Below are 72,089 nucleotides of genomic sequence, written 5' to 3' on the forward strand. Positions count from 1 at the left end.
TATATAAAAATATTTATAAGGCACTTGTATGGTGGGGTCGTCACTTTTAATCTTACTAGTAGGTTGTTTCTGTTTTCAATACATAGAGAAATTATAATAAATTTTTTTTATACAATGATGTACATTATAGTTATAACATACATCCTATCAATTTTTGAAAAATTTCAAATAATTTGCGGTGCAACTAACTGTTTAAATTATATTTTCAACATTATAAATTATTTGAAATTTCTAAAAAATTAGTGAGATATTTAATTAAATTATCATTTCTCAATGTGCCAAAAATAAAAACGACCCTATCGTTAAAATCAAAAGTTGCACCCCCACCGTATTATAAATGAATTGAACCAGTAACCAAATATTTGTAAATATTATAAGAGCTCATTTGCATCATAAAAATAAGTCATTTCCACAAATTTCTCATATTATAATTGCTATACCATCATGTTCATCTTGGATTTACCCAAAAAAACTGGATTATTATTATTATTATTGACTGGTAAATATAAGAAATAAATATACCTATATGTATATATGTAACATAAGCAATAAATATTGACTGGTAAACACATTAATTTTGCTTAATATATTATTTTCATATCCCTTATACCGTATATTCACTCTTGGGTTATATCATTCTCCTAATATATTTTTCATTTTTCAACTTTTGTCTGTCTTTTTAATTAATTCTTGATGCATAATCTACTTAGATTAATCACAAACATAATCAATTCTATTAAATACTGTATATATGTATATATATATATATTTAAAATAACGGTGCTTGAATTTGATTGGATATTAAAAAAGAGAATATGAGTGATATGGGAGCTAATGCTACTTGCTTCTTCATAGTAATGAGTACTGACTTTCCAATGGGTTCAAGAGGAACAAAGTATATATAGACTTCTCAATCCAATATTTTTATTCTTTTAGTATGACTCTTCACAAGTTTAAGAAGCACAAAGTATTTATATATAAAAATATATATTTTGATATCAAAATCCATTATTTTTATTATTTTAAATGGTGAGAGATCTATTATACTAGAAGGTCAAATTTATTATATAATTTATTGTAAATAGTATATTATTATTATTATTATATAGTAATTAAATATTTATGTATAAAAATGTATATTTCACACAAATTAATACAATTTACATCTAAAAAAAAAGCATAAATATTAAATCTCTAAATTTCTAACCCTCAACATAATTCAATTATTAGAAATATAATTATTAGTTTTTGAGAAAAATTAGAAATATAATTATAATTTATTATTTTGTTGGCTTCATATTCTTATTATATTAGATAAATGAAACAAAGTCAAGTAAATCTCTATTCCTATAAATAAATAAATACATCACAAAGTAAATACACATAATTCTATAATATAAAAATATACTTTTTTACAACTATATCCCACATATTTTTTATATCATGTTTTAATTGTAACTTTTTTATTAAAAAAAAGTAAAATAAATTGTGTACCTCATTTATTAAAAAAATGAAAATTATTATTTTTAAAATTAAAAAAAAATTAGATAAAAAATAAAAAGATTTGACAAAATCTCAAATATAAATTTATGAAAAATTAATTAAAATGTACAATAAACTTATTTTTATAATATATGATTTTTCTAATGATTTTTTTAATTGTTGTGTTGTTATATGAGTTTTAGATATTAGAAAACCTTAAATGAAATGAAAAATAATATAAAATAAAGTATTTTTTTAAATCTAAAATATCTATCAATTATCACATTTTTTTTTTCAAAAATAAATATTTCATTAAAAATAATAATAAGAGTATAATAGAGAAGAAATAAAAAATCTTTTAGGTATACGTGTTTTTCATCCACCCTAAGAGCATGCCCAACTAATTTATATGCAAAATAAACATAGATTAATGACCTCCAAGACAAATTGGACATGTATACTTTGTTTTCAAATTCTTTGATTAGTTAGGTGGAATCATGGATGTATTTGTTAAACCATCATATAAAAGAATTTTTCGAAAAAGTAAAGGTTAAAATACACCCTCAAAACTTGATAAATGATCCATTTATTTAAATTTAGTTTTTTATGTATAAATAATGATATGTCTAGCTTTAAAATTTAGATGGTAAGAAAGAAAAGATGCATATAATTTAAGAATTTTTATTCTATTTTTAGGCATGTGATGTATGGTTTTACCAATAAAAATGTCATAATTTGACACATGATTTGATGATGAATATATTTTGTCGGAATAAAATTCATCTCCAATAAATCTGAATAAAATTCACTTTGTTCAAATTAGTAAATATTCTTCTTTTATTAAAAGAAATATTTGTTTCAATCAAATCGTTAGTAAGTATGAAAAAAAATATGTACAGTATTTTTCCCTTTTTTTTTTTCAAACATAATTAATTATGATAAATTTCAAATGGGGTTAGGTTTTGTATTAGTACAAGCACGCGTTTTTTAGTTTTTTTTAAATTAATAATAATGTGAAAAAAATATAATATTAATTTTTCTAAAAAAATATTTAATAATATAGATGTTGTTTGGTAATATTTAAAAAAATAATTTTTTATTTAATTAATTAAAAATTTAATAATTAAACATAAATTAGTATTTGTTTGATAACTCTATTTTTATTTATTATTTTTTAAAATTTGAATTAAAATTTATTAAATTTTAAAAATATATATTTTTTTCATTTCAAATTTTTTAAAATTAGATCAGGATGTACCTGTCCCTTAAAATCGAATAGGTTCATTCTATTGGCTCCGTTAATCGTTACATAAGATTATTTTTGGTAAAATTTTTAGTTTTGAATTTTAAAAAAGTAATAAAAATATGTTTAGTAATTATTTTAGTTTTTTGTTTTTAAAAATAAAAAATAATAAATGTGTTTGATAATTTTATTTGTATTTTTTTGTTTAATAATATAAAATAAGAAACTGTTTTTATTTTTAAAAATAACTATTAACGGAGCCAATAAATGAACCTATTCGATTTTAGGAACAGGTACATCCTGATCTAATTGACCGCGAGCCGAAAACGCAAACGCCAGTGTTTGTTTTGGTCTGGGCCTATCTCACTCGTGGCAACCCCATTGACTTGACACGTGTCGAGGTCAAAATTAGGACTTGATGTTTTCTGAGTCGGCAGCAGCGCCTCGTCACCGCTCTTAGTGCTTCTCTCTCCTCCTGTGGAGTCCCACGCGCTTCCCCTTTCGTCTGGGGAAACCCTGGCCCATCTCGTGGCCCCACACCCCGCTCACGGTTTACCCTTTCTACGCTTTTAGCAGTTTACCTCTCTTAACCGCCGAAGAAGGAGCTGTCCACTCCCACGCTCCTATTCAGCGCGTGGTCGATTTCTGTAACTGCGTTTACTCTTGTCCTTGAACCACGCGCTCGCTCCTCGAAACAGCTGCCAGATTAAGTCTTATCTTACTCTTATCTATACAGGTGTAACTTAAACAAAATTTACTTAAATTAAAAATAAAAATAAAAACTATTCGATTTTGTAAAATTCCAAATGCTAAGGCACGTGTTTTTTTTTAAAACAAAAGCACGTGATGAAGCAAAAAAGGTAAACTTTATTTAAAAAAATATATATTAATTTAGAGGAAAAAAGAAAAAGAGTGGTGGAAGACTCGACTACTAGCGAGACAAGATCAAGCGCACCTGGTTTTGTAATTTTATTTATTTATTTATATTTTAAAAAAAAATATGCAGACGAAAGTCAAAATATAAAAAAGAACCGATTCTCTTCTCTTATTAACCTGCTTTAGTTTTCTGATCTCCGAGTCACTAGATTCGGACACGTAAGAGTCCGAGATTAAATCCTCACCGTTGGATCGTTTTCCTTTTCTACTTCCACATACCAAGTGGTCCCCTACAAGGTTAAGATCATGGTCTCACTTTATAAGGTTTGTTTTGTTCATGCGAAAAAAAAAAAAAAAAAAAAAACCCAAATAACGTCACTGTTCTTACGTATTTTTTTGATAATAATTGAGGAAAAAAAATAATGCCCTTTATGGATGATCCACCGTTGGATTAGAAAGCTGTCAACAGATTTGTGGTGAAGATCTAATGAGAATCTACTCTGAAACAGGAAATATGACCTGTTTTGTTATAAGCCCAATAAAGTTAATATAAACAAATAAATTAATAAAATAAAGTAATACGAAGAAATTGGAATGTGGGTGGACAGGTCGATTTGGGTTCATTAATCAGATATTTTTTTATTCATTTATTTATTTTTAATTTCAAAAATTAATAACAAAGAATATGCCGGTAAATATTCGTTGGCTACGGCGCACGTGCAATGTTTCATGCACGAGCAATTTCACGTGACAACCAACCCAATAAGCATAATAACAATAATGGTCTCGTTTTGATTGTGTTAACTTTCTATAATTATTATATATGATAAGCTTTGTCTGTATCATAGCATTAGGGAAACAAAGCTAAATTTTACTTTAGAGCATATGGCATATGCCTAGTGGTCCCACAAGATCTTAAACCCTTTGGAACTTAATTACTCAAATTTAATTAGGACGTATCAGATGATAATGTAATGATAATTTAGATATATATGAAAAAGAGAAGTGTTATGACATTTTTTAAATGTTATAATTTGATTGTGAACTTTATGAATCAACAGCTGAAAAAGATAATATCAAATCAATGGCCATGGGGACGACCGATTTCAAGTCTGGCCAATACTCATATCCAAGTGGTACCCTCCAAAATCTTCCTAAACGCCCCCTGGTTTTTCTTTTTTTATTTTCACACACATATATATATATATATATATATGGTGGGGCTCTAGATAACAATAATAATAATTTTTTGAATAAATAAAACTTTTCATTGATAAAATTTTAAGATCATACCACGAATAAAATTTAGTCTAATTGAAAAAAAAAAGAGATATATATCATCTAACTTAATAAGTTGCTCTAACTAATCTATAAGAAGCCACGTTGACCGAACTACAAATATAAATTAGAGATATTTTTTTAAATTTAGATAACATACTTGCTATATATTTTCTAATAAAGACTTAAGGTCATTAAAAAATATTTTTTTTTTTTAAATTTAGTCAAAGCTGTTAGACAATCTACTGAAAATTTTTAACAAAAGTAGCCAATCCAATGCCACCATCAATATCACACATTCAACTTGAGTAACTGATAAACATTAATGAAGAAACAAGCAAGAAAAAAAATTATTGATAGATTATTTTGTAAATAATAAAAAAAAAAGTACAAAATGAAATAAGATACTTCTTCCCTATAGCAAATGCCAAATTATATTCAGTAAAATTTAACGAAAATAATAATGTGGACTAGTTTGGTTTAATGGTTATGGACATTGGATTTAGCATATCCATTCCGTACCAAAATAATATATGTAAAAATTTGGTTAAAACATGGAAAAAAATATATATTATGTCATTGTTCAAGGACTAGCCAAATGTCCAATTTTGATAGATTATGAATATACATATTTAAAATATATTCCACTTTGTGTTATGGCTTCTACACACTACATGATTCATCTCAAAGATAATATTAATAAATTGATATTTTCTTTTAAAATATATATATAATATTGTTAAAGTCACTGTTAATGCTTGTAAATTTACAATTACATCTCTAATGCATGCTTTCGTATTGTTATTGTTAATTTCATTTATATTGTTTCTTCAATTTTTTTATTGAAAAAACATTTGATTTTAGTATAATCATACCCATAGATTGAATACCTTTAAAACTCATATATTTTGCACACAATTATTTTTAAAATGATGTATATATATATGGCGGATTCTATGGTAGGTGCTTCAAAAAGAGCCCATCGGTGGGAATCTTTTGTATTTCCGACTCGTGAATAGTTTTCAGTGTGATTTTTTTTGTGACCGTATATATTATAGTTATATAGAGCATCTTGCAAATTTTCATAAAATTCTGAATAATTTACAGTGCCGAAAACTAGGTTCAGACATGTTGTTTTCAACGTACATAAAAAAATTAGTTACACGTACAATATTATAAATTAAAATTGTAAATTAATAAATATTGTATGATTATAGTATGACATCGGCCACCAAAACCCAATAATTTACTATTTTCTTTCTTATTTTAATTGAGGAATATCACTTTTCTACTAGTCACGTCATCCTTTTCTACTCTAATTCATAATTTTTTTTTAATTTGTTTAATGTATTTAATTTTTAAAATTCACTATTTTTGAGGAAAAAACTGAAGTATAATTAATCAAACAAGAAATTTATTGGACGTGCACATAGAACTAAAGTAAATAGTACAAATAAAATACTATTTAATTACTATTGTATATGATTTTTTTTTAATATTTAAATAAATTGAAGTAAATATTTTTACAAAAAAAAGTAAAAAATATATATTTTATATATATATTTTTATTTTTTTAATTAATTATACACGCGTTCAAATTGCTAAATAAGCCTTCAGTGAGTCACGTCACCCAGAAATTAACAAAAGTCCCATATTCGTTAACTATGCATAATTCAAGAGAAATTTTTAACAACATGAAAAATTCGAAATGCACGAATTGCAATTGATAACGGTTCGAGAAAAAAAAAACTATTTATTCTTATAGTTATTCATTAAAATTGAGTCATTTTAATGGCTTAAAAACCGACAATTAAACCAAACGAAGATTATGAAATAATGAAGGCAAGGGACGTACGTACGTACACAACTTACGTCATGGTTTTGAAACCATAATGCAATTACAAGCACAACAAACAAACCTCTCTTAATTATGTTTTTTTTTTCTTGGTGTACATGTCAATCAACTATTGCTGCATGGCATGACAACAACTACACTTTGTGGCCGTACAAAAAAAAAACAAACACACACACATAATCTCTGAAAAGATTGCTAAAATGTACTTTTATTTTTATAAATTAACAATTATGTGGTTAAATTTTTGTTTCGATTCTTTCCATATTAATATTATATATAATTAATAATTAGTAGTAGCTAATTAACATCATGTCATGTGTAACATAACATTATGGATGTTATTATAACATTTTTTTGAACAAGTGTTTGTGTGTGGAATGAGAAGAAGAAGAGAAGTAGTGAGTGGTGAGTGTGTTGTGTACATATTTTTATATAAATAATAAGAAAAAGAGAAAAGGGAAGTGGAAGAGGAAGTGGGGTTGGGTTGGGTTTGTGTGCCTCCACACCACACCACAATCATACTTTTTTGATATTTTGATTGATTCTTTCTCTTTTTCTTTCTCTGCCTATAAATAAAGCTTTCATGGATGGGCTAACCTTTGCCACGCCACGCCCCCCCTTCCCTTGATTGATTTCCCTCCACTTTTGTTTTTCTTCTTTACTATTCTTTTGTCTTATCAGGCTTCCACTGTCCATATTATCAATTTTTACCACTAACAAAATAAAAATAAATTTCATCAAAAAGCATCTCGTATATACCAATTTGCTAAATGTGTTTTTTTTTTTTTACAGGGCTTATATTTTTTTTTAGAATTTATGTTTTGTCTTATTATTTATTTAAATTTTGTATTTTGTAAAATAGTTCAAATAAGCCCCTAAATTTGATTTTGATGAACACAAAATTGAGTATAACAACACAATTTTTAGGTAGAATGATTGTATTTTTGTTCTGAGTTATTAGTTTGATGAATTATTTGTGATTTTAGTTCAAAAAACTTCGATCAAAATTGAGTTTATGAGTCTATTTGAATTATTTTAGAAAACACAGGGTTTAAAAAGTAATTTGTCAAAACACAGGGTCTAAAAGTTATAAACTCTTTTTAAAAAAAAAAATATTATTTTCGTATTATGTATTTACCATAATATTTATTTGATATTTTATATTTTAAAATCGTACATATTTAGCCTACTAAATTCAAATTAAATTAATAAAATTTTACCGATTTAATTAACTACCCTCAATTATATAAGTTAAAAATTCAAATTTAATTACTTAATTGAATAAAAGTGGTGACAGTTTAGTCATACTGATAAAATTTTATTTATCAAATCTGAGTCTACGATACCAAATATTTATGATTTTATAATTCAGAACACCAAAACGATACTTTGCAAAAACATGGTATTCCTTTCAAAAAATTGAGAAAAACTATATACATTATCCTTTTTTTGTAAAAAACAGATTGTATTTTGTTATGTATTGTGTGCTTTGTTTTATGTATTTTGATTGAAATTTATTATACTCGAAATTTAGTTTAATGGATAAGATCTACTTTCTATACATATATAGTGAATTTAGTCCTATTGGTGTATATCGTTCATTCCCACATTCATTGAATGGATTAATAACCTAAGTATATGAAACTAAATTAATACATTTAATCATAATAATGTAATTTAATTTGTTTCTAAAAACAAGTATATTGTGTAAGTATGTGGGAATGATGGTGCTTACCAAATATTGATATTTCCAAAATTGATCGATGGGTGGATAATCCTCATATAATTCTCCACTTTTCTTCTCTATTATTTACTCATATCATGATCTTATATATCTAATGAGTTGCAATTGTGGAAAATTTTAAACATTTAATCATTATTATTCTTATTCTCTCAATATCTATTATCTATCACAACTTTCTTCTTAGAAGGAAAAAAAAACATAATATCAATATAATTAGTGACTGTCTTTATTACTCTTATCTAAATTATTATAATTAATATAACATAGTACTTTGTCATTTGTAAACTAATCCTAATTTAATTGTCATTAGTCAGCCCCACTCAGCTCCAAATAATCCCCTTTCTCTACCCATTAGGCCATTACACTATAATCACTATTCCTTTCTTTTTTTCTTTTCTTTTAATTTTTAAATTTTTTTAATGCTTATATATATTTGAATTACATTAGCAAGATGAAAAGTTAAAAAATATAAGTATATTATTATTGTTATTAATATTAGCATTTAATTTTTTGAACTTTAATATGTGTAATCTAATTATACACCAACATACATAATTATATTTGTTAGAAAAACAACTGACCTTGATATACATGGGACAAAGAATGACTACTTAATCTAGTTCTATTTGGTCAAAGAGGAGAAAAACATATTTTTGGATTTCTTTGCCTTTTTTGTTTAACATAAATATGAATAAATATTACCAATTCCTAATCTTTACAAAAGATGCAATTTCGATTACAAGAATAATTTTATATATAAAAATATAAAAGATCACATTAGTGTAGATATACCAAAATTAGTAAAGATACCAAAAAGTAGTAAAAAATCAAAATTCCAAAGAAATTAGAATAAAAACGTAATAATACAAATAAAATTGTAAAATTAAAGACTTTCGGGCAACACCATATTTTTGTAATAAGTAATAAAAAAGTAAAAAAAAAAAAGAAAGTAAAATCCTCAAAAAAAAAAAAAAAAATAACAGAAGAAGAGTACTTGTAACATGAGAGAAGGGTGAGATTTGGGAGAGAGTTGGTAGGTGTAGGGAGATAAGTAAAGAAAAATTAAATTAATTAAAGGCTAATCCATAAATGAATAATTATAATTAAAATACTTTTTTTTTTTTTAAATGTGTGGGAGAAGAATAGACAAAAATATGACTGTAGATCCACTCTTTTATTTTATGTCCCTATTGAAAACAAAGAAAAGACAATTCATGATATGTTTGTTTATTTGATTCTAAATAAAAAAATAATATCAAATTTCACTAAATATATATTTAGAAGATCATAGTCACTACATAATGATAGGCAATACATTTGGGAAAAAAATAAATCATAAATACAACACTAATACAAAATGTTATTATTATTAATTTTTTTCTTCTTTTTGGGTGGAAATACCTCAAAAGGTTTTTAGTTCAATATCTCAATCAATGTTATACCTGCAAAGACTAGAAAAAGAACACCTCCAATGTAGGCAATTGCCTGTACAAGCAAACAAAATAACAATCATAAAGTTCTTTTATTTTTAAAAGGAAATATTAAGCAAACAAACAAGACTTTACTTGCACCAAAACACATCTCCAGACACAGAAATGTTCTATAGAATTTAAGCTAAAACATTATACTTGGTCCATTTCAAAAGGTTTTGGAATCAAAAGGGTTAAATTCTAACCTATAAAAGTGTACTCTGTTAATAGTTCAACCTAGGAAAAGTTGCATGGAATAGAAACTTTTCTGGCTTATAGAACATGTTAGTCCACCAGCTCAAAGGTCTTCTAAAGCCATAGAGAATAATGGTTGATTTTGTATGGCTAATCGATAGAGTTTGTTTGGTTCACAAATGGTTGATTTTTTTGTACTATAAGAACATGGTGCCTGACAGCCAAATAATATCCGGAAAAATTATGTAATTTTTGTTTTCAGGGAAAATTTAAAGATTTACTGTTTGAATACTAAATAGTAAAATTGGTAAAAAAAAAAAGGTTGATGTTGTAATTTTGAAAAATATGTATATATATTTAGGGAATTCTCCTATAGGGGCTTCACTTTAAGCCCTACCGGTGGGGCTCTCAGTGTTCTCGACCCGTCAACAGTTTTCGACATGTATGTTGTAGCTATTTAGAGCATGCTGCAAATTTTCAGAAAATTCTGAATAATTTATAGTACTGAAAAACTAAGTTCAAACATGTTATTGCACGCGTAACTAATTTTTTTTATGCGAGTAGAAAATAACATGTTTGAACTTAGTTTTCGGTACTGTAAATTATTCGAAATTTTCTGAAAATTTGCTGGATAGTTCTAAATAGCTACAATATACACGGTTATAAAAAAAAATTGCGCTGAAAATTGTTGACGGGTCGAGAAACACTGAGAGCCACAACGGTAGGGCTTAAAGTGAAGTCTCTATAGAAGAATTGTCCTATATATTTATATGTTTTAAAGAGTTGCAGGTCAAATGCTTGAATTGACTCATACCTTCTCTGATAAGAGTGAACCCAATAAAGAACCTCCCAAAACAGCAATCTGCACCCCAAAAGGAAGTTGACAAAAACTTGTTTATTATAAAAAAGAGAATCAATGTACAATAACCATAAAATTTACAAGGCAAAACATAAAGTTCTATTCCCCAATTTGGCATAGGCTATTGATAATGATATTATAAAAATGTTTCTTCATATATAACTTTCTCCAGTTTAGATGCTACCTATCAAATGTGCTTATTGTGTCATTGTTATTTGTTTATTGCTGCTGAGGTTGAAGAGTAAATTGTCATGCAAGAATTATATGAGAAAGAATAATAAAAAAAAAAGTTTACCAAAGTCGCGACTCCATGACCGGCTAATGCTCCTGCGATGACCCCGAGAGGTGAAGACGCTGCAGCAAGAGCTGCATAGGAGGCAAATAAAGACATGGTTATTCTTAAACAAAGTTATAATGAGACCGAAGAGACCTAAACTTACACTCACTGGCTACAAGTACTTCATACCTATTGTGGAGAAAAATGATTTGTCACCCCATTCAGCAACAAAAACTAAGAAGAAAGTACTAAGAGCAGTGCTAGCAGCCGCTACTATTCCAGCGCCATTGCCTGAAAACTCGGAAACCGCTAATTCTGCCTGTTTTAGAATTGAAACATGATAGGTAAATTAATGATTTGGAGAAGGTAAAATATGGTAAAAAAGATATTAAAAAGATGCCTAAGTAAGCAGCATTCACATATTGAAATTACTGTTACCTCTTTCTGTTCATCTTCGGCTTTAAGGCCATCGCTTGAGCTGGCGTCGAGCAAGGTCGAAACCCCAAAATAAATCTGTGACAATTACAGTCGTTATACTAACAGAGGCCCCATTTTGTATGCGATTCAAATTCAACTTCATGTATTTGAAACAAAATTTAAAGCATGGGATTATGAGAATAATTATTCTGACCTATTTTTTGTTAGAGTTATTATTTGAGGGTATTTTAGTCTTTTCCTACTTAATGCTATTTTACTGTGTTTTGCCTTTTATAAAAGGAGAGCAAGAAGTTCTAGGTTAGAAAACTTACTATCATTTTCTCCAAAATTTAAATATAATATACTTTTAGACTTTTAGCAATGATTTATATTTAGGCAAACAAACAACTGCCCAAAATATATGATCCACCAGAAAACTGATTTATTTATTTATGATTGTAACATTTCTTATACAAATGGCTCTAAAATATGGTCAACGGGTAGACAATTAAAAATATATTAATTTTGGATTTAAATATAAATTATTGGATTAATTAATTTTGTTTTCCCACATTATTATAGTAATTGTTGTATCATTAAGACCCTAAACTTTGAAAAGTTGCATCTGTCACATGAGTTTTGTTTTCATCACATGTTACAAATTTGCCCATTGTATCACATTCTGTGTATAAATTGACAGAAGAACTAACATGACATCAACTTTAGTTGTGATTACTTTTAAAAATTCTCAACCTATTACAAATTTTAGCAAGTTGGGGGTCATAAAATAGTCTTACTTACCAAACAAATTTTCAAATATTAGTGGTCCTAGTTTTCAGTACCATCCAAAAAACTCTGTATTTGAATCACATATAAAACAAGCCTAAATTTCTGCCAATGACCAAAATATGAAAATGCATGTCTATGAACACACGCTATAGTTTAAACTTAATATTTTCAGATCAAAAGATAAAATATTACCAAGAGAACAACTGCAGCAATATCATCCAGAGGCAAATCAGTCTCCCCAAACCTGAGATCAATTAAGTATGTTACAACAGGTACAAAAATAGAAGCGCCTTCACAAAAAGACCTCAAGAGATTTTATTTTGCTTAAAATTATTAATATAAGTTTTGTGTCACATTACAAAGATGAAAAAATAACATTAGTTTGCTAATTTTTTTATGGAACGATTTGTTCATTGAAACTACTAAAAATCTCCCTGAAGCTATGTCTAGCAAAATGACTAGAAACTCTAGCCTTTTTAGCCAGACCATCGGCTACCAAATTGTCTTCCATGCTAATAAACATAAAATTGCATAACACAAAACAGTCAATTATATAAGTAAGATTCATAAAAGTGGTCCATGTCTTCCAATCTGGTGGCATTGTCTTTGTGGTGATTGCTTTGATTGCCAGCTGGTTGAATTGTCTCTGCCTTGCCCATTCAAGAGCCATTGCAAATGTGATCGCCAAACTCATTTGCTACGAACACCCTATTGAGAAAGGACCACTCGATTCGGTCATATGCTTTGTGCATATCCAATTTTACAGCCATCTAGCCCCCTTTTCCTTTTTTCCTAATTTTACTTTTATAAAATTATCACTTTAGCCAATTTCTCCGAAAAAGTAAGGCAAACTTTTGGGTTGGTAGACTCGAGTGCTTCTTAAGAGTAATGATACATACACTCTCAAATTACACACTATGATGTGTATTAAATATCAACCATACAATTAAAGATGATGGGGTCCTTACTTGAAATTTTCATGGTTGAGATTAATTAGACATCATAGTTAGTAATTGGAGTGTGTAATTTAAGGGTGTATGTAATCATTACTCGCTTCTTAATGGTAGGAAGTCTAGGGACTCTATAGGAGTTCAATAATGATTTTCCAACAGCAATATAGGTATTATTAGTCTGCTATTTCTGCTTTAGAAAATTGCATCTTTAGAGTTGAAATTATTTGGCAGCCCTGAGTGTTTTGTGTTAGATATTATTGTAAAACCTATAGAACAATTAGGGTGATCCATGTCCCCATTTAGCACATCTAGTTGCATGAATTTATTATGGAGATCATCTAATAACTCTTACTGTTTACAGTTCAAAAAACAAAGAAAGTACCTGAAGGGAAGGATTTCATCAACATAGTGAAAAGTTCGTCCGAGAGCAACGGATATGATTGTCATTGCCCTGCACGTTATATTTAAACAAATTTTAGTAGTTGAATAATATGCCATGTATATGGGAGAATAATTCTCTTGAAATAATGGTAACTTATTTAAATATCTTCATTGGAGTTTTTTGGCAGTACAGTTTTAAGCAAAGATGCTTGTCATGTTGAAAATTATTCTCCAAGAAAGAAGAGTTGTCCACCCAAATGAGTTGTCAAGTTTCATGAGCATAGTTCCATGAACTTTAGTATATTATATAATGGTATGTGAGGAAATATAGTAGCGAAAGTTAATTCTACAAAAGGCATCTAAATCACCATGAGCAAAGAGAATAAAACATACGCAAGTGCACCAAACGTCCCAGTGAAAACAACAGCAGCAGAGTTCCTAGCCGCTAAAAGAGCCTGCAGAAGACATCAAGCAATCAAATTCGGAATTGAATATGATATATGACCAATAAGAGAAAAAGATAAACTAGACAACATATTAATTGCTTAAATTTCGTTGGAATAATTTCCTCAAGAAATTTTGCATATTATGTATGTTTATGTTCCTTTCAGGTAGAGGACAAAATATATTCCAACTCAAGTTCAACTAAAAAGAAAACAGATTACATCTATGGAGAGTTATAAATTTAAAGACTTTGGTGAGTATCTACATATATCATGTGGTAAGCGAATTATGTATACCAACAAAATCATTTAATAAAGTATTCACCTTATACATAGATAGAAGAACTAAGTTTGTTTGTCTTTTTTTTCATGAATGTTTGAAAAATACTAGATTTTGTTCGGATAGCTTCTCACCGCAATAAAGAATGTCTTATCCCCCAGTTCAGAGAAAAATATCAGCAAGAATGCCTGCACCAGAAAAATTGCATGTTTGGCTTACCATATTGACTCAAAACACGAAATCATATAGTTACCATCATATAAGTCCAAAACCGAAATGAAGTGTGGTGTAATAAACTTTCAAACTATGATTGAGAAAACTCCAGTTCCACTATGATCCCTATTAAAAGATGCTGATAAACAATGGCAAGCTTATAGAAGTTATAGGGAGATTTTCCTAACTGAAGCAAAACCTGTGCTAATATCTCCAAGATCAGAAAAATAAGGACTTGAAAGCAGCCCACTGGTGAAATTAGAAGCAGCAACTGCTGGTTGAGATCCTTGAAGTGTTAAACACCCAAACATCATCATAATCTTCAAAAATGATCCAACTGGTTTATCCGAAAAGAAAAAATCTAAGGCCTTCGTAGACGCTCTTCCCAAGTTCTTGTTTGCAAGTTCTTTATTTAAGGCACTATAATCATCCATTATTTGAATTGAATCTGTAATCTCTTCAAAGTTGTTGTAATCAAGACACTTTAAGTGCTCCTGTTTCAGAAGAATAAACACCATTTCTATTAAACATATGCTTGTAAAAACCATGCAAGATATTAACATGTACCATAAGTAAAATGAAATGTAAGATGCATAACAAAACTATATTGTAATCATTATTATTAGGATTATTTCATAGTTGGTAGCTAAACTCGTTTTTTTTTATCACAATCAGATGTAGGAAAAAGATTCCTTTAGGAGCATGGCAAGAACAATCATAATCACTATTAGCAGCACTTGCAGCAAACTATGGCTCAATTAGCGCCAACTTCAGGGGTTGGGACAGGCAGTCACTCAACAGTGGATTTGTTTTAATTGTGCAGCTCTAATTGTGCTCATTATGTCACCATGTTATGAAATTATCAAATTATTTAGATTCACACTCTCCATCTCTCTCTATTTGTTTTAGTCTTCTAATATCTCTAAATGTCAGGTGATGAGAGGGAGAACCCAATTTTTTTTTCATCATAGAAATATTAATTAAATGTATGTGAAGTGAGTCAGGAATATTACATGACAATCTGAGTTTTCTGATGTTTGTGAAAAGCTACCAAACCGTTCCCCACTTATACTTGCTCTCCACTGGCTTGTGTACCTGCAAGAAAAAACATCTTAACAAGTCTTTTACTTAAAAAAATTTAAGACACAAAACAACTTCTATGGTGGGTCAAAGTGCTTATATTCACAGAGGTAAACATTATTTTGCTAATTATACTTTCTTTCATCGCCATTTAGGCAAATTACACCTGAAATTGCATCTGTAACTTAATACCAAACAAGCCAAAGCTAAGCATTGATACAAAGTTGTTTACTTTAGTCCACCATATCAGTTTAACCAGCAAAATTTGAGATGGGTACTCATGAATGAGGATCACCTTGCGGAAATGGAAGATGGGTTCCGAAGAAAGAGCTTGGAAGCTCGAGTGTTGGAGCGAGATTGCAGAGAAAGCAAACAACAACAAGTGATTAATGGTTTGGGAGACTGAGCCCCCAAAACGCTCCCTGAGAGCGTTATGGTTCTCATTCTCTCTCTCTCTCTTTAACTCGCTCACTCACTTTCTCTCTCAAAAAAATCTGAGAGCTTTAGAGTCATGAATGAGCTTGAAAGTGGTAGTGGAAGAAGTAGATAAGCTATGGAAGTAAAGGCGCCAATGTCATCTTCATCTCCTTCCTTTACCTGTGGCTGTCAGTTCGTTAATTTAGTCCACGTGTCCAATTTCATTTCTTCGATGTTATCGGTTGGGGTCGGGTCGTATCGTCCAGCCCAAACCCGGCCCATATTTTTGAGCTGTGAGCCCAACTGTTAGTCTTTTCCCTCTTCAGCACGGAAAAAAAAGAAGTGTTCTTGTCTACTGGTTCATTTTGCATGTCAGTGGAAAAACCCAGTTCAGAGCTAACGAAACAGGTCACCAAAAAGAAGAGCAATGAACAGGTTAGTATTTTCACATTTTATTTAGAAGAATTACTATTGTGTTCGTTTCATTCATGGATTTGGATTTCGTTTCTTCACTCGCTGCTTTGAAATTCTTGCCTATTTCGAGTCTTTTATCTCAACCCCAACTCCTTTCTCTGCAAATTTCAAACCCAAGCTCTAATACTTACAACTACAATCAAAGATTCTTTTTACCCCCAGTTGAGTGATTGGTGCAAGCAATTCAAAGTACTCAACTATATATTGCACCTCCTATAATTTTTCTTTATTTATGATAAAGAAGGTTTTTTTTTTTCGGTTCTAATGGGCTTATCTTATATTAACAGGTTGATCACGAGAAAGGTTGTTGAAAATGCTTACAGGTTGAGAGCTCCACAAATGAGTTTCTGTACAGACGCAGGTGCTAAATTATCCGGTTCCAATTCTGGCGAGGTTGGCTATGTGTGACTGTCTTGATCTTATATAAAAATGTCCAATTTTTATGTTCTATTCTGTTTTCACCATTTTGTAATCATTATTCTTATATGGGTTTCCTCATCATTTCTTGCACCTTCTATTATTTTTTGAATAATGATATCTTTATTAGTCTTGAGATTTTAAAAGATTTTGAAATTGCAATGAGGCTAATGCCAAGTTGGGTTTTATTGATTTGCTTGAATATACCAGGAGCATCCGAAGACGGAGGGTGTTTCAAATAAAATTCAAGAACATGATATTGCCATTGTTGGAGGGGGAATGGTTGGGTTGGCCCTTGCTTGTTCCTTGGGTGAGTGTAGTCTTTTATGTAGATGTTCGTTAACTTCCTTGTGCAAATTGTTGTGTACTTCACCATATTTACATTTGGGATAAATTTAACTTCAATTACAATTTATATGATATGGCTACTTTCTCATTGTTAGCTTAGGCATACTGGTCCTCTCAACCATTTTGTTTGTTTCCCACTAATGGTTTGGGTATTCCAAGTAGGTTGTCAAGACAGTTAGGCTCCCTAACCTGATTTTTTGTTGATTAACTTTGATCTCATGTTGGTGCCTACACCCCTTGCAATTCCAAGAGATGTCTTTTGGATGAATGCGAGGGGTTCTACAGTGAATATGCATTCTTATGTTTTTATATTATCTAGATTCCATTTGATTTGATTAACATTGGAAGAATTTTGTGACATTTTTCTTTTATTCATTTTGTAAATGAAACTGAATATGTTTATCTTGATAAATTAATAAATTATTGTGTGTGGGATTAGGAGATATTGGCCAGATTATTACTCGTATTAGTATATCTTTTCATAATTAACTTCATAACCTGTTCTAAGAACATAAAAAAAAATAAAAAATAAAAAACCTTCATAACCTGCTAATTTTCTCCCTCTTCATTTTCTTAGCAAGGATGCCGTTGACGAAGCATTTGAATGTTGCCATTATTGATAGCAACCCTGCATTGCTGAGTGGAGTCCGCATCAAGAAAGAGGACCCTCCTGATCCAAGGGTCAGTACAGTTACACCTGCAGCTATGTCATTCTTCAAAGGTATTAAGTATGACATGTTTATATTCTTCAGAATTTCCTCAATTTCTCTGTCTACTTTGATATTACGTGTTTTGATTAACATAGTTTTAGTGGAGCTTATTTCACATTATGATCTAGTAACACTTTCACAGAAATTTTAAGGTAATTGGTAATAAATATTAACGTGTTTTACATGTTGACATTACAATGTTATTTGATGTTTGCCTTGACTATACGTGGTGAGCCTGAAGTTGCGTCTTCTTATTACTTTTCATCCAGTCATTTGCCAGTCATTTTTGTTTTATCTGCCATTTATGGAATGGGATCTTCTAGTTCTCATTGAAGCAGGAAGAACTTTTTTTTAGTTGGTAGTGTAGTATTGGACTTTAAAGAATATTGTCTACTTTGCAGCGATTGGTGCTTGGAAATATGTTGAGCAGCATCGACATGCATACTTTGATAAGATGCAGGTGATTGTATTTTATATTTTAAGTTTAACTTTCTTAAAACTCTGTCTTGCTTACTAAGAATGTTTGAAATCTATTGAGACCTTTTCATCTTTGCGGCTCTTTGTAGGTATGGGACTATACTGGCTTAGGATATACAAAGTACAATGCCCGAGATGCAGATAAAGAATTTCTAGGGTAAGCTAAAAATAGGAAGTAGAAAAATGTCACACTTTGTCATGTTCAATTGAAAAGGATGCTAATTTTGACTTCTAATACAGCTGTGTGGTGGAAAATAAAGTGCTACAGAGTTCCTTGTTGTCATGTATACAAGAGGTATTCATAATGAATCTTTCCCTGTTAACTTATTTACTTAAACTGCGGTGGCATTTGATCATTTACGATGCCAACATATCAAAATACTTACCCTTTCAGCTGTTATGATTGAAATTTCATTATTTTTACTTGATGTGTCTTTACATTTTTAGAGCTAAGAAGATTAAGCTTTAACAGAGTACAGATTTCCACAAGACTATCTACCCATCCAGACTAACGACTTTACATCGAAACTCTTCATCCATGGGGATGGGAAGCACATCATCTGCATCGCCAACAAATGAGTGGAGGAATCCAGTGAAGCTAGATCTAACTGATGGCAGCAGCCTACGTGCAAAGTTGGTGGTAATTTCAATATATGTTTTTGAATTGCTCTTTATTCCTTCAACAATATATTTTCTTCTAGTATTGTTTGTCATTTGAGTTTATTCAAGTCACGAGACACTGTGTTAGGTTGGGGCTGATGGGGCCAAGTCAAATGTTAGAGAGTTGGCAGGATTTACAACTACCGGATGGAATTACTCACAGAATGCAGTCATCTGTACAGTAGAACATGGTATCGAAAATCAATGTGCATGGCAACGATTTCTACCTTCTGGACCAATTGCCTTATTGCCTGTAGGTGATAACTTTAGTAATATTGTCTGGACTATGAACCCCAAAGAGGCAACTGACCGCAAAGTAATGCTTGAGAGCGAATTTTTGAAAGATGTAAATTACGCTCTGGATTATGGATTTGGCCCTCACCCTAAATCGACTACAATTGGAAATGGAGGCATTTTTTCTTGGCTTAAACCGGATGTGACATTATCTGCTACTGAGTGCTTTGAGGTTCCACCAAAAGTGATGAAGTTGGCATCCGAAAGGATGGTGTTTCCATTGTCTCTGCGTCATGCCAATGACTATGCATCAAAGAATGTGGTTCTTATAGGTGATGCAGCACATACTGTTCACCCTTTGGCTGGTCAAGGAGTTAACATGGGTTTTGGAGACGCTCTTGCTCTTTCAAAAGTCATTGCTGAGGGAATTGCTGTAGGAACTGATATTGGGGAGGTACATGTTCTTCTGAGCATTTTCTTTTATCCTCTGTTTTTAGTTCAATTCATTTGATTTTCTGTGAATTTTGGAAGACATTTCTTGCTTTGCTACATATCACATGTCATATCTTGTCAACTACATATTCCAACACTCATTTGAGCTCAGTGATCAATCCGTGGATTTTGTAATGGATACCATCTACACTGACTGATGTTGAGCTCTTATTCAATCTTGATATATATTTTTTCATTTTGCAGGTGTCACTGTTAAAGAAATTTGAAGCAGAGAGGAAGCTAGAAAACATTGCAATGATGGCAATCTTGGATGGGATTCAAAAGGCTTATTCAGTTGATTTTGGGCCTCTTAACGTACTGCGTGCTGCGGCATTTCATGGAGCAAACTACATTTCTCCTCTCAAAAAGAGCATCATTTCATATGCCTCCGGTGAGCAGAGATTGCCTGTTTTCTCTTGAGAGATACAGTGTAATTATTCAATACGAAAAAAAAACCTAAGCCAAAAAAAGAAGAAAGAAAGAATAGGAAACGAGTTGAGTTATTTGCATGACTTGCATAACAGTTGTTCTCTTGTTTATGTTTTTCAACCAAAAAAGCAAACCCTTGAATAAAATAAATTTGTCTTTCTCAAAGAGAACCCACCACGTTAAGGCATACCTGATTTTGACTGTTCCAACTAGTTATAGTGGACCCAATGATTATGTATTGGACTATACCAACATATGCAAACGATCCGAGGTTTCAACTGCTTTTTTTAGAAAATGTGCCTCCTGCACTAGTTGGCTTTTTGGCTTCCTCTTTTACTTGAATTTTGAAATTCGGCTCGCTCTCGGTTACGTGTCTAAAGACCCTTTGTCCGTTTAGTAGCCCGTTCCAGTCTATCGAGATTTACTCTCTAGTAAATCAAATCATAATTCTTTTACCGTCGTATCTTGTATTTGTACGATTCTTAGGTTTAGGTTCAGGTTTAGCAACAAAGTAAGTTGGACGAGATTAAAGTAAAAAAAGTGAATGCTTTGCTTTTTATTTGTTCATATAATTTTTATGAAAAACATCCATTGATATAGCAATAATATCAAAAATGGAAGACAAAAGTTTTACTCACCCTTGTATATGTATATATATATATATAGATAGATAGATACAGTGAACTTTTACTTTTACAGTGTTTTTTGTTATGATTATTATTAATTTTAAAATTTTGTACGAAACTACTCACCACCATTACTCACAAATATGGAGTCGCTCATCTATACTTGTATGTCTGGACCAAATTCATTCTCCCTAGCTACGATTTTAAGACTACAAATCATCTTTTGCAAGGATGGAAATAGTTGTAGTGAAAAGAATAAATACTAAAGTAGTAGGAGTAGCCATTAAGTTTTTGGGAACCTTGAGACCACCATTGTTGAAGTTTGTTTTCTCTCTAATTTTTGGCCTTTCGACTCTTCTTTGTTTTTGTTTTTTTTGGAGTATGGACTTTATGCATAAGAAGAAGAATATAGGAAAGTTTTCATTTTTATGGGTTTTATAACAAATTCTACCTGACTAGCTCTCATCTGCTCAGCCAACTAAAAAATGGCTAATAATTTTAAGTATTTTGTATAAATATTTTTAAAAAATTTATACAAATATTATATATACATTAGTAAAATATATTAATATAAATGTTTTAAATGTATCGGTCTTTACAATATTTCTTCTATAATTTAGTTTTTTCTTATTATTTTTTTAATAACTTAATTTAAATGTAAAAACAATACGGCAGCTTTTAAATTTCTTTATATTATTTTTTTTTGGCTGGGTATTTTCATTTATTTAATTAGTTATAAAATATATTTTTTTAACATTTTAATTACTTCAAAAGAGATTAAAAAAGATACATTCTTTATTCTTTATGTATACTCTTTATTAACTTTCTCTCATTACTAACAACAAATAGGGTTAAAAAAGAAGAAGCAAGGTGAGTTGTCCCTATACTAAAATATGATTGGTAGTTAAATTGTTTTAGTACTAACTAATCTATAAAGTTGTCTAACTTTAATGCCTTGTTTGGTAAGAAGGATGGAATGAGTTGAGGATGGATTGTGTATGAGGTGTGGAAAGATGAAATGAGAAGATGGATTTGATATCAACTTGAAACTTGTTTGGTAAGTTGGAAGGAAAGAAAAGGGTATTAAAAAAAATATTAGTATATTTACAATATTATCTATATTACTTTTGTTTTTATTATTCATTTTTAAGGCAAAAGAGAAATACACATACCAAATTTATATTTCACTTTCTCAATCCCTCCTATTAAGTAACCATAATTTTTGGTAGGCCCAAGTGGATTGACAATCCACACCCTTCCTCACTTCTTAACCCTTTCCTTCCTACTAGGATTGAACATTTAACCGGAAAACCTGACCGACCCGAGTTCGCAAAACTCGGTTTTAGCCAAAATTTGAAAATTTCAGGTGCACCTGAATTGATCCGAACACATTCGGGTTCAGGTTCGGGTTTAAACTTCTTATGGTGTGCGGGTTCGAGTTAAACCCAAAATCCGAAAGGGAACCCAAAATTATATTTTGATATTATGTTTTTATAGATTATTGTTTTATAATTTTTGTGTGAAATAAAACACTTGTCTAACAAAAAACAATTTAAAAATTATGCTTTTGAATGTTGGCATATTGCTGTAAATTATTTTATTTTGGTAAAAATACATGACAAAAGTTAAAAAAAAACTCAAAAAATGGCATTTTTGTAAAAAATGTTGTCAAAGCCCATTCAAGGCCTAAACCCGACCAAACCCGAACATGACCAAACCCGATCCGACCCTACTCGAAAACCCAAAATCCGAAAATACCCCAAATTCGAAAATGTATCGGACGAGTTTGGTACCATTTTCGTGCACCTGAACCCGACCAAACCCAAATCCGAAAACTTGAAAACCCGCCCAATGTGCAGCCCTACTTCCTACTAAACAAATAAAACCTAAGGATAGATTAACTCAATCCATAATCTTGAATCCATCTTTCCTCCAACCCCTCCTACCAAACAAATGGTAAGATTTGGTAGGAGAAATATTTACTCTTATTTTATTAAAATTCAAAATATAATATTTTTCTTAATACGTGGTTGCTAAAAGTTTTTTTTTCATTACTATAAAAAAGACTTTTCTCTGCGATTTTTTTTACTTATTACACTGCGGTTTTCGAGAGTATTGAAAAACGAAGTGTATTCGACCACAGAGAAACTTGGTAGGCCAACCACGGAGAAAGAACATCTTTCTCTGCGGTTATAATAAGCCAACCGCGGAGAAAGAAGTATTTTTCTCCGTGGTTTTTTAAAACAACTGCAGAGAAAAAAAGACTTTTCTCCGCGGTTTTATTGAAAAAACCGCAGAGGAAAGTATTGTAATTTTTCAAAACTTTGACCAAGCATAAGTGCTTGGTTTTCCGTTTTTTGTGTGTTTTTTTTTAAACTTTGGTATTTTTTCAAGATCTATCTAGCTGCATACAAATAAAATCTGAAAACCTGAAGAAAAAAAAACCATTTTTTCAAGTTTGGTCACCGAAAAATCTGAAGAAAAAAAATTCAGCAATCAAATTAATGATTTATGAAAAACCTCTAAAAAATTTGATTTCTATTTGTCTATTTCACACAAAATAAACTCTAAAAACAATGATGAAAAAAAAAACAAAAAAAATCATGCAAACAAAGATATATAGATCATTACCTATTTTAAAGCTCAATAACACAATGTATGACAAAAAATACGGTGAAAAAGGATAATTTTTCGATCAAATTCTAACCATTTTTACTACAAAAAACCTGAAAATAGACAAATATCAAGCATCTACTTCAATTTTTAACTAAGATTTAGCTAAAAATGATGAAAAAAAATACTAAGATTAAGGTTGAAAGACATTCGGCCACCGCTGAAGAATTTTTTCGCGAAATGAAGTAGGTCTGCGAACCTTGTGGGGAAGAATGAGTTTATATATAGGTCTGTAACCTTTTAAGAAAGAAAGACTTTTCTCTGCGTTTTTTTTTAAGAAAACCGCAGAGAAAAAGTTTCCACTTCCCACATTTCCTACTTTACATTGCATGAAAATTACATGTTATATGAGATTTTTAATAGATTGTGAAAAAATATGGCTTTTTTTTTTAAGAAAAGTTAATCAATGACTTTTTTTTTAATTTCACTTTTATGGGTTTAGTTTCCCATATTTTTGTATAAAATTTTGATTATACCATAGTTTTACTCTTAATCAAGTTTTATTAATTTGGAAGGGTATGTTTGTAATTTGATTATTTTTTTTAGCTTATTTGATTTTTTTATATTAATTTTATATAACTATTTTTATATTCAATTTTTCCATGGTTGTTTTGTAAATTTTTTATTATTATTTTTTTGTAATATGAATTGTGTTTATTATTATTTTTTATTTATTATAAACATTTTTTTTTCAAAACCTGGGTAAGGTAACCAATTACTTAATTAATTTTTCAAAGTTATGTAAAAAAAAATCCTACAGCTAGGTTAAATAACATTTATCCAGAGGGGTAATCCGTTACTTGTTTGATTTTTCACAGTTATGTAAAAAATAGTCTTAGAGGTTAAATAACATGTATCAAGAGGGGTAAACAGTTACAGTGAGATTAGTAACTTACTACCATAAGAGGGGTGACGAGTCACTCATATTAGAAATGAAAAGAAACATCACATTTGAAGGATAAAAAAAGGAAGAGTAAGTATGATTTAGTAACCTAGGTAACCATTTACCATAAAGAACCCACAAAAATACACACACATCAGAATGTGAAGGTAACTAGTTACCTCATGAAATATACACACAAACAACGTGAAGGTAACCAATTACCATAGATCTGAAGATAGAAAAAAAAAACAGATCTGACCATGGACCAACCTCCTCCCTCGCCTCCGACCACCACCAGAAACCTCCATCCTTTGCGAGCAAAATCCCGTCACAAACCCAGCCATCCCCGTCGTTTTGCGCAGCTCCGACCATCACGAATCACACTCAGCCCAGGCGCTACCCTTCTTCCTCGCCTTCGACCACCACCCGCACATCCCTCACCTCAGCCTATTCCCGCCGTTTTGGATTTGGGGGCTCGCGAATGGAATCGCGCAGAGATGCGCGAATTGAGGTTGCGTTCGTCGATGGTGCGGCAGGGGTGTTCTTGGCTGGGTTTCACGAAGGTGTGCGCTTAAGATGGTGAGGGTGGTTGGGTTTCACGGAGGTGAGACTGGGGTGTTCTTGGTAGGTGGTGAGGGTGGGTGGCCAGAGATGATGGTGGAGATGGTGAGGCAGGCGAGTGGAGGACAGGGAGGTGACAGCTAGGGCAAAATGAAAGTGAAGATGTGGCTTGGCTGAAGGAGTTTTGGCTATGTTAATTACCATAGTACCCCTCATTTTGCTGATTTTTTTTGTTTAATTTTTATTTCCAATATGGGATTAGTTTTCCCATAAACTAAGTTTTTGTTAATTAAATTTTCCCATACAAATTAAAGAAAGTTTAACTCCCATATTTTTGCACATTGATGGCTAAAAAACCATATTTTTTAAAAATTCTCTTACATTGCACTTATTTTAAAACCTGCAGTAACATAGTTCCTAAGAGTCCTTCAATCATTTTGTCTGCGCCTTTTATTTTAGATTGAAAAAAACGCTGAGAAACTCTATATTTGTAATAGTATTTTTTTTGGGAATAAAGTTATAGCATCATCAAAAAGTAATTAAAACAAACAACCAACCACAAAACCACAAACCCACAAACAAAAAAGCTAATCATAAAACATAACACACACAATAATTAAGGTTATTAATTTTTTGCTTTTGTGATCATCAACATTAAATCCATGACCAATAATCACCACCAACATTCGTAGAGCTTAATATCAACTCGAAGCCTAAAATAAACTTCACCCTCAAAAGCATCAGTCATCAAAGTAGCAATCCCTCTAGCCATGAAGAAATCCCCAGTCCCACCCACCACCGAAACATCCCTAGTCTTGTTCATGAGCGGATCAGCTCCGGCGAAGTTGATGCTGCCCTTGTGCTCCGTCGAGTTGAACACAAACGAAAACCCTAGCCAAGCTGTGAACACATCTTTCTTGTCGTACAAGTAAAACCCTTGAGCTCTGCCAACTGGGGTCGAGTGAAGATTGTTGTCGAGCGTAATGGGGTCATCGAACACAACCAAGTCTCCAAAGTGCTCTTTTCCGGCCAATATGGTTCTGTTGCCCCAAGCTGGAGCTCCAACAATGGCGGACGTTGCATTCTTGGCATTCTTTCCATTGTATATGATGTCATGGAAGTAGAACACCAGCCTTTGACAGGGCTTTATTACTGATCTCTTTTGGGCTAGGGCACTGTTGAAGCCACAGATGAAGATGATGAAGAGGAGGAACATCAGAGTGGAAATAATTGGCTTGGGAGGCTTCATTTTATTTTTGGATATTTATTGGGAAAAATGTGTTTTAGTTGCATGGTTTTGAGTTCCATTTATAAGGTTTTGCAAGCTATTATTATATTCTTATTATTAGCCATTTATTTTTATAATTATATGGATGGTAATACTAATATTTATAAATGCTTAAATTCTACGTCATCTTTTTGTTACCTCTGATAAAGAGAGTGAATTATTAATAGTTTGTCATGTCATGCGGAAAAAGTAAGTTGTCGTTATCATATCATACATATACATAAAATGAAACAATATGATTAATTTGGTTGGCACGAAGCATGTATGGAGATATATGAAATTATTTGAATGTGAAAATTATTAATTATACATTCTGTGAAATTAAATATATATTAATTAATTTGTTAAATTTTGTGTCATATTTCTATTTTGTTTACATATATGATACCAAAATTATTGGAAAAATCTATCATAGTACATAATATTACAACAATAAATGTACTTTTTTATTGTCTTATAATGTTTTTACAGCCTTTAAACATTGATTGGGGTAGCTAGCTAGTTATCTATAAATATATGAGTATTGATAGAGGGCACTATTATTACCGACGGCATAATTTAATATATTTAAAATATAATAATTAACATTTGATACTAAATTTTATCAATTAGTGAAAGGTGATGTTGTACATATGAATGTATTATGCAATGCTAATAAATTATATCAAAGTATATATATATATATATATATAAAAGACAATTTTTCTTATGGGGCTTCATTTTAAGCTTTATCGGTGGGGTTCTCAATATTCTCGATCCGTGAACAGTTTTTAGCGCGATTTTTTTTATGACCGTGTATATTGTAGCTATTTAGAGCATCTTACAAATTTTCAGAAAATTCCGAATAGTTTACAGTATCGAAAACTAGGTTCAAACATGTTATTGCACGCGTGGCTAATTTTTTTTATGCGCGTGAAAAGCAACATGTTTGAAACTAATTTTCGGTATTGTAAACTATTCGGAATTTTCTAAAAATTTGCAGAATGTTCTAAATAGTTACAATATACACGGTCATAAAAAAAAATCGCGCCGAAAACTATTCACGGGTCGAGAAATACTAAGAGCCCTACCAATAAGACTTAATGAAAGTCCTTCAAAAAAAATAAAAAAATTCTCATATATATATATATAAAATCAACCTATATATATTTTTTAGTTAATTTTTTTTTGAGATAGCGATGGATAGCCTTCCATATTCCATTATTGGTATTAGTCCAAATTTCAATGAAATGATCATTCGATTGGATACCCGAAACGAGTGCTTGTTATTATTATTTGGTGTGAGTGGTTTGATGTGTGTCTTTATTATCTAGTTAATTTGAAGTACAATTGTAATAACACATTTATTTACGGACAAATTTGGTGGCTATTATTTCACCAAACAAAATTAGTCATATTTTAATAGCTAAATATATATATATAAATATATAGGTCTGAAAAAGAAACTTTGGTCCACAATGAGGATTATTTTTTAAGCAACAATATTCCTGCTAGAGGATGGTATACACGTGTATTGCGTCAAACAACTTTTTGAATTTGAAAAAGAATGATAAAAATTCATTTTATTTAAAATTTAAGAAATAAGGAGGTTAAATAATTAATCATATATATACATACATATATATATATATATAATCATTAGCTTTTGTGTCTTCGTAACTTTTGGCAATTTTATCTTTTTTTAAATTTCACATTCTTACACATTTATAATTCCATGATTCAAAAAAAGCAAAAATTTAACCTAAGCACGTATGTTTTAAGTTTACATAATAAAAATTCACATTTATGACACGTCTAATAATTGAAGGAGTCGCAGAATAATTCCGTGGATTAAAGAATGTGAGTAAATTAGAAATGAATGAAGATCATAATTTGTATTATGTTGTTTACTTAAAGTAACTATTAAGAGAAACACAATTACATCATGTTGTTTATTATATAATTAACTAATCTAAAATTATAGGATGCTTTAAATTGATTAAATTAAGTACCATTTTTAATGAGAGCTAATATATAGTACTATTTTAGTAAGAAGTTATTTTTAAAATACAAAATTGCCTTTTAAATTTCAATTAACAAAATAAATAAAATAAAAAGAAAAAGAAGTCATTGAGTGTATAATGACTAATGATATTACTTAGGTGATCAGGAAAGAAGATTAGGAAATAAGTATTTTTAGGGATGATAACTGGTAGGATATGTCTATTCCATGACCCTATCTTATAAAAAAAGTTCTACTCATACCCTATTCTATTATCCTGCAATTTTTTGCAAGTAGGTACAGGTATTAGTATAATAGATATATGGTACCCATAAGTAACCCTATCCTAATAATATTTAAAATAAAAATATTTAAAAAATAAAAATCAATAAAATATACTTATAAAATTAAATGAAATATAGTATGTATTAAGTATTAAAGATAAAAAACACTAATAATAAAGTATACATGATTTATACTTATAAAATTAAAAAGAATATACTAAATGTATTATAGATTGTAATTAATACTAATATGATATATTATTTATTGGGTTATTACCGGCGAAAATACCCAATGTTTACATGTTGTTCCACTTATACACCAAATCTTTATTTTTCGCGGTGAATATACTCAAACCCACTAAAAGCGTCTCTCCGTTACTATCCACTTGTTAACACCGTTAATGGTGCTTATGTGGCATTGACGTGGCCTGACCGAAATAACATGTCATTGCCACGTGTACAATATAAAATAAAAATTAATTTAAAATTACAAATAATTATAAAATAAATAAATAACTAAAATTAAAAAATAATTTCATAAAAAATGAAACCATTCTTTTCCCTCATCTTCTGAAACCCATCCATCAAAGCAAACATCCTCTCCGCTTTGGCTTTCCTCTCCCCAGTCCCCATCCCCAACGCTGGCTTTCCTCTCCCCAGTCCCCATCGCCGTCGCCATCACCGCCGATTTGGTGGAAGCCGGTTCGCTGGTGGAGGCTCGCACCGGCTTGGCTCCATGAGAAGCGGCGACGTTGCAAAGAATGGAAGGTAGTAGAAATGGCTTGTTTGGAAGCTTTGAAAATGCAGGGAATGAGAGCTTGGATTGATGAGTAATGGTGAATAAAGGTAATGATAAGGCTGACATTACTGAAATGTAAAGAAATTTCACAGAAAAATTAACATGAACAATTATGGGTTTTCGGAGAAAATTATTATCTTCCGATTCCGAGAAGCTTCATTCCATGAATTTGTTGCTTTACATGGCTCCCAGGGCGGCCATGATTTTGCTTCCTTTTACCCTTTACATTGAAGGATCTTGGGGTCTCGGAGTTCATGGAGATGGGTTCAGAGGAGGCGCGGGTTTGGGGAAGGCAATGATTTCTGGGGTGGGCTCTCACGAAGCTTGGGTTCGTGGGGGATAGGCGAGGGGTCCTGGGTACGCTAGGCTTGGAGCTCTGGTGGTTATGGCGACGGAGAATGGTGGTCGGAGGTGGGTACGGCGGCTGCTAAGGTTCCAAGGAGGAAAGAAGATGAGGAAAAAGAAGATGGGGAAAATGATTTCGTTTTTTATGAAATTATTTTTTAATTTTGATTATTTATTTATTTATATAATTTATAATTATTTGTAATTTTAAATTAATTTTTATTTTATATTGTACACGTGGCAATGACATGTTATTTCGGTCAGGCCACGTCAATGCCACATAAGCACCATTAACGGTGTTAACAAGTGGATAGTAACGGAGAGACGCTTTTAGTGGGTTTGGGTATATTCACCGCGAAAAATAAAGATTGGGTGTATAAGTGGAACAACATGTAAACATTGGGTATTTTCGCCGGTAATAACCCTTATTTATACTTATAAACTTACTTGGAATATAACATAATCAAGTAGGGTAAGGTAGGGTAATAGGGTTGGGTGCACCTATACTTTTACCCTACCCATTTCGGGTACATGTTTCGTACCCTAACTACCCTAAATCCTAATTTATTGGGTAATACCCTACCTATCACGGTAGGGTACCCATGGGTAAGTGGATTTATGAGTAAAATTGTCATCCCTAAGCATTCCCTAGTTTAGTTTTAGGGCTGCTATAATAGGACGAGAGTACCTGTGTGGTCTGTGTAGTTTTAGGATTGTTAATCTTAATGCCTATCTTATGTTTATTTATCACAGAGATTGTTGCGATATTTTTGCTATGCAAGTGCACACAGTCACAATTTGTAATAATATGGAAAAAACCAAGTATCGTCCTCAATGACTGATTTATCAATTACCAATCAATCAATTTTTTTAATTCTATTTGATTAAACGATTTCAGAGATTTCAAACAAAAAAGGAATACTAACGAAACACAATGAAAATTTTAACGAAATAACAGAGAGAATGAAATTAGGACAATTATGATCCTCTATTTCCACCATTTTATTTCCTAATGCAAGAATTATATCCCCTTCTCCCTATCCAAGAACAAGTTGCAAAAATAATTCATAATCTGGTTAAGATTTACAAAATTCAATCTAAATGACAACTCCCTATATTTCTATGGTAAAGTTGAATCATGAAGAAGGCATTAAACACGCAACTCAGAAAAATAGGCAAACAATTTAGATACTTTCGTTCTAAATTGAGTTTGCATCCAAACAATCAAAGCATATCAAATTTCACTTTTCAGATTTCAATTTGATTCATGAAATAACAATTAGAGGTGATCAATCAATAATTGCACAAGTAACACAAATTGTAAGGAATTGAAAGAGATGAAGAAGAACATGAATTCTATATTAATCCACAAAAAGGGTTTCCAAAAGATTCACATAATAGCCCTAAAGGAGAAATTAGCCCATAATATTCATTCTAGCAATCATAGAATTCAATTACAAACATGAAAAATTGAAGATAGATGATGAAAAAAAACACAAGAATGGATCCTCCAATGGTATTCTCCACTCTCAGCCGTCGTCTCTCTTCTTCAGTCACCTTCCAGTCGCAACATTATGTTTCTCAAATATCCCTACCAAGTTTCGAGTGAAAGGACCAAATTGCCCTTCAAAAAGTGGTTTACAATCTGAAAAATATGTAACCAGCGCTGTAGCGCTACTTCTGGAGCGCTGTAGCGCAATTTACAGTGCCAAAATGCTTCAAAATATGGTGCACTAGCGCTCTTATTATGGCGCTGTAGCGCTAAAGTCAGAATAGAATGAAACTCGTTTCGAACAGCCTACAATGTCAACTCATCGTATTTTGATCATAACTCCTTCGATATAACTCCGAATTAAATGATTAAAAAATATATGGAAAGCTAAGAGAAATATCTACAACTTCTATTTCTAGAAGTATTTCCAGAAAGTGAATAAATCATGGTAAAAATGCGGCTTGAAGTCTGAGACTTGCGTTATAGAGCATAAACGACGTGTGTTGAGCATCTTCAATGTAATATTTTCCACACATAATGTCTTGAAACTCCACAATCAACACAAATCCATATTATTTATCATATTTAACATGTTTCTTCTCATTTCACTCTATATTGTCTACTTCACCATTAAAACCTGAAACAAGAAGAAAACAAGCATAAATCTGCACTAAACAATCCTAACTAACTAAAAACATAGCCTAAAACGATCTCTAAAACAAATCTAAAATGAACCTAACAGAGATGTAGAAAATTTGTATAAGATTGAGACTTATATATTCTAGTATGAATATAAGTTATTATTATTGACCTGCTATCACAAGAGAAAAAATGAATAGTAAGATTTGTGTTAATAAGAATTAAAGAGGATGGTTGATGAAATTGATTGCCCTAGTTTTTAATCCATTGAATTTTCTTAACGTTGTTTATTTTCAGTTCTTGAAGTTAATTTCAGTTTTTTGTTTTATAATTTTAGTTAATTCTTGTGACTCAATTATCGTTAGCCAAATAGAAATAGGAATTAAGTTTTGGTACTTAATATACAGTTCTTGTGGGAATGATCTCACTTACTCTTTATTACTTGTTACGATTACGTGCACTTGCATATCGATTTCACACAACAAGTTTTTGGCGTCGTTGCCGGGGACTGTTTTTACTAACATCAAGAAATTAATTCTTTTTCTAAATTGGTTGCTTTTCTTTTATACCGTTCTCATTATGGTTTTCTTTTGCAATTTGTGATTTCGGGTATTCATATAGTTTATGCGACGACAGGAGTTTGAATCAAGGGTGTCTGTTGATCCTGAAATTGATAAAACCTATAGAAGAAATCGGAAACAGAAAAGGTTAAAAAGAATGGCTTAGAATAGAGGTAATGGAGGGGTTGACGACACTGCCCATGACAATGCTGAGAATATTAATACTGGGATAGCAGCGGGTAATGTTGGAGGAATAGGAGTTGCTGATCGAGTTGCACCAGTTCAGCAACCAATGCAAAGAAGTTTGAGGGACTATGTGCTACCTACTGTAACAGGGGCACAGTCATGCATTAGACCTCCATCGGTTGAGGCTAATAATTTTGAAATTAAGCCAGCTATATTGCAAATGGTACAATCATCAGTTCAGTTTGGGGGATCACCAACGGAAGACCCAACCTTACATTTGGCTAATTTCCTAGAGCTCTACGCCACATTCAAGAAGAACGGAGTGACAAATGATGCAGTGAGGTTGAGACTTTTCCCGTTTTCATTGAGGGACCGAGCAAAGATTTGGCTTATTTCTCTAGAAGCCAATTCTATCACATCATGGGAGGAGCTAACTCAGAAATTTTTAGCAAAATTTTTCCCACCATCGCTGTCTGCAAGGTATAGAGGTGAAATCAACAATTTTCACCAAAAAGATGGTGAATCGCTGTATGATACGTGGGAGAGGTTTAAGGAGCTATTGAGAAAATGTCCCCATCATGGAATCGAAAAATGGATGTTAGTCCATATTTTTTTACAATGGTTTGTGTGGTACTACTCGCACAATCATAGATGCAGCGTCTGGAGGAGCATTCACGAGTAAGAGCACTAATGACGATTATGATCTGTTGGAAGAAATGGCTATGAATAACTATCAATGGCCATTAGAAAGAGAAACCACTAAGAAGGTGGCTGGAGTGCATGAATTGGATGCCATCTCAATGTTGTCCACTCAAGTGGCAACATTAACCAAACAGTTACAGCAGCACAACATTCAAACTCAAGCTCCAGTTATGCAGATTTTATGTGAGTTATGTGGGGGACCTCATTTATTTGAACAATGCACAATGAGGGATCTTAACAATATGCCTCTAGAGCAAGTGCAAACAATAAGTAATTTTCAAAGGCCCTCAAATAACCCATACTCAATGAACTACAATCAAGGGTGGAGGAATCACCCTAATTTCTCATGGACAATTGGTCAAGGTAGTCAGCAGCAGTTTCAGCAGAGCCAACCTTAGTACTCAAGGCCTCCTCCTGGATTTTATCAATCACAAAAAAGACCACCACAACAGCAAATACCTATGAGGCAACCTGAAGCACAACCTGATGTACTTAATCAATTTATGACAGAAACGAGGGCATCTATTCGAAGCTTGGAAACCCAGATTGGACAGTTGGCCACGTTACTGGTAAACCGAGCTCAAGGGAACTTGCCAAGCACTACTGAAGTGAATCTGAAGGGAAATCTTAATGAACAGTGTCAAGCTATTACCTTAAGGAGCGGAACAGTGTATGAGGGACCAAGTATAGGGAATAAAGTTGAGCAGAAGTAGGATCAACAAGCACTTATCACAGAGAACAAGTAGAAAATGGGTAAAGTTGAAGAAGAGGCTAATGAGAACCTTGAGAAAAAGCAGCCAGAAATAAGCATAGATCACCATATAAAGATCCCATATCCTCAGAGGCTTCAAATGAATAAGCTTGACAAGCAGTTTTCTAAATTTTTAGATATCTTTTGAAAGCTACACATCAACATTCCTTTTGCCGAAGCACTTGAACAGATGCCGAGTTATGTGAAGTTTATGAAAGAAATTTTGACTAAGCAAAGGAAGCTAGAGGATTATAAGATAGTGGCACTTACTGCGGAGTGCAGTGCGATACTTCAAAAGAAGCTACCTCCCAAGCTTAAAGATCCGGGTAGTTTCAACATTACATGCTCTATAGGGGGTTCAATGGTGACAAAGGCTTTATGTGATTTAGGGGCTAATATAAATCTAATGCCTCTATCTATTTTTTGAAAGTTAAAATTGGGAGAAGCTCGACCTACTACCGTGTCTTTGCAAATGGCAGATCGATCACTGGCTCATCCGAGGGGGATCATAGAAGATGTGTTAGTAAAGGTCGATAAATTCATCTTTCCTGTAGATTTTATTATTTTTGATATGGAAGAAGATGAAAATATTCCAATTATTATTGGAAGGCCATTTTTAGCAACTGGTAGGGCCTTAATAGATGTGCAGAAAGGCGAGTTGAAGTTGCGAGTGCAAAAACAAGAGGCAACATTTAATGTTTTTGCAGCAACGGAGGTTCCAACTTGTTGTAGAGTTGATGTGGTGGAAAGTAAGGGTGATACGCTGAAATTTACTAAGAAGAAATCTATGGTTGACAGTGGAAAGCGAACAATTCATCATAAAGTGAAAAAGATCTTTAGTGAGAAAGCTCGATTGTTTCATGAGCGGTGGAAAGTTCCAAAAATGTGCAATATCAAGAAACGGGCATCTTCTCATGATACTATGGCTCTTAAGGACATGAGGGGTGGTTTGGATCCGAGTTGAATTTAAGAAAGTGGTCCGCGTCCAGCTAAATGACGTTAACGACAGCACCTTTGAGAGGCATCTCAAGTTTATGTTTTCATTTTTATTTTATTACTTTTATTTTTATTTTTATGCTCTTTTTAGTTGAACAATTCAATTTTATTTTATTTTGTTTATCTTTTGTAAATATTTTATGTAATTAGAACCATGAAAAAAAAGCAGCATAATAGCACAAAAGTTGAATTAGAGTTGCAACTCTAATGTGATCAGAAGGGGAAGTGCCAGAAAATTTGAATTAGAGTCGCAGCTCTACACACCAGCGTAGTGGCGCCAACTGGGCCCAAAAACGCAATTTAAGGGTTTCCTTTGGAATTTTTTTTAGCACGACTCTCATTCCACTTCCTCCTCCATTTTAATGTTATCCGATGGGGTCTCAGGTAAGTCTTTTCTTTTTATTTGATTTTAACATTGGGGACAATGTTCGTCTTAAGTTTGGGGGAAGGGATTCATTTTTAGCTTTGCTGTTATTTGTTGTTTTCAAGTTTAGTATTAGTTGTTATTGTGTTTGAGTCTAGTTTTCATGGTATTGTTAGAGTATAAACCAAGTTGATAATTTGTTGCCGATGAGATTGAATGATTGCTATGTTGTATAATCTAAAAGAAGAGTTGTGCATATAAAAAATCTGTGTGCTTGATTGAAATACTTTGTCACTTCACTGTGGTTAATTGGATACTTGTTTGAACTATTGCTCATAGTTGTAAATGTGGGAATTGAACTTTGTATATGCATGTTGAATTTGGACTGTGGATTGTACAAGTTGAAATTTTTCTAGAACTTGCTTGCTATTTGAGATGAAATCCTAAACAATACACACTTAAGAAGAGGATATAGGCCATCTTTGGAACGTTTGAGCCTTTCAAGCTAACCCTTATATATTTTTATCACTAGTTACCCTATTTGAACTTTACAATTGACCTTTTTCATTGTTTAACACATGTTTTGAGCCTATACTTGTATCCATATATTCATTATTCCCCTTGTCCTATACCATGAGTAGAAAACATATCTTTTGATTGGAAGGGGGAGTGAATGTTTAAGGGACATATGTAGAAATATGTGGTTACTCAGTGCAATTAAAAAAAAAAAGATTGAAGAAGAAAGAAACAAAAGGAGAAAAGAAATTATAAATTCAGAATAAACGACATTCCTTAAGTTATTTACTGAAAAATCTAAGTTTGGGGGAATGTAGTTTGAAAAAAAAAAGGTGATGAATAAATAGTCAACTCTTCTCAATCTTGAAAAAAAAAAGAGTAACAATGGGATGTGAAGTTGAGTTAAATGGATAGGTTGCTTGGTTTGAATGCTTATGGTATACTTGAGCCTAAAATTTCTTCTTATCCACCTTTACCTAAGCCATCTATTACAAGTTTTGTAAATTCCTATTGATTTTTTAAGTGTGTATTTGTTTACATTAGTGGAGAATAGTAAGTATAACAAGCATATGGAATAATCGTGTTGAGTGGATTGATGGTGAGAATTAGGCATGCATAGATTGGTTCAATTCTTTACATTTATTGGTTATGGGTGAATGAGCATGAGTATCGATGAATTACAGTAAATAGGTGAAGTATTTTGATTGACATTCTGGATTAATTTTTGAAGTGGCACGTTACTTTTCTTTAGAATTATATGCATATGGTATTCATGATTTTTGAGGCTATTTTAATGGTTGTCAATTTGGTTTGTTTAGGTTTTATCGAGTCTTAGTTGTATTCTTTACTCGAGGGCGAGTAAATGATAAGTCTGGGGGAATTTGTTAGGACTAGTTTTGGTATGTTTTTATGGCATGTTTTAAGATGTAATTTTAGTCTTTTATTTGGTTTTGTGCGATATTATGCCGGTGTTTATTGTGTTTTCATGATTAAGTGTGGTTATGAAGGAAATAGCTTGAAATTGGAGGAAAATCACTTAATTCTTGAAGAAACGGTGTTAAACGGGCTAAGGAATGGAAACTAGGAGAAACTAGGGGTCAAATTGATGATTTGGTGAAAAGTTGGAATTAGAGCCGCAGCTCTATGGTGTAGAGCTGCAGCCCTAAGAGTTTCAGAGAAGAAGAAAATAATTTGTTAGAATTAGAGCTGCAGCTCTATCAGACAGAGCTAAGGCTCTATTAAAATCAGAATTAGAGCTGCGGCTCTATCAGACAGCGTTGTAGCGCTACAAAATCCAAAGACGAAATCTGGATCGCAAAATGCATTAGAGCTGCGGCTCTATCATATGGAGCCGCGATGCCAGTCCGTACGGAAGCCGAATTTAGGGCATTTTTCAAGGACAATTTTGTCCTTTCGCACATAATTAATTAGGAATTATAAAGTCTTTCTTAATGACGTTTTTAGGGAGAGATTAACCCTAGGAGACGGCTGGAGGGACATTGTGGAATATTGCAAGTGGAATCAAAGAATTCATCACAGTTTTCATCTTTTCTACTTAGAATTTTCTGTATTTTTGGATGTTTTTTATTTCTTCTATGGTTATTATGAATCTTGTCATGAACTAAACTCTTTTTCCAGGGTGTTAATGGATTCTCTTGAATCTTTATTTTAGATTAATGCAAGTTTTATGATTTCAATTTTATTTTGTGATTTATTCAATTTGAATTTAATGCTTGTGAATGATTGATCACCATTGACATGAAATATATGATTTTGATTCGAAATCTGAGAAGTGAGAATTGAATATTCTGTAATTGAATAAACATAGATTTCATATTAGGACGAGAGTACCTGTGTGGTCTGTGTAGTTTTAGGGTTGTTAATCTTAATGCTTATCTTATGTTTATTTATCACAGAGATGTAGAAAATTTGCATAGGATTGAGACTTATATATCCTAGTACGAATATAAGTTATTATTGTTGACCTGCTATCATAAGAGAAGAATTGAATAGTAAGATTTGTGTTAATAAGAATTAAAGAGGATGGTAGATGAAATTGATTGCCCTAGTTTTTAATCCATTGAATTTTCTTAACGTTGTTTATTTTCAGTTCTTGAAGTTAATTTCAGATTTTTGTTTTATAATTTTAGTTAATTCTTGTGACTCAATTATCGTTAGTCAAATAGAAATAAGAATTAAGTTTTGGGACTTAATATACAGTCATCGTGGGAACGATCTCACTTACTCTTTATTACTTGTTACGATTACGTGCACTTGCGTATCGATTTCACACAACATTCTTCTTTTAATTTATATGGAACTAGGGTCGGGCCTGGACTAAGGCGGTCTAGGCCCACGCCTAGGGCCTATTTTTAAATTTTTTTTTTTTAAAAATACCATAAATTTATAGAACTTTTTTTACAAAAAGGACCCCTAATCCCCAATTTTTCTTAGGGCCCAAAACTCTTCAGGTTTGCCTTACACCCACTAAGTTCTCCCATTCGTGGAAATCATTAGCACACAAGAAATACTAATTCACACTAACTAAATATGCCATTAGATTAACTTCTTGGTCTCAACATTTTATAATAATAGTAGTCCTTAAATTATAATTTTTTTTGGAGAGGAAAATTTAAAATTGGGACCTTTTTTGGAAGGAATTAAAAATATAATATCCTAAGCCTATGACCACTTCTTAAAATAACTTGCTAAAAATATTTAAAAGACTACTTATTTCATCAAGCATTTTTTCCATAGTACCTTTTTTTAATATATATAGATGCACATAAATTTTCCAAAGTTTGACCAATTAAAATATCAACATTGCATTTTATGCTAAAAAAATACTTTAATCTTAATCACATATGAACTGGATTATATATATATACACACATATACATATAGAAATAACTTGCTTGGATTTTCTTTTAGGTGCATCTTGGCCTCTTTTTATTAAATTAGATTGATATATGAGGTTACTTTTTTCGAAAATAAAATTCTTTTTGCTTTAATTAATCTTCTTTACGGACTTAAGATAATTAGAAATAAAAGTTATGACAAAACGCTGTTAAATTTTCATTACACATAGGGTCATCGTAACCAAATTATAACAAAAACACACAAATATAAATGGAATCATCAAACCATCAGTCCTATAAATACACATTTTTATATATTTATAGGAATATATGTTCTCTACTTTGTTCTTCATCAAGTAAAGACTCATATTAATTATCATTACCATTACCAACACTCGTATAGCTTGATATCAACACGAAGCCGAAAATAAACTTCACCCTCAAACGCATCAGTCATCAAAGTGGCAACTCCTCTGGCCATGAAAAACTCACCAGTCCCACCAATCACCGCAATATCCCTAGTCTTGTTCATCAATGGATCAGCCCCAGCAAAGCTCAAGCTCCCTTTGTGTTCAGTCGAGTTGAACACAAAAGAGAACCCTAGCCAAGCCGTGAACACCTCTTTCTTGTCGTACAAGTAAAACCCTTGTGCTCGTCCCACCGGGGTTGAGTGAAGATTGTTGTCTAAGGTAATGGGGTCGTCAAACACCACCAAGTCTCCAAAATGGTTCAGCCCCGCCAGCTTCGTCTTGTTGCCCCAGCTCGGCGAGCCAATGATGGCCGCGGTCGCGTTTTTCGAGTTTTCACCATTGTCCACAATGTCGTGGAAGTAGAATACTAGCCTTTTACAAGGGCTACGGCGGGATTTGAAATAAGATGATGATGATGAAGAAGCTGATAATTCTATAATAAGTAGGAAGAAAAAGAGGAAGGAAAGAGTTTTAGTATGTTGCATTTTTTCTTAACCCTAGCTTAATTCAATGGATTAATTGTGGTGCAATGAAATCATGGACCATGTGTACTTGATTCCAATTTGTGTACAATTTATAGTATGAGATTAGATAATGTAAATGAGGTTGTAGTGGATTTATTATTGTTAAGTATTTGTCTGTAAATAGCTTGGCTTATAAGGAAATTTGAGTGACAATTATACAATGTATTATTATTCCATGAGATCGAGTTTTACTCTATCCATATTTTTAATTTCTTTTTCTAAGCTTCGAGTGTACTACTAACAAAATCATTTGGAACAAGACCAGTTTGGGACCAATTGGATTGGGACTGCTCACTCTTCAAGCTTCGGTAACCAAAGCAAAACGAAAAAGAACATGTTGTATGTGATAATGACAACATCAATTGGTTATGCAAAATATATTTAGTTTACGTTATTGTTTTCCCACTATGTTTCTCTCGATCGGTACCTAATTGACCGGTGAAACTTACTCCACCAAGAACCTTAATAGAGAATCTATATAATATATATAGACTTGAAAAAGTTGAAATTAATGATGTCACATAACACATGCTCAAGTTGTCTATGCCATTCTCAACCACAAATCTATTTTTTTTCCATAGAGCAGGACTATACTTTTTCCACTTACTTTTTTTCCTAAGTCAGTGACTCAAATATGTACATTTTAGCCTTATTAACTGAACATCAGCCCTGGCCAAGTAGGTGATTTTTGAGTTGTGGAGCAAGAGTAGTTCGCTTGTAATGTAATCTAAGTAAAGCTAAGCCTAAAATGATGCACTTTCGAAGTCATTCCCATTTGCAATTAGAGGTGACATGTTATGTTCGAGAGTCGATATTAGTATATAGTCGAAACCAAACTCGGATCGATTGATGCTCTCTCTTCCACCACCACACACTATATGCCCGCCAATGGCACGTAATATTCCCCAAATATAAGTAATCTTGAGAATATTATATATATATATGGAAAAATTACACTGTAAATTTTAATTTATTTTTAAAACATACAGAATTTTTGTAAAAATTCCAAAAGTAGGATAACAGTTTGTTACTGTTCTATTACTACTAGTTATAATTTTTTATTTAGTCTGTAAATTTTAGTTACAAATTTATAAATTTTGGTTACAAAAAATAATATTGTTACAAATTTGTAAACTTTGTCTTAAAAAAAATAACCTTATTTACAATTATGTCCGTCCGTACTTTTAGTATTTTTTGGAGACCCAATAGAAATTTTGGAGACCCAATAGAAATTTTGGTACTTTTCTAATTATTATGCAAATGTGTAGATTCCCCCCCCCCCCCCCCCCCCCCCAAATTTGTAAACTTTGTCTTAAAAAAAATAACCTTATTTACAATTATGTCCGTCCGTACTTTTAGTATTTTTTGGAGACCCAATAGAAATTTTGGTACTTTTCTAATTATTATGCAAATGTGTAGATTCCCCCCTCCCCCTCTTAAATTTCGTGGTTTGTTTTTTCTTTTCGAGGAAATTACATTTTATATGAGATTTTTAATAGAGTTTGCAAAAATATGATTTTTTTTTAAAATTTCAATTTTATGGGTTTAGTTTCCCATATTTTTGTATAAAAGTTTGTTTATGTTATAGTTTTACTATTCATCAAATTTTATTAATTTGGAAATGTATGTTTTGTAATTTGATTATTTTTTTAGCTTATTTGATTTTTTTTTTATATTTATTTTATATAACTATTTTTATATTAAATTTTTCCATGGTTGTTTTGCAAAAAATTTTATTAATTTTTTTTTTAATATGAATTGTGTTTATTATAAACATTTTTTCCTTTTTTTTAGATTGTACGTTTTTTTTTCAAAGTCTAGGTAAGGTACTAGTTACTTAATTGATTTTTCACAGTTATGTAAAAAAAAATCCTACAGCTAGGTTAAATAACATTTATCCGAAGGGGTCACCAGTTACTTATTTGATTTTTCATAGTTATGTAAAAAATAGTCTTAGAAGTTAAATAACATGTATCAGGAGGGGTAACCATTTATAGTGAGATGGGTAACATTCTGTCATAAGAGGGGTAATTAGTTACCATAAGAGGGGTGACGAGTCACTCATATTAGAAATGAAAAGAAACATCAAATTTGAAGGGAAAAAAATGAAGAGTAAGTATCATTTAGTAACCTAGGTAACCAGTTACCATAAAGAACCCAGAAATATACACACATCAGAATGTGAAGGTAACCAGTTACCACTTATTTGAAGATAAAAAAAAACAGATCTGACCACGAACCAACCTACTCCCTCGCCTTCGACCACCACCAGAACCCATCATCCCCTGCGCGCAAAACCCCATTGCAACCCTAGCCATCCCTTTCGTTTTGTGCAGCTTCGAGCACCACGAATCGCACTCAGCCCAGGCGCTACCCTTCTACCTTGCCTCCGACCACCGCCATCACATCCCCTCACCTCAGCCTATCCCCGTCGTTTTGGATTTGGGGGCTCGCAAATGGAATCGTGCAGAGATGCGCGGATTTGGGCTATGTTCGTCGATGCCGCGGCTGAGTGTTCTTGGCTGGGTTTCACGGAGGTGCGCGCCTAAGGTGAATCGCATGTGGTGAGGGTGGGTGGCTGGAGATGATGGTGGAGATGGTGAGGCAGGCGAGTGGAGGACAAGGGAGGTGGCGGTTAGGGCAAAATGAAAGAGAAGAGGTGGCTTGGCTGAAGACACAATATGGACTCAAGTTTCAGATGAGGAGTTTTTGCTGTGTTAATTACCATAGTACCCCTCTTTTTGCTGATTTTTTTTGTTTAATTTTGAGTTCCAATATGTGATTAGTTTTCCTGTAAATTGAGTTTTTGTTAATTAAATTTTTTCATGCAAATTAAGGAAAGTTTAATTCCTATATTTTTGCACATTAATGGCTAAAAAGTCATATTTTTTAAAAATTCCCTTAAATGTCCAAGTGGAAAATGACATACCTTTCAGGTTGATAGTTATAATAAGCATCCAATGATATCTAAATATCCTATACTGAAAATTACAGACAAATGTGATATAAATAGAAGTAAAAAAATTATATATATATATATATAAATTTTGATAAAAGAAAAGAAATTGATATTTGAACATGAAATTATTATTGTTTTCCTACTATATATCTGTAATGCCCTAAACTCCAGGGATTGTTACGGTGCGCATTTTAAACAGTGCTAAACTCGCTAACTGAGTCATTTGGCTATAATCGTGTAACTAAGTATGATTAGCGGTTTAGGGATTAAAAATTTCGGTTAAGATGTAACGTTTCATTAGAAAGTTTACTGTATACGTTGGAATCCCAAAAATATAATTTAAAGGTCTATTACAACAAAATATTTACAACCAGCCGATTTAAGCGGCAAAATAGGGTTTGACCCTAGTTCCTCTCCTTCAAACCTTGGCCATGGCGGTCGAGCAGATGCATATGTACACATCGTCACCTAAGCTCTCCAACTTAAGGATGATCCAACTTTCTTTTGCCTTTACCTGCACCACATAGCACCTGTGAGCCGAAGCCTAGCAAGAAAACTCAATATGCTCATGAACAATCATATCATGATATCAAATCACATCTGGCATGCCTAACAAATATAGCTCAATTCAAGCATGCAAATAATCTCATATAATGCTGGGGAATCAAGGATAAGAAATCCTGCCCTCCTGATTGGATGATTATCAAGTCAATCCTAATCAGATAAGTGATTTAACACTTGAGGTTCTGGTAAACCATACTGAGTGACTAACAAGCAAGTCACTACGGGGCTCAGCACCCTAAGTCATGCAAATGATGATCAGAATGATCATACAGAGCTTATAGTTCTGAACAGATGAGTGAATATCACTTTGAGGTTCTGTTAAACCATAATGAGTGACTGACAAGCAAGTCACTACGGGGCCCGACACCCATAGCCATGTGACGGAACCGTCACCTGGGCTTTCCTGCAGTGGCTCTAATCAGATGAGTGATTGATGGGTAAGTCACTAGCTTAAAAAAATGAGTGAATGATAGGTAAGTCACTAGCTTAAACAGATGAGTGACTGATGGGTAAGTCACACGGGGCTCAGCACCCATAGCCATGTGACTAAATAATCACTGTGGCTCTAAGTAACTAGCATTTGGCTAGACAAGCGCTTATAGTATTCATCGAACTTGAGGTCAGTCCGACATTAATGCTCATGTTGAGTCATCCAATGCAGATGTTGATTAGATCTAATCTTTTATTGGCTCTGCATTCATGACGCTTATGCCGTTTCTGGCTCTTAGGTCAGTAACACGTGACCAATGCCAAATCTGAATGGTTAGGGCCATGCACAAGTAAGTAATGCTACCAAACATATATCATATGTCAAATATCCGAATACAGGGCATTCAACATACTTACCTAACAATTGCTAGCATAACTAGGATCATGCATAATCACAGAGACTCAAACTCTGAACAATATCATATTCAATATTCATGGCATGCCCTAATCACATGTTTCTCGTGCATCACATGCATCACATTTAAACATCCAACATGCATCAAGAATAACCATGCATGTCATATACACATGGTGCAGTTTTCTTACCTTTGGTCCAAGCACAGGTTACTAATAAATGAGCCACAAGCACGATCCTGATTCCAAGCCCCGAGTGATAACCTAGTCACAACCATAATACAAAACCCCATCAAAATGAGTAAATAAATACTTCCAAACCCAACCTAAGCCTCCGGGACGTCGAATCCCACTCAACTAGGTAGTAGGATCGATCACAGGCCCTCAGAGTTAAGTTCCCCTCACAAAAACACAAATCTGGCAATTTTTCCCTTAAGGGCCGCGACCCTCCCTAGACCATGCCGTGGCCCGCCCCCCAGGCAGAGCCTCCTCCTCCTTCTTCAAGCTTGGGCCGCGGTGCCCTAGAACAGGGTCGCGACCCAACCCCAAACCAGCCCAAAAACCCCATTTTTACCATTTTAAAACCTTCCAAAAACCTATCCAAACATCTCCAAATCCCAAAATCAAAGTTCTCAAACATCCCCATCATCCAAAAACATTAAAACCCAAGCTTCAAATCACCCAAAAACTCATCAAAACACAAAATCCAATTCAAGCTTAAAAACTTTAAAAACTTAGAACTTAAAACTTGGATTACCTCCGATTGAGTTGTTTCCCAACTAAATCCTCCACCTAATAAGCTTCTAATATTTCATAGGATCGCTATGCCTCGATCCTCACTTGAATCCGAGTCCTAGAACTCAAGTTTCCTTCGAATATGCGATCAGGAGACGAAAATGGAACTTTGAGGGAGAGAGAACGTTCTGAACGTTCTTTTTATTTCTTAAAAGGTTAATTCAAGCTTAAGTAGCCTTAACCTAATCCTAACACTCGGGGTCCTGAAAACACCAGACAAAATATTCAAAACCTCCAGAATTTCCCCATGATCTTACTAACTCCCAGTTTATCATCAAATACTTATTCCCATTACCCAATAACCCGGTAATGCTCTAAATACCCCTTAACTCACTCTGAGTCAAGTATAAATCCCGTTGTGACTTCCCACTAGATTACCTCCTAGAATCATCTCGTGCTGAGTAACCATAGCATAACCAAATAATAATACAACACCACACACATATCACATATATGCCAAATATGCCTAAAATAGAAAAAAATGTGAAAATCACCCAATTAATCAAAAATTGGTTCACATGCATATTTAAATACACCTAAACATACATATTATCATTTAATAGCATATTAAATCAATTATGGTCCTCTTGGCCTCCTAATCAAGGTCCTAAACCTTATTAGGAAATTTGAGCCATTACAATATCCCAAGAAAAGAGAAATTATATCAATAAGTTAACCACTTTTGTTGACATATGTCAAAATAAATCAACTCCACACCTAATTGATGTAGTTGTTTTCCGATTAAGTTTTGTTGTTTAAACATATTTATAACGTTATTATATTTTATGAAGCCACTACAACACACTCAATTTTTTAATAACATCGGTGCTTCTTTTTTCTATTTTCGGCACATGGATAGATATAATCTCAATTTTTTTATATGACAGAGTACATTGTAGCTATCTAGAACATCCTACAGATTTTCAAGAAATTTCGTATAAATTATGGTACCGAATACAAGGTTCAAACAACTTGTTGCACTCGTGCTTATTTTTTGTATACGCGTGTAAAAGTCAATTGTTTGAACCTTTATTTTTGGCACTGTAAATTATTTAAAATTTTTTGAAAATTTACAACATGTCTTAAATGATTACAATGTACTCTGTCAAACAAAAAAAAATTTGAAAAAAAAATTATCGGAGGGTAGAAAACACAAATTAATCTACATTGTTGTTGTCAAAAAAGTAAAAATATGAATGTAGTGTACTCTGTCCATATATATATTATATTATTTAGGTTACTATTTATATAATCTTCCAATAGTTTCACGAGTGGTTACTGCTGTTCATTGTCGTTTTCATACTGTGATGTCATTTATATATATTAATAGGGCTTTTAGTACCATCCAGCAGATTATCAATCATTTTCTCAAGATATATTGATGCTTAATTACTTAATATAGTAAATTTTAACTTTTAATTCGTGGTTTTAGTCATTATTATATCGTTGTTCTTGACACGATGTTTCTGTTTAATTACGTACGTACAATATTGTTGTCACTGTTATGTTAGGTGGTTATCTTCCAGACCATTGTCGTTTTTTGTCATAATTTGTCGTTGTCCTAGTTTATATATCGACAATTGATATGATGTCGTTTATCTTGTTAATTGTCGTTTTTAGCATTGTCATCAAAGTCTTGTCATGGTAGGTAACGAGAATTGGTAAGGTACACCACTGGTGCAACCATAAGTAGGTGACATACTGTTATTGGTACAATTAAATATTAAGTTTCACTTATTTGAATTTAATAAATATTATAGGGTATCACTAACTAATTATAAGGGACATCTTAAGATATCAAATAACAACACTCTTTAAGGAGTAATATATTACTTTTATGTTACTATTACCAAAAATAATATTTCATTGGCGATAAGTCCCTGATCTTAACTATGTAGCAACTATGTATGGATGACAATCTGTCTTGACTGTAAATAAAGAAACAAAACAAAAGAAGAAAAATTCAGGTCAACTCATTATAATTAATAATTTCACAATTTATTAATTAATATTGTGATAGGGATTTCACTTTAAGTCTTACTAGTAGGACTCTCAGTATTTTTCGACCCGTGAATAGTTTTCGGCGCGATTTTTTTTATGACCATGTATATTGTAACTATTTAGAGCATCCTGCAAATTTTCAGAAAATTCAAAATAGTTTACAGTACCGAAAACTAAGTTCAAACATGTTGATTTTCACGCGCATAAAAAATATTAGTCACGCATGCAACATGTTTGAACTAAGTTTTCGGTATCGTAAACTATTCGAAATTTTCTGAAAATCGCACTGATGCTCTAAATAGCTACAATATACACGGTCATAAAAAAAATTCACGCCAAAAACTATTTAAAAGTCGAAAACACTAAGAGCCCCACCAATAAAGCTTAAAGTGAAATCCTAAAAAAAGAAAATTCCCTTATATATACATTAATTAAAATTACCTTTTCAGTCAAACAAACTAACTTAGACGGCATAATCATGATCAAATTAAATAATGGCAAACTTTATACAAAAATAATAAAAAAATTGAAATAAAAATTGGCACATGTACGTACGAAGAAAGTAAAAAACAAAAAAGTAAGAATATAGTCTATTATATATAGTATACTTCAAAAATCCAGTTCATTTTATTCATTTATTAAAGATCCACACAAAATATCTGTCACTAAACTAACTAAACAAACAGTAGTTGACACAAACGAATCAATCGACAAAACAGAAAAATATATATCCTAAATACGTCGTATGGTTGCTTAATTTTATTTATAAAATTTATAAATTATTTTTATTAAATTTATATTAATATCATATAAATTTTAAATAAATATTTAATTTTAATTAAATAATTTATTTATTTTTGTTTAAGTTTATATTTATTCTAATTTTTGAATTTGAAAGCGACAATAAAATATTTTATATTATAAGTTTTAAAAAAGTAATTTGTTACTAATTGACAGTAAATTATATTATAGGTTTAATATGATATTATTTAAATAAGTAAGTTTAAGTTTAATTAAATTTTATTTAAATTATAAAACGTATAATTTTATTATTTTAAAATAATTATCATTGTAAAATATCTTATTTTAATTTGTTTAATTATTTATTATTTTAAAATAATTATTATTGTAAAATATCTAAAAAAATATCATATTTTAATTTGTTTAATTATTTATTATTTTTAAATAATTATCATTGTAAAATACATAAAAAAATATCTTATTTTAATTTGTTAACTTATTTATTTTATTTTATTTTATTTTATTTAAGTTTAAGTATTTACAAACTTTTGTTAAATATAAGAATATTCTGTTAAATATAAGAATGACTACGACAAAAAATGTTTTTTAGGACTAGCATTACGAGTCCTAAAAAAGTTTTTAGAACTTGCGGAGCACGAGTCCTCTATTTGAAAGCCTTAAAAACTGCGAGCCTTAAAAAATCTAGTTGAGTGCTTTTAATTAAGTTTTTAGGATTCGCGTTGTGAATCTTTAAAAATCTGGTTGAGTGCCTTTAAGTAATTTTTTAAGACTTGCAACGCGAGTCGTAAAAAATCGGATTGAGTGCCTTTAAGTAATTTTTAGGACTCGCTTTGCATGCCCTTAAAAGTATTTTTTTTATACAAAAAATGCAGCTACAATTTTCATTTTGATTTAGAAAAAATATATCCCTTTGCGTGTCCAAAATGTATTATATATGTTAGATTTCTAAAATTTCAAAAGAAAATACAACAAAATAATTTTTTATTAATTACTCAAAAATATAATTTCAATATTTAGTCTACTCGGCTTACAATATTATATTACATGATAGTTTATACTACAATCAAATTCTATCATCACCAAATATTAAACAAGAAATGTATACAATGTAAGTGAAATATATTTTTTATTCTAAAAACTTCAATTGCCAATGTTGTCTAGTATTGCGCCAAAAAAATGCATATCAATATAGACCTGCACATTACAATTATTTTTTTTAATTATAAATATATAATAATTCAGACTTATAAATAAGTAGACACATACAACAATTATAAATATATATATATATATATAATAGATGCGAGAATTAAACTATCAGTATAGATATTCATATAGTCAAGGAGCAAACAATTTCTTGTTAGATAGTATTATTTCATAGAATGTTATTCATCCAGTACATAGATATATTTCAAAACAGTAGCAAACTACATCAAAATCACCAACAAAATAGACCATAAATCTACCATATTAATCCGTTAAACTTATTTAACAAAATACACCAAAAAAATTAGTTGCACAACAAAGAAAATATACCATTAAAACAATAGTAAAATATATCATTAAAACTCTAGATCACAAGATCATGCTCCAATCTTTAATAGACCTCACTTAGTTCCATTGCAAAATAGCAAACTAAATTTGAAACAAAATTTTAATAATTTTACTATTTAATTTTGTTATAACTTTTTAATATTATTCGAGTCTTTGCTATTAAAAGGAGGAAGTCTTCTTTTCTTTTAGAGAGATTCAGCCATATGATAAAATAAGGTCTCTACCGTATATTATATTTATATATTTGTCTTTCACTAAAATGTTGTTTATATAATTATTCATTTTTATTTTGCATAAAACGAAGATCTTTTGGTTTCATTCTTTTCACGAATGTATGTATATATATATTGACTCTGTCGTTTTCTGGTTATATGTTATTTCGAACCTGATAAAATGAAGTTTCAACCTGGATCATAAATTACGAACCCTAATTTGAACACCTAATCAAAAAACTATACTGCCATATTAAATACAGAATAACATACATATATATTTATATAAGATAAATTATTTATTTATCAAAGAAATGAAAAAAAAACCTGCTATGCCCACAAACCTCTCAGCGTGAACCCAGAACCCACGCCGCCGAGATGCACGCCATTGCCGAGACACATGCCGCGTCCGAGAACCCCACGCCCCCGTCGCGAGCTGAGGTGCTGGAGCCGAGGAGACCGTCGCCGCCTGCCGTGGAGCCTGCGTCCAAGGAAACCCCCTGCCGTGGTACGCGCGCCTAACGTGGAGACCGTCGCCGCCGTGGCTGCCCAACATTCGGCCTCCTTAAAAGTTTATCCAAGCAACCACTGCAATTGAAATAAATAATTATCATAAAGATCGATCAGGTTCTTCCACATTCCCAAGCATACACACAGTCCTAGTTGTCAAGCAACAAAGTGCTGACAATGCTAACCATATTTTCCTCTTATTTTCTTTTCTTTAATGACGACATAGTATCATGAAGAAACACGACAGAAAGGAGAACAAGGAGTACCCACAACAACAATAATAACTGAATAAAAAAGATAACAAAATTAGAGCCTAAATTAAATGAGTCAACTTCTAAAATAAATATAGTTCAATATTTTCCAAATTGGAGAGTCAATTGAATCACTGATAAAATATATATTTGATCACTCCCAAGCAAATACTAAAGTCCAATCAAACTGTGGAAGTGATCAGAGATACGGTCTCATTAAAGCAAGGGACAGAAATAATAATTTGGCATTAATGTTATGGTTTAAACTCTTACATGGATAGTTTGGTAAATATGATTGCTAAGAAAATGATAGGTTTGTTTAAATTGATTTTTACCGGAATGAAAATCCAAGTCTCTGTCGCTACTTAGTGTGGAAGCTTCATTCATAGGAAATAAAATGATTTTTTAAAACAGTTCTCATGCCAATGAGCTTGCATAGAAAAGAATGAATGTGGGTTTCTCTTCAAGGATTTTTTTTTCTCTCCTTGAAGAATTTATTACTAAATAATAAATTTGACTAGTTCTAGATTTTGCTTATGCATATTTAGTGTAGAGAGCATCTTGTTAAGTTGAATTTGTATCTCTCCTTTGGTAAATAAGAGTATTATGCCTCAAACAACATGAATAAACAAATAAAAGAATATATATACAAATGAAGCCCACGATTCTCTCTAATATACAAAGTTTATAAATCCATGAACAATTACAATCTACATCATCACTAACATACAAATATAAAATGTAGTTCATGCAATATAAGGAGGTACACATACTCAAATATCTTAGATAAGAGGTCAAATGCAGGACTTTTTGAAGAGATGTTTACAAAACCCTGAAGCCCGTGATTGTCACTGTAAAAAGCATACACAAGAAAGTAAAATAAAACATAAATAAAATTAAATTACGGCAAAAAAAGGAAAGGGAAGGGAAGGAAGATCACAGTTGAGAGTGAAATAACCGAAACGAAATCGTTAGATTCAGCCATGGCCATAGTTCTTGTGTCTCTCAAAGTCCCGAAGCCAAACAGCCCTCTGCTCAGCCCCTGCGTCGTCGAGCCCAGACCTGAGACCCCCCCACTCGTCGTCGAGCCTAGCCCCAGAGCCACCAGTCGTTGCTGTCGAGCCCAGCCCCGAGCCCCCTGCTGCCGAACAGCCCGACCCTGACCCCCCTACCGCCGTCGATCACCATTCCCCGAGCCCCTTCCGTCATCGTTCGGGCCTAGCAGAGAGCATGCGAGAGAGAGGGAGAAAGGAAAGTAGAAGGATCGGGTAGGGAGGGAGGGAGAAAGGGATTTGGCACTTATATAAATATATATATATATATATTATTTTATAAATAAAAATTAGATTATATTATTTAGATAAAAAAATGTGATTATAAAACTCCCAATTTTATAGTCTTAATACTATAAAAAATAATTTTAAAAATCACAACTATAAAAATTTTATTTAGATAAAAAAATGTGATTATAAAACTCCCAATTTTATACTCCTAATACTATAAAAATAATTTTAAAAATCACAACTATACAAATCCTCTTCAAACTTATAATAATTGTTATTTGAAACTTAAACTGCTATTTAATTTAAATACTAGGTAAAATTGCACTTTAGTTAACTTTATTTTATAAATATATTAATTTATTTTTATTAATAATTTTTTAATTTTCATATAAATTTTAAATAAATAAACAATGTCATATATTATAAAACTTATAACTAGTAAATTTATATATTAAAATTATTTTACAATATTTTTCCAATCAATAAAACAACTTATTTTTAACTTATACTAATTTTATAAATATGTTAAACAATAAGTGGTTTTATGCTTTTTTACTCAACAATTTTAAGGACTTGCTTTGGGAGTCCTTAATACTCTTCGAGTCCTTAAAAGTCACCATTCCTAATTTTTCAGCTTAGGTGTTTTTAGGACTCTAAAAGAGTATTAAGGATTCCCAAAGCAAGTCCTTAAAATTGTTAAGTAAAACACTCATTTTTTAGCTCAGATTTTTTTAGGACTCGCTTCTTTTTTTGGGACACTTATTGCGAGTCCTAAATTGTGTTTTTTCAGGACACTCAATGAGTGTCCTAAAAACTGCATAAATATTTTTAAGGACTTGCATTTATGTGCGTATCCTAAAAAAATGTCTCGTAAATGGTATTTTGTAGTAGTGAATATTCCGTTAAAGTTAACATAAAAAAAATAAAAAACCGTTAAAACCAAGAATTTTCGTTGTCTACACACTTATTATATATAAGAGATATAATGACAAAGTTGGTGTTGATAAAAGTCATCAAATGATCACCAACACTCGTAGAACTTGATATCAACCCTAAGACAAAAGTAAACTTCACCCTCAAAAGAATCAGTGGTGATAGTGGCAATCCCACAGTGCATGAAGAAATCTCCGGTGCCACCGACGACCGAGATGTCCCTAGACTTGACCAAGAAAGGGTCGGCTCCGGCAAAGCCGATGGTGCCCCGACCCACTTCGGTGTTGTTGAGGACGAAGGTGAAGCCCAGCCAGGCCGTGTAGGTGTTCTTGGTGTTGTAGATGTAGAACCCTTGAGCCCTACCCATCGGCTCGGACCGGAAATTGTTGTCGAGGGTTATGGGGTCATCGAAAACGATGACGTTTCCGAAGTGGAACTGGCTGGCCAGGATGGTCAAGTTGGCTCCTTGAGGCGCCGCCACTATGGCCGACGTGGCGTTGGCGGCGTTTTGACCGTTGTAGACGATGTCGTGGAAGTAGAGCATTAGGGTTTTGCATGGCTTGTAATAAGGTTTCTTATTGTTGTTGTTTTCTAATGGTTTGGCTAAAGAGAAAGGAGAAAAAGAAGACAGAGAGAAAAGCATGAAAAAGATAATAAATATCATTGGATTTTTCATTCCCATTTTTCTTGGTTGTATTGTACCAATTAATATAGAAGATATATCTAATTAAAGCGACAGACAGAGTGTGAGTTTTGATCAATATTCACCAATATATATATATATATCTATATTTATATAGAGAGCCTTTGAGTTTGCTTTACTGTGTTTCCACATTTGTGCTTTCATGCATTTGGAATTGTGTTTCCACATTTGTGCTTTCATGCATTTGGAATTTTATCACGAATCTTTACCAAACTTTTGTTTTTATACAGAGAAATGATTGAAAATTGAATTTTTGTTATTTTTATTTTGAACTCTCACGTTGTTTTGATAATTTTTTGCAAAAAGACATCTGTCTAAAATTTGACCCGTTGTCTAAATTTTTTGACCAACTGTCTAAAATTTTCGACCGGCTAGTTGAATATTTCCACTACCTATCTAAATTTTCGACTAGTTGTTTAAATTATTAGAGACCATTTTGAAAATATTTATTAAAACTAGGCTAGAGTGCAAAATGATTTTGAAAAATAAGCGTTTTTGCCTAATGACTCTTCTATATATTGTGATTAAGAAGTAGTTGTAGTTGATCAATACATATGTTGAAGCAACAACTTTGCATTTCTATATCTGGAGGTTTCTGCCGACAAATGCTAATCTTTCGATCCTTCTCCGATGGTGATGATTGCCTTGACAATTGTTGCTTCGTCGGGGGTACCTGCAAGAAAGACACTCCGATACCTAAGTCAGATTTTTCGATCCCTTTATTTGAATAAGAGTTCAGTATTTATAGAACAGAAATGTGAGGTGGTTAGTTGGTTAAACTGAACCCCTGATTGGCGGGGGAAATAACTGAATTTCCCCCCAAGATGCATTGGTTTCAATTAAATACATAGAGGTCAAAGGCACAGACCGCCTCTGACCCGCGACTTCTGTCTTCGGAGCCTTTGCAGATCAAAACGACCCGTTTTGAGCATACCAAAAATGGAGAAGGTCTTTAGGCCGAATATTTTGGGCCCAACAGATGCCCCCCGGCCCAAGCTTCGAACGGACGAGGCACGCTTATTCACTCGAATCTTGGGCCGACTCTTCAATGCTAAAGATTTCGCCCAAAGCCGTCATTTCCCGTAAATCGAGACGTTCCGCAGGTACACGGTCACATAAACCCCTGACACTTTCCACTTAGAATTCAATGCAAGAACGATTACCGAGTGTAGCACTCGATTAAGGCATTTCGTTTCCCATTTTATTGGTTCAGTTCAAATAATCTTTATTTCAAACTTTTTCAAATTTCATTCTTGCCTTTCAGAGAAGAACTCGGAGAGAAGAAACCCTAAGATTGATCATCCTTCTATTTACACAGCAAAACTCCCAATTCTCCCAATCATGTCTTCACGTTCATCTCCCAAACCTGTGGATCATGAAGGATACAAAGCTGCATATGAATGCATACGCAAGTCATTTTACATTCCAGATAATGTCATGGTCCGAATGCTCTTGGACGCTGAATTATGGGAATGGCGATTCAAGGATGTGGTCAAGCCCAGCAAGATCGTCATGAGCCTGAGACAGATAGAGTGGCTTCATTTCCCTCTCCCTGCTCTGTTAGTGCAAATAATTTCAAACTTCAGAGCTCACATTTCTCAATTTCTTCCGAACGCTATTCAATCCATAGTTGGCGCTCAGATGATAGGAACTCTTAGGAATGTCGACATTCAATCGGATGATATCTACGCATGCTTTAATAAGTTGAATAATAAGGCGATAGAAGGTAAACCCTGGAAGACCTTCTATCTTTCCCCCAAAAAGGACCGAGCAATCTTCACTGATTTTGACAGCTCCCATAGAAATTGGGATAAATACCTCTTCGCAATTGGAGGAGTGTGGTATCCTGAATTTCTGCCTCAAGAAATTTTTCCCTTAGCCAGGGTTTTCATAAAAGGTGAGTCCTGTCTTTACTTTGTTCTTTCTCGCCTTTCGTGTAAGTATACTATGTCTGAATGATTTTCCATCATTCTGACCCTATGCGTCACTATTTTATGTACCAGATTTTGCGTGGCCTCACGTCAGCATGAGTCCCGTGTTGGAAAAAGCTTATACATGATCTTTATTTATTTTCATGTATATCTAATATTAAACAAATTAATACGAGATAGCCTAAAACATATTTCTAAAATTAAATTCAAAGAGAAACAAATAATATAATACTTACAGTATACGCAGCGGAATTAAGAGTCCTTCCTTCAGTTTCTCTAACTCTTGTATCCTTTCTGTCGCAGAGTATTATCAAGAAACTGAACTGATCTTCTATTTTCTTCACGATCTTCCAATGTATCCTTAGAACCACCTAGACTAGTGTGGGCAATTCTCAACACATGAGATAGATATAGAGAGACGAATAGAAAATAACAAAGTGGCTTAGAAAAGGACTTGTGTTTAGAGAGAATATAAAACTATCAGAAAATCTGACTTGTGACTTATCAAACTTCTCTTTTGACTTCTCTCTAAGCACTCCTTTTATAGACTCAATTAGGCCATTTAATTTAATTAAAAAATCAATAAAATAATAGCTATTTTGAAGCCCTAGGTCGAAATTATCATGGGCTATAGGCCTGTGAAATTTCCCATTTGATTATAAGCCCATTGGACTTAAAATCAAGGCCTGTATTATTTTCTATTGATTTAATTAATTAAATAATTATTTAAATCCTTTATAAAATTAATTATTTATAATTTGAACCTTGATTTAAACTTATTTATTAATTTAGATACCAATTTATCTTAATTAATAAATCTGCCATAATTTCTCTTTTCTTCTCAAAATTAAACAACTCTGTGAAACTATCCAAAATTGACCTGGTCAACTTTGATAATTCTAATTGATGATTAAATCAATTAATTGAGACTATCTAGATGATTTTATATAAGGTACAATGGGGACCATGGGCCTATGAAATCAAGCTCCAATAAGTTATCATAAATCTAACAAATAAATTTACTAACTTATTAATTCCTCGCGACTCCACTATAGACTTGGAATTGCACTCTTGAATTCATAGAACGCTCTATAACAAATATAGATACGCTATTAATTATCCATTGTTACAACCATAATTGTCACTCAATCCTCTATAGACGGTCTACAATGAGATAGGACTAAAATACCATTTTACCCCTCATTGTATTTTATCCTTAAAACACTTAGTTCCTTGTAAATGATATTTCAGTAAACTAATTTAATTACTGAAATGAGATCTCTATCATTTATCATCTTGAACCAAACTAAAAGGAAACCATCGTTTCACTTCTTCATCAGAAGCTATAGATGTTCATATCTATGATTAACACTCCCACTCAATTATACTACCGAGTTCCCAAGATGTAAGTATGGGCTAGTCCGTAGGGTAAGCTGGTAACGAACAAGTCAAAGAACTCAAATAATATAATCAGTTAGAATACTAACCACTCAGAATTGAGATTGAATTGACCTATGGTCAACTATATGATATGACTAGAATAGATAATACCGGCATGTTTACTTATCCTATCAACTGTCAATATCGGTCCTGTCCGATGTAACATATACACTCGATCTTATCTACTTTGCTAATGTTCTGGAAAGAACATAACACGATAATGTGTAAGTAGATCATATCGTAGATTGGCAAGCCAGTGTAAATCCGGTGCACTGACTAATCTTAGGACTAACTTATTTTGAACATATAATCATATTTATATTCCACTGTGATTACGTCACTATAAATAAGATTAGCTATATGCTCGGGATTTAATAGAAGTTTATATTAAACAAATAATCATGAAAATAAAACATGTGAGCAAAGTGATTGACCAAGTCAAAAAATGATTTCTATTCTTTTATTGATAATAAAATGAGATTACAAATAATTTGGGTTTTAATTAGGGCATAAAACCCCAACATCCCGAGCGACAGAGCCTGCTGACAGAGAATGGGCTCCTTCATGAGTCCAAAGAAAATACCATTAGCATCAGAGGTGTGATGAACCCCTACTGCATGCAAATCATGACTCGACTCTTCTTCATGGATCAAACCGATCTTGGTGCCATGCGGGTTAGGTCACAGAAGGGCGACATGTCCCTCGGCAAAATCACGGCTACATGTGCGAGGTAGTTTGGAGTATTTTTTAAGAAATCTCCCCCTGCTTCTTCGACTCTGTCGCTATCAAAGACTGAGTATGAAATGGCGTGTTCTGAGACCTTTGCTGCATGCGCCAAGCTGTATGCCCTGAATATCCGCACACTCTGGCGGGCTGGATAAGGGCCTAACTCGATCTGCCATGTGTCAGCAACCCGTCCGAGGTTGTTTATTACCGTCCCCTAATTTAACCAGCTCGAGTTGGTTAAACCATTTAGCTGTTCCTCGGAGCCATCGTATCGACTTGGTGAGGGCCACGAGCTAGTACCACCTTTAGCTCGAAGTGCCTCAGAGGCCTGACACCCCGACTATTTGTAAAGTCAATCACACAATATAAACGTGCACTTCCCAGACATCACGTGTCTTTTCCATTCCTGAATTCTCGGGCACGCATTATAAATGTGCGTATTCAGACATCCCACGATTGGGTTGGGCCAGGCGGCCCATTATCCCTCCTTACCTATTGATTAGACTAAACTTCACAGTCAGGTTTTAGGAATTAATCATCAATGTCACATAGATGACATGAGGGATAAAGTAGTAACAGGATGACCCCCTTTGCCAACCTAGGTATCCTCTCCCTATAAATACCAAGACCCTGGACATTGCTTTTTGCAAGAAAACACTCTGTAAGAAATACTTAAGAGATATCAATAATATTGCCTGGTGGACTAGAGGGATTTTAACCTTCGAACCACCTAAAAAGAAATGAGTGATCATCTTCCCATATATTATTTTCCCCAATCTAAAACATAGCCATTATATATATATATTACAGTTCACTAAGCAGCACTAATCCATCCCATTTACTCGTATAATTACCTGTTGTCAAAGAACCGTGTCAACAGTTTGGTGCTTTCGTTGAGAGTATTCAGAATAGTGCTGTCGCAAAAACCCGATCATGGTGGTTACTCGTTCGAGACATGGTAACGAAGCGAAGCAACATGATGGGCAGGAGGCCCACTGTAACGCCCTGGTTACCCCAGAACAGTTACGGTGAACGGTGAACCAGAAATTTGACCCGCTACCCGAGTCCTTTGGTTAAAAACGTGCTCTAAGTGTGATTAACAGGCTATGGTGAAAACAATAAAAAGGAAATGATGTATTTTATTAAGTACATAACTGCTCATGAGCATTTCAAAACGTTTACAAGTCATTTACAACTCAAAATGGTCACTATTGTTCAAATTTACAAACCTGCCGACCTAAGCGGAAAAATAGGGTAAACCCCTTAGTTCCTCTGAGAACTCCTTGGCCGTGGTGGTCAAGCGGCCGCATATGTACACATCACCACCTAAGCTCTCCACCCAAGACTGTGTGAGCTTTTCTTTCCCTTTACCTGCACCACATAGCACCCATGAGCCAAGGCCCAGCAAGAAAACACGATATAGCATGATATAATATCAACAATGATCATAATAATCACTCAGGACTATCAGTCCAAAACAGATAGGTGACAGTCGCAAAAGTCACAAAAGTGGGTACAACCCCCTCTAGCCATGTGACAAGCAGTCACCTGGGCCCTAGGCCCTGGCTCTAGTAACTAGTCTTAGACTAGACAAGCGCTTATAAGTTCATCGATCTTAGGGTCGGTCCAGCGTTAATGCCTTAGAGCCATTCAACGCTGATATCGATTAGATATAATCTTCATTTGGCCTTGCGTTCATGACGTTATGCCATTTCTGACTCTTAGGTCAGTATCCCTGACTAGTCAGTACATATACAATTATACAACATTTGCTAGCATTTAATAGGCAATCCATGTCCACATTTATCAATCAACATGACTCAATACGATTACGCATGTCATATATACACAGGGTGCAGTTTTCTTACCTCAGATTCGAGCTAGAACGATTAAAAGAACGACCCTTGAGAACGATAAACCTTTAGTCCTTTAGCGGTCACCTAATCATAACCCAATGGGACATCATTAATAATAATGATCAACATAGGTTTCCAAACCAATATCTAGCCTCCGGGACATCAATCCAAACTAATCCAAGTAGTAGGAACACTCCCAAGGCCTATAACTAAGTTCCCGGGGTCAAAACATGCAAACAGGCTGAAAACTGCCCAAGAGCCGCGGCCTTGGCACCTTGGGCCACAGCCCCCAGTCACACCAGGAGCAAGCACCGCGGTGCCCAACATCAAGGGTCGCGGCGCCCAGCGAAGGCAAAAAGGCTCCACCTGTTTCTTCGAGCTAGGGCCACGACCCCTAACCCAGAACCATCCCCAAACACGGTTTTCAACTTCCCAAATCCTCCAAAAACATGTCTAAACATTCCCAAATCATCAAATCAAAGTTCCCAAGCTTCCCAATGGCCCAAAACCATCAAAATCCAAGGCTCAATCGAACCAAAAACTCAACGATTTACAAAATCTAATTCAAAGCTTAGAAACTCGAAAAACTCAAAACTTAAACTTCGATTACCTTCAATTGGGTTGTTTTCCGTCAAATCCTTCGATTAAGAAGATTCTAATCTTTCCTAGGATCGCTATGCCTCGATCCTCGCTTGATTCCGACTCCTAGAACTCGAGATTTCTTCAAAAAGGCTCAAACGGTAAAACGAACTAACGAAAGGGAGAACAAGAGGTTTTCTAACGTATGTTCTATCTGATAAGCTACTTCAAGCTTAAGTAACCTCAAATAAAACCTAGTGCTCGGGACCCCAAAAAGACCCCTGGGGCATTATAGTCAAAACTTCCAGAATTTCATCCTGATCTCAAACTTCCAGAATTTGGGTGCGTATTGATAATGGAATCTCATTCACAAATCACAATATGCACCCAAATACACAAATATACCCTTAACGGGACAAATTATCAAAATATCATAATATTCAAATGTGGACGCACATGTACGCATATAACATCATATCATAATATAATTCACATATACATGCATATTATCAATTAATGGCATAATTAAGCAAGTATGGCCCTCCCGACCTACTATTCCCGCCATTAAACCACATCAGAGATTTCGAGGCATTACACCCACCATGCCGCCATATCCGATGAACAAAACCCCTAGGTCCAACAGCGACTGGGAAAGCAGCCTATGGGCTAGGGCGACACCGGGAGTTCGGCACCCTGGCCGCCAAATCCGAACCCGGATTTCCTGACGGCGATTGAGATGAAGAACATACAGTTGAGGAGTCAACTGTTAAGAGCAAACAAGCAAATCAAAGAAGTCTTATCCCGACTACCTCCTTTTACAATCGACGCTAATGTCAGAAAGAGGCAAGGTGGGGCTCATAAGTCCCGCCGGGATAACCGGTCCAGACCCAGCCGATCAGTGAGAGCCTCGACTCCGAGTTCTACCCCCATGTCACACCACCACCAGGAAACGGTGTTTGAGGAGTTTCCTAGGCCAAATCAGCACTTCAGCCGATCAGTCCGAACCTCAACTCCTAACTCGATTCCACCATCGAGCGCACCCAGAAGGGCCTGAGGTAGCTCGCGGAGGAGATCCGGGGAGGGCTCGCGAAGACAGCCTGCTCTGGCCAGCCATCCTGCACCACGGTCAGATTGCTGAGCGCAGGATGCGAAGGATGGTAGAGTGGAACGGCCGCGACCTAACTTGATCCACCCAGACGGGACTAGGATCGCTTCACCAGTTAGGCACCCCCTGTCACCAATAAGATACCCATCCCCTTTCTGTCCAGTTCGGGACATTCCGGCGCATGAGAATAGCAGGAGAAATCCTCCTTCCGCCGGTCCTTCCCATAGCAGCTGAGCGCGTGGGGAAGTCCCGAATCCTCACCCTCAGCAGCGGGCTCCGAGCTTTTCCAACAGAAGTTACTGGATGGGGAGCCACTGAAGTGGCAGATCAGGTGAAGACCTGCGCAATCGCTTGAGTTTAGCGCAAAGCCCTCGGGTCACCCCGAGGGCCGACCTTCGAGATCGCCTCAGCTCACAGAGGGGAGATCTGGATAGAAGTGGTAATCATGCTCATCGAGGGGATGGTCTTTCAGAAGTACGTGACAGTGGGAATGTCCTACCTAACCAAGCCCAAGCTTGGAGAGGCAATAACCCACCTAACGCTTACAATGGAATTGGAGTTGTTGAACAACGCCAGAACAACCAAGGAAGTAAGGACCAAACCCTAGAGCGTTTAGCTCAGATGGAGGAAATGATGAAGGAGCTCCTGTCGGACAAGGAAAAAGACGAATACGACTCGGGGGACGAACTCGAACTCTTCGCTCCCTGCATAACAGCCACGACATATCCACCAGGTTTCTGGATGCCCCACTTGTCTAAGTTTGATGGAGACGGAGACCCATCGGATCATTTGGGTATGTTCAACACGCTGATGATGGCCCATAACATCGGCCCTTAGCTAAGGTGTTTGATATTCCCTTCCACCCTGACTGGGCTGGTCAGGTAATGGTTCAAGCAGTGTAAAAAGAAATCCTTCAGCTCGTGGAAAACCTTTTCTGCTGACTTCAAGAGGGCGTTCCGGGCTTCACAAGCTGCCCACGTCAAAGCCGACACCCTGGAAAACATGAAGCAACAGCCTGAGGAACCCTTGAAAGCTTACCTGAGCAGGTTCGCAAATGTCGCTGCTCGAGCAAGGGATGCAGACGATAGTTACAAGCTTATGGCCTTGAGGACTGGAATCCTCGTTGGAGGCGGGCTATGGAAAGAGATACAGAGAAAAGGTGTCAGCACCGTGGATGAATTCCTGTACAAGGCCCAAGGATGGATAAACCTGAAAGAGGCGCGAGCGTCGGTCGCAGAAACCAGCCAGGCCCCAGATCAGCCCGTTGGAGTGGGAACGGATGTCGTGAAAACGACTTAAACCATTACACAGAATAACCAAGTGGGTGGAGGCAAGAGAAAAGGGAGCAGTGAGGGCGACTAGCACGGTCCAAAGAAGAACAAGCCCGTGGAAAAATTTAAGCCAGTCTACGCGATTTATACCGAGCTCACAAACACTAGGGAACACATTTTCCTAGCCAACTCTTCCCGCCTCCCCTGGAAGAAGCCGGAGCCTTTAAAGAACTAGAAGGCCAAGAGGGACCCTTCCAAGTTCTGTTGATTCCACAACGACATTGGCCACAACACTGACGATTGTAGGCATTTAAAGGATGAGATAGAGACGCTCATCAGAGCTGGGCCTTTGGCTCAATACGCGCGGAACAGAGTTCCTACCAGTCAACCAGCCCTAGAAGCTCCAATAAATCAGCCTGGGCTCTGGATAAATCAGGATACCCCTCCTCCTGTGATAGGGGAGAGATATCCACAATCTCTGGTGGCCCCCATTTGGCTGGCACGAGTAGAGGTGCTCAGAAGAGATATGTCAATGAGTTGAAGGCTCATAACAGAGTGGAATTCGTCCCGGAACAGCATCTACCCAAACAGCAACGACTGGAGTGGCAATCGATCATCTTCATCGAGGAGGATGCTAGCCACATCCAGTTCCCCCATAACGATCCCCTGGTCATGACTGCCCAACTCGCCAACCAAAGAGTTAGGAGGATACTGATCGATAATGGGAGTTCGGTGAACCTGTTGTTCCGATCGACGCTGGAGAAGATGGGACTATCCGTCACCGAATTGAAGGCTACCTCCATGATGCTATATAGATTTTCCAGAGAAGGTTCGGCGGCAATAGGAACAATCGAGCTGGTAATTACCTTAGGAGAGGGACCCCGGACTGTCTCTAAACTCCTCGAGTTTATGGTCGTCGATTGTCCCGCCGCCTACAACGCTATTCTAGGCTGACCTACATTGATAGCATTTGAGGCCATAACCTCTGTCCACCATCTCGCTGTCAAATTCCCCTCCTCCACGGGGATATGCACAGCTCGAGGAGATCAGCTCGCTGCCAGGAAATGCTATAGCATTTCCATGAAGGGAAAGTCAAGACCCGGGCAGCAGGAAACGACCATTCAAGGCGGGAATGAGGAATCTCAGGAAATAGTACCCATTCCTGAGATAGAAAAACCTCAGAGAGCCAAGGAGGGGGATATCACCTTGAATAATGATATCGATCCCAGGATAGGTGAGGATAGATCTGAGCTCCAAGCCATCGAAGAGGTGAGCATCGACCCACGAGACCCCTCGAAGGTGGTAAAACTCAGAAAAAACCTATCTAACGAAAGGAAGGCGAAGCTGCTTAGATTTATGCGAGAGAATCTAGATGTGTTCGCCTGGTCTCATGAGGATATGACTGGGATCAGCCCGGGTGTCACCATGCATACGCTCAACTTGGACAAGAGCATGCCTGCGAAGTAGAGGCGCCTAGGCACGGCCCGAGCTGAGGACTTAGAGGAGGAAGTAGCCAGGCTATTAAAGTGCGGCTTTATTCGCGAGGCAAAGTACCTGGTCTGGGTCGCCAATCCCGTTTTGGTCCCGAAGCCCAACGGGAAATGGCAGACCTGCATCGACTTTTCCGACCTAAACAAAGCATGCCCCAAAGACTGCTTCCCTTTGCCAAGGATTGATAAATTGGTAGGTGCCACGGCGGGACACGAGCTCATGTCTTTTATGGATGCATACTCGGGTTATAACCAGATCGCCATGAATCCGGCAGACCAGGAGCACACTAGCTTCATGACTCAAACTAACGTTTATTGCTACAAGGTCATGCCTTTTGGGTTGAAAAACGCAGGAGCTACATATCAAAGGTTGGTCAACATAATGTTTGCTAAAAAGATCAGAAAAAACATGGAAGTGTATGTCGATGACATGTTGGTCAAGTCAAAGACTGCCGATAACCATGCCTCCGATCTGGGGGAATGCTTTAAGATTTTAAGGAACTACGACATGAGGCTGAATCCCCAAAAGTGTACTTTCGGGGTTGCGTTAGGAAAATTTATGGGTTTCATAGTCAACACCAGAGGGATAGAAGCAAACCCCGATATGATCAGGTCGCTGGGCGAGATTCCATCACCATAGTCGCGAAAAGACGTCCAAAGTCTGACAGGAAGGGTGGCAGCCCTTAATCGGTTCATTTCTAAATCTACCGACAAATGTTTACCATTCTATAACCTGCTCCAGGGAAATAAAAAATTAATGCGAACTAAGTTTTCAAAGTTAATGTCCTGGATACGACCAGGTCCTAAAACTTAGAAGTCGGTTTAAATTGATTGATCGATGTTTTTCTTAAAAAGCACGAGATATCAATAAAAAATTAACGCGAACTAAGTTTTCAAAGTTAATGTCCTGGATACGACCAGGTCCTAAAACTTAGAAGTTGGTTTAAATTGATTAATCGATGTTTTTCTAAAAAGCACGAGATATCAATAAAAAATTAATGCGAACTAATTTTTCAAAGTTATTGTCCTGGATACGACCAGGTCCTAAAACTTAGAAGTTGGTTTAAATTGATTGATCGATGTTTTTCTTAAAAAGCACGAGATATCAATAAAAAATTAACGCGAACTAAGTTTTCAAAGTTAATGTCCTGGATACAACCAGGTCCTAAAACTTAGAAGTTAGTTTAAATTGATTGATCGATCGATGTTTTTCTTAAAAAACACGAATATCAATAAAAACACTAACAAGAACTAAGTTTTTACCAAATGCGTTGAAAATGAATAACAGTAAAGGTAAAAAATAGATTAAAGTGAAATTTGGGGAAACCAATTGTCTCGAGGAGAAAAAACCTCATGGTAGAAGATTACAAATAAAAAAAAAAGAAGGATAAAAAGTCCTAGGCCCCCCCAGGCCGCTCCGACGAGGTCACCCCTTTAGCATCCTGCTCGCCTGCAGCAGAAGTCTCTCCAGTCTCAGAGGGCGCCTCTTGTTGAAGTCGAGCCTTGAATTTCTCGAGGAAGGGCTCCCACACCTCCGGCGCCAGGAAGGAAAAATCACCATCCTGGTTGAAGGCCCAGCAATGATAAAGCATGACCTCCATGGAGGAGCTGGAAGATGCCCTCTCTGCCACAAGGGCGGCCTTGGCCTCCTCAAGCTCGACCTTAGCAGCATCCAAGGTGACCTGGGTAGCCTCGACCTCCAGTAGCTTAGCCCAGTTTGCCTCTAGGTTAGCCTGCGTAGCGACCAAGGCGGCCTGCGCGGCCTTCTCGCTTTCCTTGGCAGCCGTCAGGGCAGCCTTGGCATCTCGCTCTTGTTGTTGTGCAGACGTGAGAGCGGCTTGAGCAGTCTGGAACTCGCCCTTGATCTCGTCAAACTTGGCCTTGGACCGAGCTATGCTGCGGTGTAGAGCCAAAGCCGCCTGCAAGGTCAAAAGATAATAAGGCATGTGCTATAGAAAAATCAAAGAGAATTATTTATTAAATAAACTTACCGTGAGGGTCATCCCCAATGAAGACTCCATAACGTTCTCGGGGCTCCTCGTCTTGATCTCCCGTAAGTCCCTTGGGTGGTATTGTAGTAATGATCCACCGTATAGCTCGCGGTTTCATAAACCGTCCCTCGAAAGGCCTCAGGGATTTTCTCCAGGGCCTGAGTGTTAACCGGGATGCGCATAGTGGGAGTCGGAGCTGGCGGGGTCCCAGTTGGTGCCTTCAGTTCCTGAGTAGGGACCGGAGGTTGCAAAGGAGGTGGGGGCATCTTCTTTGCGGCGGCAGGGACCTGGCCCCTCCCCTTAGCGGGAGACTTGGAGGTGGTCTCGGGAGGGGGAGCTTTCTTGGTCAACCGGGGCTTCTGTACCAATGGCCTAGACGACCCGGGGGGAGGATTCCCCCTTGGAAAATGGATCGCAGAACGTTGTCCTCGGGCTGTGCCATCTCTTCGCTTGAAATAAAGACAAGGAGGCTTTAGTATATATGTAAGAATACTTGATCACAAAAAATCTAAGAATGTATTGAAAAGGTCCTACCCTCTGAGCTAAAGGAGGAATCTATTGCCACGACCTCCAGTCGTGGAGCTTCTACGGGGGAGTCTAAGATTATAACTTCACGGATGAGAGGGGGCTCTGGGTCCAGATTCGCCTCAGGACTGGACTCCTCTACATACTGCCTAAGCCCTGGAGCGACTACACCCTCCAGAAGGGAGGGCCACGACCTAAGGTTGGTCCCATACTCCTAAAAAAAGGCCGACCTAAAAGCCAGGGTGTTGTCTACTACTACAGTGCCCATAGGGTGGCCCATGTCATAGCGCAACACTAGTTGATCAACGCACTGGAGTATAGTTATGTTAAGGTCTGGGTCATTTTGATGACGATGTATGAGATGGCTGGGGTTAAACTTAGCAAGCCGTAGGTCTGCGGCAGCCCTGTCTAAGTGTAACACCCTCACTTATTTTAGTTAAAAACCATATTTGAGGTGTTATGTGTAACACCCTCACTTATTTTAGTTAAAAACCATATTTGAGGTGTTATGTTTTAAAACTATATCATAATTTATTTCTGCGAAAGTCTGGACATTTTTTTTTTTAAAACTTGAAAACTTATTTCACATTATTTACATTAAACATAAAGTGTGTCTCAAACATATTATACATAAGTATTAAATAACCCAATTTATTTTCAAAACATAACTTCACACTTTATTACAAACATCTCACTGATAACTGAAATAACCCACAAAAAGGTCGATGTGTTCATATGTACAAATCAGGGTCAGGACCATGCTTCAGTTCTCCTCATATCATTCACATATTTCTTTCTCTACCTGCAACACAAGACAACTGTGAGCCTAAAGCTCAGTAAGCAAAGTAATGCATGCAATGCTAATGATTACCCAATATCAATGGACATATACAACTTCTTTTTAAATTTTGGGCCCCTTAATATTGTGCACACTGTTTGAATTGGTCAATGCCTGCAGGGCTTGTTACACATATAATACAAAATCCCATGGGTTCTCCTCCGGCTAGCCTTCACCACAGTAGGGCACATTAAAAACCTTATTCCATCGTTGCCCCGTCAGGCTCAAGAGTTAAGGCGGCCACACACTGTGGTGTCAATACATATAACAATAACTCATATGGAGGAGAAATAAAAACGGAAATATGGCAAACAATATAATTGGTTCACTAAACCTAGCCCAAATTATTGGGCAGCCACTATAAGCCTACTATAGGCCTCCGTTTACACTTATTAACACTTTCATTTGCCTTTTCAAAACAGTGGCACTGAACTTAAACTTCTTATTACAACTTTCTTTTATGTTGCACAAAACTTGCAAAGGCATCATATAATTAATCATCATAATATCATGCATGGTCTTATATCATATAATAATTTACCATATCACTATTATGCCATGCATACAAATTTATGATGAAGTGTCACTGTATGTTAATACCACTTACTCACAAAATATTCATATAATGCATACTTTCACATAACACATAATTCTTGTGTTGCAGTTGAGTACTTTACTTACCTTTTGTCCACAATATATTTCACCGTGTAACAAGTGATGTCTTAGGTATTGATGTGCTTATCCTGACAATAGCATGGATTTCTCATCATAATGATGGCAGTAATACATTGAACTCTCATTTAAAAAATACCCATAAGACTTCATATCAAATTTCATACCCAAAACATGCCTAAAATGCCTTAAACCACCTAGATCGAGCATTAGATTTATCTTAGACATTTGGGGAAATTTTGACAGAGTTTCCCCTTAATTTTAGCTATCCTCAAATATCAAAATACACCAATAATCAACATCAATTAACCTGCCATAACCATATATCCCAAATACCAACATGATTCATCATAAAGTTATCATATACCGATTTTGATAAAATTCTTATCTCCTAGATCATCACCCAAATTAAATGAGTCTCCACATATATTCAAACATTTATAAACATATATACTCTCTTATAAACTCAATCAAATAACCAAAAATCATCTTGTACTCCAAGAACCCCAAAAACCTCATAAAACACAAAATTTCACTTACCGAGCAACTTTTCGGCGAAAACAATCTCTTCAAGCTTTTCTAAACCTCAAACCACTTGGAAACCCCAAGAAATATCTTAAAAAGGATAAAACACCATATATAAGTTCTCAGAAAAATTCAAAAACATAGTTTAACTTCCAAGTACAAGAACTTACCATAAAAAGGCTAGAACTAAGCTTAATCTACTTCTTTGGCTTTGCTTTCACTTGGATCTCCTTAGAATTTCTTCAAACCAGCCAAGAAATGGTTTTTGGTTTTCTTTTCTCTCTGTTTTTCAGAATAATGGTCGTGCAAAGTGATAAGGTTTGATGAAAATTCCTTATTTTCAATGATTTAGCCTTATTGTCAAAAGTTGACACCTTTCATCTCATCATTTCACCTTTTGACTTATGAAAACCTTATCACTTCAATAATTTCGACTTAATCATCTGCTAGGCCTATTATCCTTATGTGTAAAACACTCATACCAAACCTTAGGTCCATATGACTTCATACCCAATAGTTATGCTTACCCGATCGAGCGTAGCGCACTTATGCTAAGCTCGTTTTGACTTTGCATCAATACCACTGATTATGTATACCTCCCATCAAGAATTGATCTAATGGTTCTAAAACCATTTTTACATCATCAATGAGACCTTAATCATACCTCGATTACATTTGGTAAATCCATAAATACTCAATTTTACACCGAAATACTAGTAATCGACATTGTACTATTTTCCACTACTTAACCTATTTTGCCTTCTATATCTCACTTTCAACACTTAATTCCATGCCTTGTCCATATTTTTCATACTTTCTTATATCTTGAGCACATCAAACACCCATAAAAGACAACTCAAATGCCACAAGGTTAATAATATTGAGCATACATATAGACATCACATACACAACTTTTATACTTATACATGAAAACACTTATAAGAATATGCATATGCTCAAATTATACATATTGTATGATATGTAATGCAATGCAATCATGTGATTATTGGCTATATATATCAAAATAATGTGGGTGCTACACTAAGTCCTTAAACAAGTATGGGTTACCTTGGCCGGAGGGGCCGGCTGCTGCCCCGGACTGGATTCACTCTACATCGAGCCCCTGGGCGATCTCAAGAGCCCACTTTTGACGCACGAGCGGCACCTCGTCTTCCTCGTCCTGCTCATCGTCATCCGCAGCACCCCTCTCGGGGATGGGTGCCAACTCGCGAGCTACGGGGATAGCCCGTGACCTCCTTAAGGCTAAGGTCTGGCCTGGAGAGATTAACTTGCACGCCACCATTGTCTCATCAGACACGAGCTGGCGGTGATCTTTGTCACTTGGCAAGAGCCCCGCCAAGGTCTCATACTAACCCCCAAGGGTCTCTGATTTGGTTGTCTTCGCAAAAATGGCTGCACGGTGGTATTCATGTCAATACATATGAAATGAAATAAAACAGCGTTTCGATTTTGCGAAGCTGAGGTTAGAAAGAACTTACGAGGACAGTTGAAGTAATGATGCTCGCAGTTGCAAAACCCCGTCGACATAAAGAACTGGTCCTTGAAGTCATTAGGGTGGCTAAGCAACTCGATGAATGCAGAAGAGTTGGGAAAATGGGTCAAGTAGTAGAACCCGTCGCCCCGCCCTCGTTGATCCGGGCTGGCTTTGAGGCAGAAAAAATAAAGGATGTCCGCCGGTGTAGGGACCTCCCACTCCTGCTTTAGGAAGAGGTACCTCAGCCCCGCCAAAAGACGATATGAGTTGGGGGCAATTGGAAGGGGGCCAGCTTCACGTAATTCAGAAAATCCACGAAGTACTGGTCCAGAGGTAGGAAGGCCCCCGCCTTGAGGTCTTCGTCGCTCTAGGCCACGAGCTCCTCGTCGAGGGGCGTGGAACTCCTCTCGCCCTCGATGGGAGGTCGGGCAACAAGAGCTCCTGTCCCAATTTTGATATTATGGGATAGCAGGATCTTGTTGACCCTCCCTTGTGTCGTAAACTTCGTGACGATCCTCTCCGCCTCGAAGAAGGCATCAATTCCCACCTCGACCTCTTTCTCCACCACGGGGCTGAATTCGGGTATGGGGGACTCCACAGTGACCTCCTTCCCTTTGGATTGCTGGGACGACGATCTAGCCGCACTTCTTTTGGGCACGTTCCTCCTGGGTCCCATCAGATCGCCTAACGAACAAGAATGAGGAAAAACTTAATAGGCGATCTAAAAAAGCAAGAAAAACAAAGAAAAAAGAGCACGAGGAGAAATGATTTTCATATACGGGCTAAGGTAATCTCAGCCCGTGGTGTGTGAAGTTACGCGTTGCCGTGACCACGCGCCCACGTTTCAAACGGATCTATGATCTCCAGGGATCTTCGTGTCAGGAGAGGCAGATTATTGCTTGCCTTGGAAGGGAAGTTTTGAAAACAAAATCACCTGGGAAGCGTGATCCCTAAGCTACCCGGTTTTGCATCTTGAAAACCCCTTTACTTTCCATATTCCAAATAGACATTTCCAAAATTCTCTCATAAATTTACCCAGAAATCCCATAGTCATGAACATCACATTCCTAAACATGTTTCTAATTATGATCAATATGCCTAGAGTTGGAACCTACGCAGCAAAAACTCGCCAGAAACAACCTATTATTTATAACTAAGAAATAACTCTGCCTATCGAAGAAACAGGGAAATCTAAGCATGTATATAGACAGGAAACTTACAGTAGATTTTTCTAAAAGAGAGTTGCTGAAGGCATGGGGTTAGGAATCCTGGTTGAATCCTCGAAGCAGGACTTCTAAGATACTGCTGCGGCAAGAATGTGGGGGTCTCTGAGGTTGTGACTGGAAGAAGAACTTCTGAAACTCAAAAAGGAAATTTTTTCAAGCAAAAGTGACTAATGTTGAAGGTTGCTCTCCTTATATATACGTAAGAGACGGGAGGAAGCACGGATCGTTGGATCATCTCAATGCGCGATTTGAGGGTCATAACTCAGGAGGCGAAACGGCAGCAGAAAGGTGGCTAGACCATTTAATGCAAATCTTAGAATCCGAACAGTCTCCAACCACGACATTCCACGTGTCCGGTACCAATGTAGTGGACGAGACATGAAGAGTCGAGTGGGAAGTTTAAAAGCCCCCACCATGAAGATCAGAAGTGATGTCATAGGTCACGAGCAGGGGCTTGAGGGGAAAATGTACGCCCTGAATATCCGCACACTCTGGCGGGCTGGATAAGGGCCTAACTCGATCTGCCACGTGTCAGCAGCCCGTCCGAGGTCGTTTATTACCGTCCCCTAATTTAACCAGCCCTAGCTGGTTAAACCATTTGGCTATTCCTCGGAGCCATCGTATCGACTTGGTGAGGGCCACGAGCTGGTACCACCTTTAGCTCAGAGTGCCTCAGAGGCCTGACACCCCGACTATTTGTAAAGTCAACCACGCAATATAAACGTGCACTTCCCAGACATCACGTGTCTTTTCCATTCCTGAATTCTCAGGCACGCAGTATAAACGTGCGTATTCAGCATCCCATGATTTGTTTGGGCCAGGCGGCCCATTATCCCTCCTTACCTATTGATTAGACCACACTTCACTGTCAGGTTTTAGGAATTAATCATCAATGTCACAGAGATGACGTGAGGGATAAAGCAGTCATGGGATGACCCCCTTTGCCAACCTAGGTATCCTCTCCCTATAAATACCATGACCTTGGGCATTGCAAAGGGTTGGGGCTTATTTTTGTAAGAAAACACTCTGTAAGAAATACTAAAGATATATCAATAATAT

The 72,089-nt window shown here is 34.8% G+C and overlaps 5 protein-coding genes, 2 long non-coding RNA genes and 1 other non-coding gene across 9 annotated transcripts; 1 reads left to right on the forward strand and 7 right to left on the reverse strand.

Annotated features, from left to right (window-relative positions):
- Positions 1–9,728: 9,728 nt before the first annotated feature.
- LOC133778535 (protein PAM71, chloroplastic) lies at positions 9,729–16,389 on the reverse strand. Its single transcript, XM_062218494.1, has 12 exons — positions 16,130–16,389; positions 15,768–15,849; positions 14,943–15,248; positions 14,676–14,729; positions 14,212–14,273; positions 13,820–13,888; positions 12,677–12,728; positions 11,717–11,791; positions 11,468–11,597; positions 11,297–11,367; positions 10,957–11,004; positions 9,729–9,963 (listed from the first exon to the last, which is right to left on the reverse strand). Exons 1-12 carry the CDS (start codon positions 16,276–16,278, stop codon positions 9,892–9,894), a joined length of 1,170 nt encoding a protein of 389 aa, XP_062074478.1. The 5' UTR covers positions 16,279–16,389; the 3' UTR covers positions 9,729–9,891.
- A 136-nt stretch (positions 16,390–16,525) lies between these two features.
- LOC133778534 (uncharacterized) lies at positions 16,526–20,666 on the forward strand. The gene is made up of 10 exons (XM_062218493.1): positions 16,526–16,686; positions 17,013–17,118; positions 17,353–17,452; positions 18,068–18,211; positions 18,602–18,660; positions 18,767–18,834; positions 18,918–18,972; positions 19,150–19,317; positions 19,426–20,025; positions 20,268–20,666. The coding sequence occupies exons 1-10, from the start codon at positions 16,679–16,681 to the stop codon at positions 20,481–20,483; spliced, it is 1,524 nt and encodes a 507-aa protein (XP_062074477.1). The 5' UTR covers positions 16,526–16,678; the 3' UTR covers positions 20,484–20,666.
- Positions 20,667–25,829: 5,163 nt separating this feature from the next.
- LOC133778536 (disease resistance response protein 206-like) lies at positions 25,830–26,525 on the reverse strand. Its single transcript, XM_062218495.1, has one exon. The coding sequence runs from the start codon at positions 26,482–26,484 to the stop codon at positions 25,909–25,911; it is 576 nt and encodes a 191-aa protein (XP_062074479.1). The 5' UTR covers positions 26,485–26,525; the 3' UTR covers positions 25,830–25,908.
- Positions 26,526–33,287: 6,762 nt separating this feature from the next.
- Positions 33,288–33,394, reverse strand: LOC133781119 (small nucleolar RNA R71). Its single transcript, XR_009869914.1, has one exon. It is a non-coding gene; the product is annotated as a small nucleolar RNA R71 (small nucleolar RNA).
- A 5,774-nt stretch (positions 33,395–39,168) lies between these two features.
- Positions 39,169–40,002, reverse strand: LOC133834092 (dirigent protein-like). Its single transcript, XM_062263596.1, has one exon. The coding sequence runs from the start codon at positions 39,949–39,951 to the stop codon at positions 39,382–39,384; it is 570 nt and encodes a 189-aa protein (XP_062119580.1). The 5' UTR covers positions 39,952–40,002; the 3' UTR covers positions 39,169–39,381.
- An 8,876-nt stretch (positions 40,003–48,878) lies between these two features.
- Positions 48,879–51,703, reverse strand: LOC133834093 (uncharacterized). 2 transcript variants are annotated; one of them, XR_009893304.1, is made up of 4 exons: positions 51,382–51,703; positions 51,215–51,292; positions 50,025–50,268; positions 48,879–49,108 (listed from the first exon to the last, which is right to left on the reverse strand). It is a non-coding gene; the product is annotated as an uncharacterized LOC133834093 (long non-coding RNA). The 2 variants fall into 2 exon arrangements; XR_009893305.1 differs by having other exon boundaries at positions 50,008–50,268.
- A 1,042-nt stretch (positions 51,704–52,745) lies between these two features.
- Positions 52,746–53,339, reverse strand: LOC133834094 (disease resistance response protein 206-like). The gene has a single exon (XM_062263597.1). It carries the CDS (start codon positions 53,337–53,339, stop codon positions 52,746–52,748), a length of 594 nt encoding a protein of 197 aa, XP_062119581.1.
- Positions 53,340–66,810: 13,471 nt separating this feature from the next.
- Positions 66,811–68,485, reverse strand: LOC133834095 (uncharacterized). The gene is made up of 3 exons (XR_009893306.1): positions 68,325–68,485; positions 67,794–67,855; positions 66,811–67,076 (listed from the first exon to the last, which is right to left on the reverse strand). It is a non-coding gene; the product is annotated as an uncharacterized LOC133834095 (long non-coding RNA).
- Between the last annotated feature and the right edge of the window lie 3,604 nt (positions 68,486–72,089).

Source organism: Humulus lupulus, chromosome 5 (genome assembly GCF_963169125.1).
Source record: "Humulus lupulus chromosome 5, drHumLupu1.1, whole genome shotgun sequence".
Taxonomy (NCBI): Eukaryota; Viridiplantae; Streptophyta; class Magnoliopsida; order Rosales; family Cannabaceae; genus Humulus; species Humulus lupulus.

Excerpts from the sequence above, each read along its gene's own strand:
- LOC133778535 (XM_062218494.1), bottom strand. The coding sequence starts at position 16,278 with ATGAGAACCATAACGCTCTCAGGGAGCGTTTTGGGGGCTCAGTCTCCC. Across the intron at positions 12,729-13,819 it reads GATGAAATCCTTCCCTTCAG|GTTTGGGGAGACTGATTTGC; the intron begins GTACTTTCTTTG and ends AATTGATCTCAG. Across the intron at positions 11,792-12,676 it reads TTGCTGCAGTTGTTCTCTTG|ATTTATTTTGGGGTTTCGAC; the intron begins GTAATATTTTAT and ends TAATTGTCACAG.
- LOC133778534 (XM_062218493.1), top strand. Across the intron at positions 18,835-18,917 it reads GCAGATAAAGAATTTCTAGG|CTGTGTGGTGGAAAATAAAG; the intron begins GTAAGCTAAAAA and ends CTTCTAATACAG. Across the intron at positions 19,318-19,425 it reads GCCTACGTGCAAAGTTGGTG|GTTGGGGCTGATGGGGCCAA; the intron begins GTAATTTCAATA and ends ACACTGTGTTAG.
- LOC133778536 (XM_062218495.1), bottom strand. The coding sequence starts at position 26,484 with ATGAAGCCTCCCAAGCCAATTATTTCCACTCTGATGTTCCTCCTCTTC.
- LOC133834092 (XM_062263596.1), bottom strand. The coding sequence starts at position 39,951 with ATGCAACATACTAAAACTCTTTCCTTCCTCTTTTTCTTCCTACTTATT.
- LOC133834094 (XM_062263597.1), bottom strand. The coding sequence starts at position 53,339 with ATGGGAATGAAAAATCCAATGATATTTATTATCTTTTTCATGCTTTTC.